At 40.8% G+C, this 72089-nt stretch overlaps 3 protein-coding genes across 4 annotated transcripts in view; 1 reads left to right on the top strand and 2 right to left on the bottom strand.

Moving 5' to 3' along the window:
- Nucleotides 1-679: 679 nt before the first annotated feature.
- Nucleotides 680-19696, bottom strand: LOC148874669 (uncharacterized). 2 transcript variants are annotated; one of them, XM_088963539.1, is made up of 9 exons: nucleotides 19399-19672; nucleotides 17517-17706; nucleotides 17346-17432; nucleotides 17074-17248; nucleotides 7454-7634; nucleotides 6725-6805; nucleotides 2474-2581; nucleotides 1900-2169; nucleotides 680-987 (listed from the first exon to the last, which is right to left on the bottom strand). In XM_088963539.1, the coding sequence occupies exons 2-9, from the start codon at nucleotides 17668-17670 to the stop codon at nucleotides 886-888; spliced, it is 1158 nt and encodes a 385-aa protein (XP_088819665.1). In that variant the 5' UTR covers nucleotides 17671-17706; nucleotides 19399-19672; the 3' UTR covers nucleotides 680-885. The 2 variants fall into 2 exon arrangements, with proteins under 2 accessions (XP_088819665.1, XP_088819664.1); XM_088963538.1 differs by having other exon boundaries at nucleotides 17346-17706; nucleotides 19399-19696.
- A 28826-nt stretch (nucleotides 19697-48522) lies between these two features.
- On the top strand, nucleotides 48523-49554 carry LOC148874670 (uncharacterized). The gene has a single exon (XM_088962552.1). The coding sequence runs from the start codon at nucleotides 48523-48525 to the stop codon at nucleotides 49552-49554; it is 1032 nt and encodes a 343-aa protein (XP_088818678.1).
- Nucleotides 49555-67647: 18093 nt separating this feature from the next.
- LOC148874671 (uncharacterized) overlaps nucleotides 67648-72089 on the bottom strand; it is a 6856-nt gene continuing 2414 nt past the window's right edge. Inside the window, exons 6-8 of the mRNA XM_088970385.1 lie at nucleotides 69897-70163; nucleotides 69502-69583; nucleotides 67648-68617 (exon numbers count right to left, since the gene is read on the bottom strand). Coding sequence (XP_088826511.1) covers nucleotides 67818-68617; nucleotides 69502-69583; nucleotides 69897-70163 — 1149 coding nt within the window. The 3' untranslated portion in view covers nucleotides 67648-67817. The remainder of the gene's footprint in view (nucleotides 68618-69501; nucleotides 69584-69896; nucleotides 70164-72089) is intronic.

Genomic DNA, 72089 nt, shown 5'->3' on the forward strand with positions numbered 1-72089 from the left:
AACATATCTTCTCCCTTCTAGTGTACTAAAATCCTGCCAGTTTATCTGCTTACCTTTTGAACAGGCTCCAGTTATGAACTTTCTTAGCCACTCGATCACTTCTAATCCTTCCAACAATATTGTACCCTTTTTCGCTTCCCTTACCTTCAGGCTTACCTTCCCCTTGATTCTCATCTCTTCGAACAGGAGATTTTTTGCTTCTATCTTCAAGGATCTCCTCCACTGACCTGCCTGCACGAACTCCATCCCCTCCATACATCATTATTACTTATTAGTCAGATATTTTTACCCAGTGTATTGTTTCCTCCTCTTAGTTTGGAAAGAGTACAAGTACAAATATGTACAATACAAAAACATTCAAGATAATACAAAATACAACATTTTGCACTCTACATATTTGTATTTGTACTCCTTCCAAACTGAGCCCTCCAAAACGGAACCAGCTACAAACCAGAGATCTATTAACAAAACCCGTCCTTTTGAAACCCAACCTACCATTTTTGGAACATAATTTATCCCAGCTTACCAAACGTTCAAAACACTTTTTGGCTCAAAAGCAAAAGCTTAGAGACTTATACGTGACGACTTAAAAAAGAAGTTTAGAACTTATCATATACGTCCAACCACACTTGCCCTAATGTTACCATCATGTATCGAATCAATATAGATTGTATGGACATGGATGAATTAATGTATACATTCCCTTACATGAAAAACAATGTATGGTTTTGAAAAGACTCGTTCACAAAAGTAACACACTTGAGGAAGATGAAGTTAAAAGGAAAATCAATCTGAAGGACTTTATAACATACAATCATGTTTATTCATCGGAAACTAATATTTACAAAGATTGGAAAGGGATGGCTCACTAGTCACGAGAGGGGTTCAAGAAAAGGGCAAGTCATTGCAGCTCAAGAAGTTGTCCCATATCAATTTCAAGGTATCCTGAAGCATTTCAGTGACAGGGCCTACCTCTGCCATATGATCCTGAAACTCCAAGAATGGAAAGATGACTCATCAAATCTTTCTATAAAATATATGAATGAATGCATAATCTACTAAAAAGATGCCATCTTATATCCTGAAAAGGCAATGAAAGATGGCATCTTTCATTCTTATTTTATTTCATTCATTGCAATAAAATATCTTCTTAAAAGGCAATGAAAGTTGTAAAATCATTATTTTTTATGTGAGAAATAAGAATTTCAAACCCTAACATAGACTTGTTTGGGCTTGCCTCAAGGGGCGTGCTACAAAGGCAACTCATAGAATCAAGAATGCAATATGTTGTACATCACATTAACTACTTGAAGCAATGCAATTAAGGAAAAAAAGAGATTGTGGGTTTTACATGCTTGAAAATGCTTTATATGTTTGCTTTTATTTTTAAATTTTCATTTGAATACACTTTACATGTTATGTTTATGTATTTGAATTTTAGATAATAGGTTTTATAAATCATTAATTTTAAAATTTAAGTTTATATTTTTATTAACATTATGTTTTAATATTTTTTAATATTTTTGCATTTTTTTGTAATTTTCTGACTTTTTTTTTTAATTTTTTAGCTTTTTTTTTTGTAATTTTGCACCTTTCTTAAAAAGGCGCGCGCCTCGCCTTGCGCCTTGCACCTCAGGCACAAATTGGTCCTTGTGCTTTTTTTGCGCCTTGCGCTTTTAAAACACTGGGATTTATGCAACTTCAGTCTTTGAATAGACTACTGCACAAGAGGGGGGAAATTGTTCTTGCTATTGTTACAATTAGGAATTTTCTGATGCCACCTAGAAGATCTCATATTTCAGATCTTCCAGGTCAAGAAACCAAACATGTTAGGATCAAGCAATCATTAGATATGTCATAACTTCAGTATTATCCTATCTTACAACTAACAGAACTAACCTGCAACTGCCCAACTATTCCTGTCATCTTGAGACCAACTTCCCTTGAAAATTCTCCCATTGAAGTCCTGAAATCAAATCGATCTGCATCTCGCACCTTGAGCTTCATATACAGATTTTTAAAAGCTTTAGCTTTTGTGTGCCAGGCGCCAACAACACTGTATTTATCTCCAAAACACTCCTTCCCCAATGGCCATCTCAACCCTCCCTTCACATTTGGATCTATAATTGCAGATTTTATTAGATGGCTCAAGCTAAGTTTCTCGTCATCCTGAAAACAAATACATTTTGTCAGCATTTTTACAACTTCCTTTTATTTTTATTTCTTGGGGTAGGGGAGTGAATCCCTGTCAGATATTTGGTCAATGAATAAATAGAAAAAAAAAATCAATAAACCATCATTTATATATAAAGAACCAATGCCAAGTATAAGGAAAGGACAACCTCTTGCAGAACATTTTAAGTTATGGATCTTCAAGATATTTTCAGGAATACCAGGGATAACCTGCAGAAAAGTGAGTTCCTATCGATAACTATAAGTGAAAAGTCAGATCCAGATTGGAAAGAGAACTCACAGTCAATGCCGTCAAGGTCACCTTAGTGTATAACATCAGTCTCAAGTCTAGATTCTTCTCCAAGCATGATATGTCAGCTACCAGGTGACGCACTGCACTCAGTTCAATCTACAACAAGTAACAAAATATGTTCCAAGGTAAGATTACATCAATTATGCTCACATGTTAATAAGTTTGTAAGAAGGTAGAACCATTGTTTGCAGTTTCAATATTGATGGACATTTCACCATGTAGAGATGGAGAAATTTCAGAGATATTTCGTTAATTTCGCTAAGATGTTTGGAATATCTAAAAAATTAGGAATTTTTTCCAGAAACACAGAATCAGTTAATAAAGCTTCAAGGAATCATTAGAATAAATAAATTTGCACATTTGAGACTCAAAAAACCATAGCAAAGAACTGTATAAATCAAATAGGGGAGACCTGAGAGACTTTAATTGATATCTTTCTCGGTTTCCCATTTAGGCTGCATTTGGCATTCCTTATTTTAAGGACTTATCTCCATTTTGCAGTTAAAAATCCAGTGTTCATAGGGGCATTTTAACAGCAAAAGGAGATAAGTGCTTAAAATAAGGAATGGCAAATGCACCCTTAGTCTTTTAGTCATATTCTCTTCATTAAATATGTCAATCACTTGCCATTTTGACCTTTTTTTTATTTTTTGTTACTATATGTTTTAATTAGTTTGAGAATACTGTTCTGTAGTTATATGTAATTTACTTTTCTTTTGAATTATAGTGACTTGGTAAGTGAATAATACCGAATAGTAAGCAAATTATACAATGACCAATTCCCCATAGGTCTTTTAGGAAAATATTTTTATAAAATTATAACGATTTTAACAAAATATCAAAAACATTTTAATAATATTCTAAAATTTTAAACATTGAATATATAGTCTATCAATGAAAATCTGAAATTTTGCTGACGTATTGGCAAAATATTGTATATATTTAGAAAAATAATTCCCAGAAAATTTCGTATCGCTACCTAGCAAAATGGGGATATGTTGGAGATATTTTACCAATATTGTTAATTTTGTGAAGCATGGGTACAACAGACATTTCCGTTGTTTTGTGATAGGAAGCCCAACCCAACACTAGTAGTTCCACTTCAAAGGACAATATTCCAGAACCAGGCCAAGCTATTAGGTCCATCAAAAATGTTTACACATGTGGCCCATGAAATAAGCCCTATTTTTACCTTGTTATGTAATTCATGGAATCAGCATGTATAAATAGTCTTTCAAAGTAAGAATTATCAAAAAAAAAAAAAAAAGTCTTTCAAAGTAACGAAACAGAAAGCATAAGAATTCTCATTTCAGGAGGTAAAGAGTCCCCTTGAAAGAGGCTCCTGTGGTGAGCAACCTCTCATCAACTGCTAGACCTGTTCACAGGCCGGGCTGGGGCCAGATTCAGGTTGGGCTTTGCCTCTTTATAAACAAAAAATGACCAGGCCCGAGCCCTAGCCTGGCCCTATATAAAGCCCAAAGCCCAATCTGAACAGAAATTATAATATATAGAATATTAAATAATACTCTTTTCTGTTAATAATAATATTATTAGATAATATTTACTGCCAGAATTTTCTGAGGATGGCATTCTGCAAGTTCAACCCAGTCAAATCATTGATTTCAGATGCATAAACAGTGGAAAGAAATCAAACAAGCTCCAGTGGTTGGAAACACTCAACTGCAGAAGATGCCTCTTGGGAGACATACACAGACCTGCAACAGCAATTTCCCAATCTCCCCCTTCCAACTAGTGCTATGCATCTTTATTCTTCTTAATATAAAATAGTTTTATTAAAAATAAAGAAAAATGAGATCCCCCCTTCCTCTTCTTCCTCCTCCCCTTCCTCCTTCCTCCTCACCCTCTCCTCTTAAGAAGGCCCCACGCCTCCTTGTGTTCGGGAGGCTTACACCTCTTACGTTCTGAACTATGCCTCACGCCTCTAGGTAGTGGAACGCCTTGCGTCACGCCTCTGTGTTTTAAAACATTGTTATAGCCCTTTAAGACAGGTCAACATTACTTGTCACAGCTGGCAGAAGTTTGCTTCACGGTACTATGGACCTTTTCTATCATGGAGAGAGGGCAGGGTGGCTTACAAATTGGATCTGCCTCCATCCAAAATACATTTCATGTGTCATTACTTAAGAAGCATATATTGGGCCATCCACCTCAGTCAGTATGTACTGCCAGAATTTTCTGAGGATGGCATTCTACAAGTTCAACCCAGTCAAGTCATTGATTTCAGATGCATAAAGAGTGGAAAGAAAATCAAACAAGCTCTAGTGGTTGGAAACACTTACCTGCAGAAGATGACTCTTGGTTGACATACACAGACCTGCAACAGAAACTTCCCAATCTCAACCTTGAGGAAAAGGTTGCTCTTCAGGGGGGTGGAGTTGATACAAGTCCAGCCTAGCCCAACACTAGTCTAGTAGTTTCTTTAAAGGACAAGAATCCAACACCAGGCCAATGCATTGCATGCCTCCACTATCCCTCTTGACTCCTCTTGAATCATTGATTCAGGAGCTTTAAATTATATGATTGGTAAGTCCAGACTCTTCTTTTTTATCATTTGTCAAGACAGTAAAACTTGCAAATGATTCTTTATCCACCATTGCAAGCTAGGGAAATGTCTCCTTTCCAAGTGATCTTCATCTAACCTCTATACTCCTTGTCCCAAAATTACCCATTAAACATCGTTCTTGTCCTCATTATACAAACTGCAATTTGCAGGTCATTTAGGGCCTCTAACTACCATTTTTTTATCAATAACAGAAATGTTTCTTTAATATAGAAAAAGAGGTACAATGGAACACCACGAAGAGAGGTAAGCTCTCTTAACTATCTTCACAATGACAGCTGATTACACTAATTACAACACATCCCAGAAAAGTTGATCCCTTCCCACCTGTTGCTTCGCCAAAGCATTAGAAAATGAATTAGCACTTCTTTTTACCCACTGCAACATAACTTCTATGCTTTGTGTTACCCTTTTGAACTTCCTTTTTTCATTAACATAGTTCCACCAATTAGTCTCCTCCTTTTACAGCCACATCACTACTAACCTTGAATACCCCTTGAATGATCAGCCTTCTTATGTTCAACTCCTTTGCTTTTTGAACTCTTCCATCACAGCCATGATTTCAGCCTTCAATGAATCACCCATACCTATTGGGCCCAAATAGAAAGCAATAATTCTTCCCTCATTTCAAACAACACCTCCCATGCCTGAAGGACCTGGGTTTCCTTCTCTACTACCATCAAAGTTCAGCTTGATAAACCCACAAGTAGGTGGGGACCATGTTGGCCTGATGACAATTTTAGAGAGAGAATACCATTGTGAATTCATCTGGACCAAGAGCTTTAAATCTGTCCATAGAGAAAATTGCTTCTTTGATCTCATCCTAATCAAAGCTCCTCTCCAGCCAACTCTTGAGAGCTATTTCCACCTCCTCTATGGTCCCTATCTTCACAAAATTTTCTCCCTTTGGCTATCTTTTTCCTAGAAGTAAGAAAGATCAAATTTTCTTGTCTTGCAATTTATTGAGGCTATAACTTCAACCATTTAAGGATAGTATGAATGATGGTGTCCTTCTAGGATTTATACCTTTCCTCCCAAAGTTCTACACAAATGGTAGGGGGGAGAATGCTAACTGTGACAATAAAATGACTTGAAACTAAAATTTGAAACCAAACAAGGAAAAACTTGCTGACAAAGAAATTCTGCAAGGGTTTCTCAAATTCTTGAAGATTGTCCCAGAATTCAGTGCATGTTAAAAATCTAGAGAAGATTCCATTGGAAAGAACATATCATGTGTGCCTGCTTGAGTTGGAAGTTAATTTGTTAGGCTTGCTGGAATTGGCCCAACTTCATGGGTCTGGAGCGCATCCGCTTTCTCTTCTGCCTTGGGCATGGGATACAAAATATTCACATGTAAATATATACATAAATGACTTTTTTATGCCCATAAATGCACGGATATATATAAATACTTAATTACATTCATATATACATCTCAAGTCAACTAAACATGCTATACATAAATAACTACTCCAAAAATTGGAAATTTTTCAAATTTGGTTCTCCTACATTCCCAGTCCACTACTAGCCCTGGCTCCTACACTCCATATTCTACTTAGTTGGATTATTCACTAGCCTATATGTATGCATGTCGTATCTATATCTTAGTGTCTTGTGTAGAAAGCATGAATATAGTCTGCAGAAAGCATGCAACTTGCCTTGTGTAGTTCTAGTTCTCCACCTTTCAATGCAGTACATTTACATGAAATAGTTGTATCTGGCCGAGACTTGTCAAAAACCTGAAAAAGGAATGAATTTCATAAGCTCATAGCCAAATTAATTAACAAGTAATAATCAAAAAGTGAACAACCATAGAGATTTGATCCAAACCATTATGTGACCTTGACAAAAGTAGACAGTCCAACAATCCAACCTAATTCTGTATGAAAACTGGGTCACTGTCCACCTGGCTTGCACTTAACTAGGTCAAACACTAAAGTGTGTGGGAATGAACTAAAAATTACTATGTTGGGTGTCCAAATTCTTTAGGACCTTTATCTTTTTCTTTTCCTTTTTCTAATTGGCATGCTTTTGATCAATGTTTTGAAATCCAGACTGGATAGGTTGGTTGAACTGAGTTCAACTGGATTCAGGTCCTTTTATGGCAACTGAAAACCAGGAATAACCAGAACATACAGGTTGAACTGCCAATTGTAATACCAATTGAGCCAGGAACCGCAGACCTTGTTAGTTTGATCCTTGATCTGGTGTTCAAAACATTGGTTCTGATAGTTCATAGTTAAATAAGATTTTTAAACCATTAATCAATGCTTCCTCCCCCCACCCCCACCCCACCCCCAAGAAAAGAAAAAGAAAAGAAAAGGAAAGAAAGGCCTTAGCAGGTCAACTTCTAATACAAGTTTCACAGTATCAAATCAAACAAATACCTTCACATGGTAATACTCCTTCTCTTCATCAAAATCCACTCCAATATTTGGGGCAACATTGCCTAAAATTCCTTCCATATAAGAACTAGGAAGATTTGTATAAAATGATCTCTTCACACGACTTGAAGTGGATTCATCAGCTAAACTTCTTTTGACATTGTCTAGTGTGACAGAGGGGTTCCTGCATTACATAAATATAGGCTTAATTAAGAAAATAGAAGATAACATATTATAGTCACTTAAGTACAACTTTAAATATGCTATTTATCATTTTAGACATATGTTTTGTTTCATCTCACAACCAATCTCCAATGACAACCATCGAAATAGGAGGCAGATAAGTGAATCTATGAGGTATTGGTCGTACAATGGGTGGGCATCTAGAGAGCAAGGAGATTGAAGCAGAGAAAAGAGAGGCAACAAAGGCTTCTTTGTCTCTTCCACGAGATGGAGAGAATATTAGGTGAAAGAAGCATAGAAGCTGTTGTTTGAAGAAGGTAAAGGTAAAGGACAAATTTCATTGAAGATTAGACAGAAAGGAAAAGGAACCATTTTTCTGATTGGAGAAGAAATGCAATCGTTGAAAGGTTTCATTGATGGGGCTTTCTACTCTGTCAAAAAAGAGGGTTAGAAGAGCTCTTTGGAGTTACCAAGTATCAAGTTGAACTGAAATGCAACCAAAACATCTAGTTTGCATCCCAGAAGGAAAGAAAGGCAGAGGATGGAAGCTGGTTGTGGAAAAGTTGAAGGGCTTTCTCCTGAAAAATGAAGCAGATGCTTTCAATGAGCATGGGATGGAAGGTAAAGAGAAAGAAACCTCTCAAGGAAAGTCTCCAGAGAAATCGAGAAAGACAGATAACAGTAAGGAGGTTACAGAGGAAAGCATGCAAGGAACGAATCACCAAAATATGGTGGTAGTAAATTCAAGTAGGGTACAGAAATTGCTTCTGGACAATGACAGATGATGGGTAGGAGAAAGGATTAATTATTAAAGCAGGGAAGGAGGTAACTGATTGGGGGATTATTTTAGAGGGGATTGTGTGAAAAGTTAGAGCTACTTCAGGAGAGCCTATCTTCCCATTTGATGACAGGTGAGCTTCAATGGATTTAGGAAATACTGTGGTGGATTTCACAACAGTGGAGACTGGTTTGGGTTTAGTTTACATTGAAAACTGGTCTGTCTCCTGCAATACAAATGAGCTGAATGATGGTTCCTTTGTGATTAAATTGGTAGGACTTCCTTTTTCTCTTTGGAAGAAATCTTATCTCGAGAAGATAGTCATAGTGATGGGCAATGTATTTTTTATATTCTAATACAACCAATCTCCAGCCAACAAAGGTGAAGATTGCTGGTGTGAAACCTGGCACTGTTCCAGGATCGCTGGAGGTCTTCTCAGACGAGGTTTGGACGAAAGTCTAGGTAGGAACAAAACATGAAGCATCACTATAGAGAGAGAGAGAGAGAGAGAGTCGGGAGGTTGAAAAAGGTGACGAGCTGGCCTGGGGGGATTATATAGAAAAGTGGTTAACGGAGAATATTTTTGAGGAAGGTGAATAGCCAGCCAATGGGGCTCATTTCAAGGTTTGTATGTGGAAGGAAATATATTCAAATAATTCTAAAAATAAATTGAAGGGTGTAAGAAACCTTTCTTGTGCCGAAGGAGTTAGAAAGGAGACCACCTCAGATCCTCTGTGGGGCCCAGCTCAAAAGAAGTTTCAAAAGGGGTTGGTCAAAGGTGTAGTGTGTTGTGAACCTTGTGAGGTTATTCTAAATACAGGTAAGAACTAGCGCAAAAACCCAGCGAATCAAAACTTAGTGGCTCATGTAATAACTTTAGTGATCACATAAGGCCAGTTTTGGGGCATCCGATTGGAGACCATGGGAAAGCTCTATCATCATCCCAAATCAATGCCCAGGGGAGTTCAAACCCAAGGTCTGTTATGGTCCCACGCGTAGGATCTCGTCACGGGTCAGTCCACGGTGCGAAAGCCCTACTTCCCCTTGCGCCTTCCCTTGCGTGCAGACCCTATTGCGGAAACTGAATGGGTGATTTGTCCAAGAAACCACCTGAACTCTCCCTTGGGGTGATTTGTCCAAGAGACCACCCGAACTCTCCTCACTCTTTTCTTGGCTGGAAAACTGACTTTTATTTCAATTCGTAACTCCTTAAATAAGAGATTATAGAAGGAAATTCCTAATTAAACTCAAACTCCAACTTGAACTCAAACTCCTAATTACCTACTCCTAATGGTAACTCACTCTTACTTAAGATACGATAAAGATAAGATTAGATAAAGATAAGGGATAATGGATAAGATAAGGATAAGGTAAGCTGGCGGCGAGTTGGCTTGATGTGTCCAGATAAGGGTGGGCCCACCCCTATGAGCTGTCATGTGGGCCCCGCTCTGCTGCTGCTTCCGGGTGCGTGCGCACAGCTCATGGTGTCGTTGTCGCGCGGTGCATGTGCGCAGTGCTGCTGCCGCACAGTGCGTGCGCACACCTCATGGTGCCGCTGCCGTGCGGTGTCGGGCGTGTGCACGGTGCGTGCTGTCGTGCAGTGCGTGCGATGCACGCTGCTGCCTGGCGATGCGTGCTGCACACCATGGTGCCACTGTCGTGCAGTGCCTGCTACTGTGCGGCCTACTGTGCATGCTGCTGCCTATGACTGCGCCGCAGTGCGCTGCCGGATGGTGTGACCATAACATTACACCCCTCCCGGACTACGAGCTTGTCCTCAAGCTCGTGTTCCGGATACATGGCTTGGGACTCTGCGAATGCATCAAACGGCTGCACACTATTTCTCAGTCCACCAACAGTATGAACAACAGGGACTGCCCCGTCTCTCAGTGCATAACGCTGGACTATTTGATGCAGACCCCAGCCACCTTCTTTAGTTTCCAGCTCCCAGGCATAACCATGGCTTACAGTGACTACACGCTCTACTACACTCAGGCCAGCCGCAAGGACATTGAAGTGTTCCCTACCTCCTGGGTCATATAGTTTGAAGTAGTTTCGTGGGAGATCCACATAACAGAAATCACGTACTGGACCACGACCCCGGTGTGCTATGTTGTGGATCATAAGAATGCACCGGGTATGCTTACAGTAGAGGACCTCAAGAGCGGCCTTACCAAAGAGAACCATGCGTTTTAAAATATCCTCTCGGCCTTCCTCATATATATTTTCCTCAATATTACAAAACATAGGGCTGTCCATGAACACAAAATCTATGCCATCAATATAAGCTTGGAAGAAAATTACCTCTATATCCTACCCCTCCACCTTACATCTCTTGCACACTCCTGTTTTTTGGATTTCTGTATAGTTACCATACGGTGGTAACGCAACCATAACTCTATGTCCACGCCGAGCCAAGGCCTTCGGTAAAGCCCCAGCAACATCGCCAAGCCCACCTGTCTTCGTCAAAGGAGCGCATTCTACAGGTTCTATTATAATGTTCGTGACATCGTCCCCGGCCAAAGGAGGAGACTTTACAGTTTCATCCTCCTTGCGCTGATCCTTGGTAATAACTACGGCTGTAGGGGCAGCGATCTATTGTTCGTTGCATGCCTCTGCCCAGTCCGGACAGCGTCTGTTCGTGTTGGCGATTCCCTCTGAACTCATTTCTTTGTTGGAGAGGAATGCTTCCAGCAGGCGTCGCATCTCCCGGACGTCTTCCCTGACTTCATGAACCTCCATGCTGGTTTCTGCAAGTTGGTGTTCTAGTTCGTGGACCTTGGAAGACAGCTGCTCCATATCGCCCGTGACGTTTGGCTCTGATACCAAAATGTTATGGTCCCACGCGTAGGATCCCGTCACGGGTCAGTCCACGGTGCGAAAGCCCTGCTTCCCCTTGCGTCTTCCCTTGCGTGCAGACCCTATTGCGGAAACTGAATGGGTGATTTGTCCAAGAGACCACCCAAACTCTCCCTTGGGGTGATTTGTCCAAGAGACCACCCAACTCTCCTCACTCTTTTCTTGGCTGGAAAACTGAATGTTTTATTTTAATTCGTAGCTCCTTAAATAGGAGATTACAAAAGGAAATTCCTAATTAAACTCAAAATCCAACTTGAACTCAAACTCCTAATTACCTACTCCTAATGGTAACTCACTCTTACTTAAGATAAGATAAAGATAAGGGATAAGGGATAAGATAAGGATAAGGTAAGCTGGCGGCGAGTTGGCTTGATGTGTCCAGATAAGGGTGGGCCCACCCCTATGAATTGTCGTGTGGGCCCCACTCTGCTACTGCTTTCGGGTGCGTGCGCGTGCCTCATGGTGTCGCTGCCATGTGGTGTCGGGTGTGTGCACGGTGCGTGCTGTCGTGCAGTGTGTGCAGTGCGCGCTACTGCCTGGCGGTGCGTGCTGCGTGCCATGGTGCCGCTGTCATGCGGTGCCGGGCAGTGCCTGTTGATGTGCAGTCTGCCGTGCGTGCTGCTACCTATGACTGCGCCGCAGTGCGCTGCCAGATGGTGTGACCATAACAAGGTCACAGCCAAGGACTTCTTTCCAGTGGGTTCCAAGATTGGAAGCTTTACAACAGAGTTCCAATGAATCTTTAACAGATCGCACTAATCCCAGATACATAAAGAGCTGATTGGACCACTTTGAAGAAGATGATAATGCTCGGGTGGACTGTGATCAATCAGAAGATGAAGATTCAGGCTCAGAGATGGGTTCTATTGGCAGCAATTAAGAGGAGAAGGAAGATGCAATAGGTAAATTTGAAGACAATCTAAACATTGATTTACTGTTTGTAGACAAAGAACTTTAATGGAAGGAGACCTCTTCTTCGTGTCTAGTGAAAATGAGTGAAGGTACAAACCAGGTGGAGTCTATGAAGGTTGCTAGGGTGGAAAACCAAAGCCTAAACAATGGGACACTAGAACCAAATACTGTTTCACGTTTTCTAATCTTTTATCTTCTCCAACTTTCATGGGATGCTAATTACACGGTAAAGGAAAAAATTTTGGTTGTTATGTTCGACAACTCATGCTGCCAATAGGGCTTTCCCTGTATGACATGTTATTTCATATTAACTCCATGCAATAGTAACAGTAGAGGTGGCAAATGGGTGGGTTGGGTTGGGTTGGGTGTGGGTTGAGTACCAACCCACCCATTTTGACCTAATAACCCATTTGCGGCCCATGTTAGTGGATCAAAGTGGATCGCAACCCACTCTGACCCTGACCCACCCTAACCCACCCTTTTGACCCTCTAATTCAAATTAAATTTCTTTTTATTTTTCTTTCTTCTAAATGCATAAAAACATAAAACTATATATTTCAACTAAAAACCATAAAAAAAATCATATTTTTTTATAAAAAATGCACAAATCAAAAAACACAAAAAATGGTTAAAAAATATATATATTTCATGTAAAACATCAAAAATTATAGAAAAATACAAAGAAATTGCGAGGGGGGAAGCTCAAAAAATTTTGCAAAATTTTCAAAAAGTAAAAAATTTCAGAAAAATTATAAAAAAAAACAACTAAAAGGCAAAATTTTCTTAAAAATTGTAAAAGTTAGAAAAATTATAAAAATCAAAAATTGAAGAAAATAAGGAAATGATAAAACTTTATATATATTTCAACAAAAAGGCAGAAATTGCATTAAATACATAATTGATAAAAATTCTAAACAATTATATATTTCAACCCATAAATCATAAAAAAACACAAAATATATAAAAAATATAAATATATATATTTTATATCCAAAAATAGCAAATATTGTAGATTCACAGAAAATTACTTAAATTTTAAAAAAAGTATAGCCAATCTGAGTTTCGGCTTCTCTCAAAATCTACTCAAATTTTCCACGATAAGCAACTACTCTTATTTGAAAATTTCAGCAACTAATTCAATCCTTTCTCTGCAAATTTCCTTACATTTTATGGATGTAATTTTTCTTCCACGGATTCTTCCCTTCTTCTCAGTCTGAGAATTATTCACAAAACATCAAAACAACTTTCTCTCTTCTACCTATATTTCCAATGCCCAGTTCTGACATCATAACGACCTTGATGAACCCATCCTATTATGCATAGATCTGAGTCACAGCTCTTATCCACGATCTTAGCCTCCGACTATCCTATCCATCATTTTCTCCTTTGACCTGTATAGATCTGAGTCACCGCTCCCTTCCACAATCTGAGTTTCTAAAATCTGAGTGCCCAACGATTCTATCCTTCATTCTCTCATTCAACCTGTACAGGTCTAAGTCACCACTCCCTTCCACGATCTGAGTTTCTGACTTGTATGATCTGAATCACCGGCTTGATCTACCCATGTAGACAAGAGAGAGAGAGAGAGAGAGACGAGGTGGAGGCAGAGTTATGATTTTCAAACCCTAAACATCACTATACTGCCTATGGGTACCCATGACCCACCCTAACCCAACCATTTTCTCTTGACCCAAATGGGTTACTCGACCCATATTGACCCACATGATATATGGGTGGGTATGGGTGGGTCAAGTGGGTCAAGTGGGTTAGGTCAAAAATTGCCACCCTTAAGTAACAGTGCTGAAGGCATAGCTGTATGGGCTAACATGTCACATGGAGAAGAGCCGCTGGAAAACACAGGCTGTGTTGACATGTTATTTCACGGTTGTTGCTGAGGTCCTAAGTAGATTCATCATTAAAGCTGATCTAGAAAACCAGTTCAGAGGATAGAGGATTGGTAGAAATGAGGTGGTGGTGACTCACTTGCATTTTGCGGATGACATAACTATCTTTTGTAAAGATCATACTGCGGTCAGCATGAGGAATTTTAAAAACCATAGTTGATAGTTTCCAGAGGATCCCAAAGTTAAAAGTGAATTGGGAAAAGAGTTGTGTGGCTGGTGTTAATATGAGAGAGGAGGATATCCCCTTGTGGGCAGGATTACTAGGTTGTGAGGTGAAAAATTGGCCCCTAGAGTATGCCTTTAGGGGGCAATCCAAGAGCAGATAGTTTCTGGAAACCAATAGTGGAACGATTCACTAGGAAATTAGCAATGTGGAAAAGGAGCTATATCTCTATGGGACGGAGAATTACTTTGAACAAGTCTACCCTAGCCAACTCGCCCACCTACTTTTTGTCCACCTTTAGGATCCCAATGAAAACAGCAAGACAGCTAGAAAATTTGACGAGGGATTTCTTGTGAGAACCGGGAGATGAAAAGAAAGATCATTTGGTCAAATGGGAGCAGGTGTGTAAATCAAAGGAACAAGGAGGACTAGGTATTGGGAATCTAGCTAAATGAAACACAATTCTTCTAGGAAAATGGCTTTGGAGATACCCCTTAGGAGATAGGCTTTGGCACAAGGTCATTGAAAGCATTCACAGTGTGGCGAACAATGGCTGGGATGCAAAGCTAGTGCCTCATGCAACCTCGAATTCCCCATGGAAGGCAATTGACTCAGAGGTATTACCATTCTTCCTTAATTTTATCCGGTTTGATGTAGGGTGTGGGGATTGAATCTTATTTTGGGAGGACCTTTGGATTGGGGATACACCCTTAACCTAGAATTCCCTGGACTCTTTTCTTTATCAAAACTCAAGGCAGAACCTATTTCTAGATTTGGGGCACCTTTAGACTCAGGTTTAAACTGGGATTTTGGCTTCAGAAGGGGTTTGAGGGATAATGAGTGTGATTCACTTATCTTGCTACTTTCTTTGTTGGAAAAGGTGTTTCTGGACCAAAACTCTCTAGATGGCAGGGTGTGGCTTCCTTCCTCAAATGGCCTTTATTTTTATTGGAAACGGTAACTTCATTAATACAACTTAAGAATAACTTTCCAGAGTTAAGTACAGCTGTCAACCCCTAAACAGGTGTTGAGCCCCCAGTAATCTTTCTTACAAAACTGCCCAGAACATTCTCTCCCTCACAGTCCCTTGTTTAGCTAACGTGTCAACTAAACCATTACTGATCTCCTTGTCCATTTGAAGCATGCACCGATCTCCCTTGTTGTGTTGAGGATTTCCCTCATAGGCTGTCTATAAATCCAAGTTCCCAACTTACCAGATTGCAGCCACTCAATCAACAATTTAGAGTCTCCCTCTATCTCAGTTTGGTGTAACCCCAATTGTTTGGCATATCTTACATCTTGAAGCAAGGCCATCACCTCCGCTTTCAATGAGTCCCCCACTCCTATTGGTCTTGAAAACATAGCCACAATTCTGCCATTTTCATCTCTGAATACTCCTCCTATACCTGAAGGGCCCAGATTACCTCTAGAACTCCCGTCCATGTGCTTCATTTTTCAACCTACTCACTCACTCTGGCTCTTTGGGGGTAAATTTCCCAGTAAGAGAAATCTGGTGCAAACCAACTCCTCCCAAAATGCAAACTCTTTGCTGGGAAGTGTTCCTTGGAAAAATTAACAATTGTGACATGCTACAGAAAAGAAGGCCAAATAAGCTCCTCTCTCCTCACGTGTGTATCCTTTGTAAGGTTTGTGGAGAGACCCTTCCTCATTTACAAATCTCTTGCTCTTTTGTGACTTTTTCTATTCTCTCTTTGGTTGCAAATGGGACCTCCGTAGGATGTCGTTAATTTATTCAACCCCAACTTCTTGAGGCAACAGGAAAAAGGGGAAGATGTTTGTGGAAGACAGTAAGGGCAGCCTTGGTCTGGACTATCTGGGAGGAAACAAATAACCAGATCTTCAATGGAAAGATAAGATCCAAAGAGGAAGTGAATGAATCTATACAAGTTAGATCAGCACACTGGGTGAAAACATTGGATCTCTTTAGAGATGTTTCTACAAATGATATACTATGGAATTGGACTGAAGTGGTACAGACAAACATACATAAAGAAATAGTGAGAATGGATTGGAAACCACCAGAGGTAAATAAGCTGAAATTAAATTTTGATGGTAGCTCTTTTGGCAATCCAGGAAGGGCAGGCATAGGGAGAGTTATCAATAACCATCAAGGAGTAGTAAAGTTCTCATCAGGACCAGTAGGCTTTGGAGACTCGGTTCTAGCTGAAATTATGGCCCTGCTACAAGGTTTAAAAATAACCTCGCAGATAGAAGTTAGAGATTTGGAAGTGGAAGGAGATGCTTTTTTGGTGATTTCTTGGGCAAAGAATATACAGTCAACACCCTAAAAACACAGATTTGCATTCAGGGAGATTGATCATCTTGCAGGAAAGGTTAATGCAAAGTGTGGATGGGTAAGAAGAACAACAAACAGAATGGTAGATGCTTTAGCAAAACAGGGGGCAAATAGACCAGCCTTGTTTTGGGCAAAGCTGTAACTGATGCAGTGAAAAAGAAACTGGATGGCCTATGTATTTGAAAGCTTATTGTTCCTTGTAATTTGAGCAACTCTTCAGTAGAACAATTGTAAACTTCAATTTAATAAATAAAGTTTATTTGCTGATCACAAAAATAAGGTAAATATATATATGCAATAATTTGTATATTATAAGTATTTTTAAGTTCAGATTCCGAGTAATATAGTATTAATTCCTTTTTTATCAACCAAAACCTTCCACTAACTCGAAAAGTAAAAAGATAAAAATAAAACCAGCACAAACAAAATATCCAACATGTTATTACCCAACTACTTTGCTTCAGGTGAGAGTATACCCAATAAAAGTAATTGAACTGTGAATATTACCCATGTAAGCGAATTTTGCCAAATCTAGCCACAAAAGAAGGCTTTATTTCTTCTGATTCATGGAATTCCATTTCATTCCAAACACTTCGGTAAGATGTGAGGAGATGTGGTTGTATCATCTGTGCTATGGATACCCATGGGCTTCTTCTAGAGTTCCCTGTGGTCTCATTAAACTCTAGCAGAGCAAACCAACAATTATTATTAAATTAGTTACCATTCAATAAGCAGAAAGATATAAATAACAAACCATATATATTTAGCAAGGTTCATACCTTTTGGTGGATGTGCACATACTAGAACCAGTGGCTTTTCTCCATTTTTCCGCTCAATGGATTCACAAGAAACTGGCTCCAGCCTAACTGAAGCAGGAAATTGATCATCATCTATCAAACCAATTACCCACCATCTATTTATTGAATGTTTTGCATAAATAATCTTTCCACCTTGGGAAGAATGTTTATCTTTCCTCTTCTCTGAATTATATTTAGAAGACTTCAGAGTCAATTTTCTTTCAAATTGGGGAACAAACACATCTGGAGTAGGGGATGGCCTCTCTGCATCTTTTACATTTCTCTTATGTGGAGGGATGTACGCCATAAAGATAACCACAACTTCATAAGACTTCAATAACCTCTGGAAAAAAAATAAGGATGAAATTTTATTGTTAAAGGGCATGCATATATATTTAACAGAATACACGATATGAAACCCAAGAAGAAAACCATGGTAGCAAGTAAATTTGACAGAACACGCACACACACACACACACACACACACACACACACACACACACAGAACCGTGCAAGCTTTTTGGCACTAGCAGAGTGTAGCTAGGAGAATGAACTGTTTGTTTCAGAACTTACCAATAGTGTAACTGGAAAAATGAAGTGTTTATCCAGTTCAAGATACCCAAAAATATAAACCATTTTTTGGTGTACAGGAAACTAAAAAACTCATAGTTATGGGGATTCAATAGGTTGAGTCAAACATGGAATGTCCAACCTGGATACAAATTTAAATCAAGTTTATTGATAAATTCTAATCCAGCATCCGTAAGAGCCTTGCTAGCCATTTATTTTCAAATAATTTGGTTGCATCAGGATATGTTAAGATCAAACTTCATTGCCAACTTAGAAACAGGGGAAAGAAAACAACTCTCATTCATAAACTTAGCAAGTCAGGCAAGAAAGTCATCTTTCTTTTCCTTTTTTGTATTATTGTTCTTGGAGGGGGGGTGATTACCACTAAAGGCTGGAATTCATTAAGAAAACTTACTGAAGATAAGCATATGGGTTGTGGAATTCATTTCCAAAATAACAAAGACTAGTGTGAACTCTAAGAATCATCCTAGAGGCTTTGAAATATCAAACACAATGTGGAGCTGGGCCATGACAATGGTTATACAGCTCTTCCAGATCTGATAAAGCAATCATAACATAAGTTTCAAATTCCAACTTCGGGTATACCAAGACCCAATGCTTCCTCCCGTCTAAGATGCATTGCAAGAGCTTCAGCTTCTTTGGGTGATCTGCAATTGTCTCTTTGCTCTCTTGCAGAGATTGATCTACCAAGATGTTTGCACACCAGGATCATCTAATCTACAATATATAAGAGAATGCAAGCCCTAAACCTAATTTCTATATTGGTCCATGAACCAAACTCCAATCAAATAAAGTATTAACTAAATTAAATCATAATTGAATATATGAAATCTAAATCTACTCTTATGCACATTCATTTGCCTTTTTTGACAAGCATATTCACTTATATATTTACTTCAATAATATTAATATCTAATAATTTGAACAAATGACAGTTACAGAAGTATCGAACTCATTTGCATTTCCCCTAAAGAACAGTAAAATGAACCCATATTGGAAAATGAGTTCAGGGTTCAAATGCCATGAAAAGCTAAAAACAAAATGAGTCATTTCAGTAGCAAGCATACATTGTATATTAGATATATGTCATCAATAGATCGTGTTGAATTAAAAAAAAAAAAAAAAAAAAAAAAAAAAAAAAAAAACATAAAAATAAACGATCGGATCAAGTGTCAATCTTGCACCTCTCTTTGTTTCTACTAGCTAAACAAATTTTATATAAACTGTAAAAAAAAAAATACTCAATATACATATTCAGAGTGAAAATTCTAATCAATTTAATCTCATTGCAAAATCAGAATTAAATAAAACTGAAACTAATTATATTAACAACGTGAACTGATCACTCCATCCTATAAACATGGATAAATTTAGATAGATAAGAAGAAACTGGACTAAATTCATCGAAAATATTGATGACAAGTTTGAGATTTGGGAATTTCACCTTTGGAGGAAGAAGGCCCGAACCCCCGAACCGCAGTCACTAAAACCCTATAAACAGATTGTCAGATTTTCTTTGTTTTCCTCCGTTCTCTCGCGACTCACTTGATGCCTCATGCCTAGAGCCAAACTTTATTCCTTTGTTCGAAATCGAATTCGGACTCCAAACTTGATTCCGGGTCCAACATAAACTTTACGAGGTATGTCTAACGAAATGACGATTTCCCCTTCATGAAAAGTGTGTAAAACAGTGCCGTCTTATCGTTGTTAGGGATGGCAATTTCTAGAAGTGAACATTATTCGGTTAAAACCAATATCGGTTCGGTTTTTTTATTTTTGTTTATTTTAGCTCGTGAAAAGTTTAATTCGGCTTGGTTTTAATTGAGCTTCGAGCCGATCTCGAGTTCAATTTACAAGTTCATTTATTAATCGAGTCAAGCTTGAGCCAGCTCAATGATAATGATGAAAATAATAATAATAATTGACAGATGATGATTTGACCAGATCTACTGAGATGATGACATGTGGACCTGACTCAGTACGAGCAACAACTCAGTATCGTAGCCTAACTACAACTAAGTGATGAGCATATAGAACAACTCGCTACTTCATAGCTCGTTGAAGGGGGAGCTCGCTACAAAACGAGCCCCAAGCCCCCAAGCTACCGAGAAGGGAATACTCCAAGACTATTTTAGCTCGCGAGCTAGGGAAACCAACTCGCTCTAGCCTCTAGGCAGAAGAATCACCCCAGACACCAACCTTGATAAGGGTCATCTCAAAACACCCCTAAGCTTGCTACAAGGTAGCTCGCTACAGAGGAGCTTGTGACTAAGCAACGCGGCGTTCTTAAGAAGCTTCTGCCTGACAAGATCGTACCGATCAGACTGCCCCACGTCTCTCGACTGACAGAGCAGCCCTTTCAACAGTCTGCACCCACGTCTCTCGACAGATGGAGGCGTGCCTGCCCCTTTGGGACGTGTCACTCACCCAAGCGGGTAGTACGTTATAACGATCACTTGTGCAGGCCTGACAGGTAACGGCTACGACAGGAGCCAGTGATGGTTACGCCCGATTTGGCAAGAATGCCCCTATAAAAGCCCTTTAGGCGAAGGGGAGAAAGGATCTTGAGATACTTTTGACACTTACACACTCTCATACTCTCAACTTGAGTCCTTACTTGCTCGCGAGCTAACCTCTCGAGCACAGTGATAAAGCGTGACCTACACTCTTACCTTTTCACACTCTTTTCTTCCTCTCCAGCGTTCTAACTTAAGCATCGGAGTATTCCCGCCGGGCAAATCCCCGAGAATCCTTCTTCTTCGTCTTCTCAGGTGCTGTCCACCGCCAATAAAAGAGCCAGTCAACAGCCAGCTAAGAGTGCCTGGATCGTGTCGCATCATTTGGCATCGTCTGTGGGAAACGCTTCTAAAAGCCTTCCTCTGAGCTTTCACAGTCTCTTCTTCCAAAAAAAAAAAAGTCGTTCTAAATAAAGTCTGACAGGAGACAAAGGGCATAACCGCCCAACAAAGATCTTTTCAAGACTGGGTTTATGGCACTCGAGAGCCACCAGAGATCAGAGCAGATAATCAACGCCACCGAAGCCTCAGGGGTCCCCCTCCTCCACCTCGTCCTCATCCTCCGAGGAGTCAGGCTCTTCTTCCTCCGCCTGGTCCGCCATCTCGGGAGACAGACCCTTCATGGTGATGCTGTTGAGGTTGAGCCCAAAAAATTTCTTTCGGACCAACCACCGGCAGAGCTTGAATCCGGAGCAATACGAGCTCGAGCCGTACTCTACCTAGAGGTCATGATATTCTTGGGAGCCCTTGAAGTCTCAAACCGCCTTCTCTTGCTCAGCCTCCACCATGTGGTCAAAGTTCCGAGTCCGGTCCAGAAGAGTGGACTCCAAGTCCCGAACCTGTTGCCGGAGAAGCTCCCTCTTCGCTGCTACCCTCGACGACTCCTCCCTATAGTGCACGCTCTTTTCAGAAAGCCTGGCGATTTGCGACTCCTAGTCTCGGACGAGCAGCTCCTAAGACACTCCCCTTGCGAGTGTGAAGGAGCTCGCCCCAAGTCCGGTCGAGCTCACCTTGGAGCTTCTGAACGATGGCCCTCTGGTTGTGAGCGCCGCTGGAGTGGATGTGCATTTGGAGGGCCATGGCATGGATGGCAGTGTTCACCTGCCGACAAGAGACTAAGGTCAGAAGGCAACAAAAGAGAAAAAAAAAACGAGAAGAGGGGAAGGACCACTTACCACCATACAATTAGAGGAGGCGAGCATGACGAGATCCCCAGGCTCCATCTCCTCCCACTTAGTGACCTCCTCATTGCAGATCGCCCTTCGGTTCTTCCGTCGTTCTGTCGAGCCACAATGTAATCGTTCACACCCTCCTAGTTTCCCACTGGGAGCCGCGGGTAGGGGAATGGGTAAGAAGGACTAGGAGGAATCACCCCTTGCTGCGGGAGCTTGCCCTCCTCGAGGCTAGCCCCGCCAACACCCCCTTCAGATGGAGGCGGCGGAATTTCGGGCGGCAGAGAAGAGAAGACTAGCTTAGCAGACCCGAACTCGGTCCCCGCCGAGGTGGGGGTCCGGTCAGGGTGCCACCTCTTCACTTTGCACCTCTGGTTGCTTAAGAGGAGGCGACGCAAGTCAACACCAAACATGATGGCTGCTAAGAAGAAACCACAAGATATTAGTTCGGTAAGAACAAAGTATTTGTATATACACAATATTGTTACAAGGTACTACCCGACCTAAAAAGACAACATACCCGGGCTCAGGCCAGCCTGCGCGAGCTTCTCCTCAGTCAGGTAGTTCGAACAAAGGAAGCCTACCGATGCCCAGGACAACATCATTTTCGGAATTTTAGGGTCCAACTCGACCCCAGAGTCCTGGACGACGCCCCTCCAAGAAGTTGGGAAGGGCCACCCCTCGGGGTTATGGACCACAAAATAATCCCACTTCCAAGCGGGAATCTTATTTGGTAGCTCATGCAAGAGCTTATAGCCGCGGCAGAGAGAGAGGTAATAAAAATGCCTCTCCGGTGGAGCCCCGGGAGTGGCATTTTTTATACAAAGAATAGAGGAAAAAATATCAAGGTTCAAAGGGAGACAAATACTCATAACACAAGGATATAATCCTAATCATGTTCCGAATGGCATTGGGATGAATCTGATCGATGGTGACGTTAAAATGGTTCAGTACCTCCACTATTAAGGGGTGTAGGGGGAGACGCAGGCCAACCTCGAGCTGTTCCTGGAAGATAACTATAACATTGGGATCGTGCTCCCACGGGAAGTTACCAGTGGGGAGGCTGTAGACAAGGACCCCAGGAAGGTGGAAGTAGCAGATTAGAGACCTGAGTCTCTCCGCCATCATAGAGGATGGGTCGAAAGTATCACTCCCTTCCCTAGGAAGTAGAGGCCACATCGCCAGAGGTCTCCCAAGCCTCCGGGACCTGTTCCCAGGCTCCCCCCGAGCTCGAGGGAGCATCATCATCTTGGTTTCCACCCCGGTAGTGAGTATGGTACGGGTACCCAGACATGGTTAACAGTGATCGAGACAACGGAAAAGACGAAACGAAGTAAATTGAGGAACCCGGGTAGACTAGACGGATGCACGACCTCAGAATCCGAAGACAGCAAGATGGCATGAGAGAAAGTGAGGCCCAGAGGGCCCTCCTATTTATAGTCTTTGCGCCTCCGAATTAACGGCCCAGATGAAAGCAGATCGGACGGTTCACAGTTGAGCGGACCGTATGCCTTCTGAAACCGAAATGTGATTGCCTGCACGTCCCCCATGATTGAGGTAATGACAGCTGCATGACATTCAGAGTTAGGAGCTGCTTCAGCATGTTTTCAGAATTTGAAAAGTCAGAAAAAACCCATGATTCCCACGCGCGCATTTAATATGAGCAGTAAATCAAGTTTGAGTTTCGGTCAAATCAACCCGTCACACTTCATGAACTCCTCGCGCTAAGGTAGCACTCTAAGCCCGAGGAGTGGGGTGCAATTGATGGAGGATGATTTGGCCCGACCTACTGAGATGATGACAAGTGGACCTGACTCAGCACGAGCAACAGCTCAGCATCGTAGCCTAACCACAACTAAGTGATGAGCCTATAGAACAACTCGCTACTTCATAGCTCGTTGTAGGGGGAGCTCGCTACAAAATGAGCCCCAGGTCCCCCGAGCTACCGGGAAAGGAATACTCGAAGACTATTTCAGCTCGCGAGCAAGGGAAACCAGATTGCTCCAGCCTTTAGGCAGAAGAATCACCCCAGAGACCAACCTTGATAAGGGTCACCTCAAAACACCCCTAAGCTTGATACAAAGGTAGCTCGCTACGGAGGAGCTTGTGACTAAGCAACACGGTGTTCTTAAGAAGCTTCTACCTGACAAGACCATACCAATCAGACTGTCCCACGTCTCTCGACTGACGGCGCAGCCCTTTCAATAGTCTACACCCACGTCTCTCGACAGATGGAGGCATGCTTGCCCCTTTGGGACGTGTCACTCACCCAAGCGAGTAGTACATTATAACAATTACCTGCACAGGCCTGATAGGTAACGTCTGCGACAGGAGCCAGTGGCGGTTACGCCTGATTTGACAAGACCGCCCCTATAAAAGCCCTTTAGGCGAAGGGGAGAAGGGATCTTGAGATACTTTTGACACTTACACACTCTCATACTCTCAACTTGAGTCCTTACTTGCTCGCGAGCTAACCTCTCGAGCACAGAATAAAGCGCGGCCTACACTCTGAGCTTTCCGCACTCTTTTCTTCCTCTCTAGTGTTCTAACTTAACCTCTCGGCTACAAGTTACTCTTTTCTTCCTCTCAAGTTGAGTCAAAAGCTCATAAGCTCGTGCCGCATCAATAAAAATAACAATAATAATAATAATAATAATAATAATAATAACAACAATAACAATAATAATAATATAAAATTATAGAAAATAATATATATATAATAAAAATATTATATGTATAATAGTTTTACTTTTATATAAAATAATACCTAATTATTATAATTCTTAAATTTTTAAATATCAAATAAAAAATTTTTATATATAATTCTTTTATTTTTTTATAAAGCATTTTTCTCAAGTCGAGCTTGAGCCGTGCCGAGCCGAGCTCGAGCTTATGAGCTTTTGACTCGACTCGAGCTCAAACTCGAGCTCAAGCCTCGTACTACCTTGGGGAGTTGAGCTCGAATAACTAGTTATTCAGCTCGGCTCGGTTTGAATCCACCCCTAGTTTTTAGGTTTTAGAATTTAATTAATTAGAAAAAAACAAATTAATCGAATTTTATTATCTATATAAATATATATATATATATATATATATATATATATATATATATATATTAAGGTAAAATACAAAAACCTCCCCTCAATTTTCTGGCAATCTTAAAAGCCTCCCTGACTTTTCATTCTAACAATAACCTCCCTTCATACTTTTCAGAGAAATATATAAAGGCCTCCCTTTCCTGACTTTTTTTTTTCCGACAAAAAAAAGGGTTAGGAGATGCGTTATTTTTTTAAATGCCACTTTTGCCGAAAGACTGAATTACCCTGAAAAAGAAAAATTCCAATATAGAACTTCTTTCATTTTTTCTAAGGCTTAGTTTGGAAATTTTCAATATACTTCAACCTCATCAAACAATGGAGTTCAACGAGAGATGCATATAATAGACTTCCCATATTCTTATAATATTTTAATGTCTTCTTCTGTCTAAGATGGCAAGAAATGGAGAGGAAGAAAGTTCACAGAGAGCTTCCGTGCCGTTAGTCAAGATTAGGTCAAGAATAGACACTTTTTAGGTTTTGGGTAGGGTATGGGTTGGGAGGTCTTGGGAAGTGGGTAGGGTCTATAAGTTACAAAACCCACCCCAAGCTCATCCCATTGCCATTCCTAATTGTTGTTCTAGATAGAACTAGGGCTGCAAGTTGTGTCGGGTTAGGTCGGGTTGAGGCCAACCCTATGTTCTAAACCCCCAACCCAACATTCAACCTGACCTTACCCAACCCAACCCAATGTCAACTTCAGGTTAGGTCGGGTTTAGACAGTGTATGCCCTTAGCTCCAATCAGAATGATCTACATTATCACATTTAATGTAAACGAATAAAGTACATATTTGATTCATGTTATTGTGGTGTGTTTCTGTGTAATACTCTTAAACTGGACACATATGAGACCCGTGTTAGTTTAGAATCTTCACAGCCGTTGGATAGATCTGGGGAGATTTATCCTGCCAAGGTTGACACTGATGTGCCACCAAGTTGGTTGGGTAGTTTGTCTCAGCTGCAGGGTGAGACCTGTGGTACATGCAGTGTGGGTTTCTTGAAACCCTGAATCAGACCAGAATTTCAGTATTGCCTTGGACCTTGGAGATAGATGAGCAAAATTGAAATGTTACACGTGACCCCTAGACTTGACTATGATACTACACTACGTGTTGGATTGGGTTGTCTTTGATATGCCAATCAATGAGATCCTTAAAGGGGGTCAAAACCTGGGTATGTTGGGACAGTCTAAGAATTCATCTGAGTGAGTGATCATAGTGACAGGATCAGACCCTTTGTCGGATAAAGTAAATGATCGGGGATGCACTCTCTCTGATGGAAACCAAAACTACCAACAGTCAATTTCAACTGTTGAAATTTGTTTTGCAATATATATATATATTAATATATATTATGGTTTCAAAATGTTTGCAAAAGGTTTTAATTCCCGCGATCCATGTGAGTAGAGAGTGTAGCACTGTAACTTGTAGCCGAGGGAGATGTCCTCTCTTGTCGGGTAATGTTTGATCATTATGGGCTGAGAGGTTAAATGTAAGACCATTGAGGGTAATACTTGATGAGCTAATCTTGCATCTACCCACAGTCCTTGGGTTTTTATAAGGTGGCTTAACCCAATGACTATTTAGTGTAAATGTTGGGCCCATTAATAGTCCATGGTGATGAACTTAGGGGTTCACTGTCTTTTATAGTGAATTTGGCCAGGCCTTGTAACAGAGACTGGGCTAAACCCATGTGGCTGATGTGTAGATCAATATTTGGGTTCCATGCCATACAAGGATATCCAACTAGGCAACAGTTTGGAGGATAAGTGAGCACATGGACTTAATGGGCCTAAAGCCTAATTCGAACTAGCTTAATGAGATTAATTAAAGAGGGGTGGTTCTGTGATTTAGATCAACATATAAGATAAGGAATTATCCCTATTCACTCAGAGAGTCCAGATCCAAATAGAGATTTGGATCAAGAAACTCCTAATTGGATTAGGATGGTTGATATTTATATTCAGATAAGATAAGGGATTATCCTTATCTCTTAAAGAGAGTCTAGATCCAAATACAATATTTGGATTAGGAAACTCTTAATGGGATTAGGAGAACCTCTCTTTAAGGCTATAAATAGAGGAGAAGGGCAAACCCTAAATCATCCTTCAGTCTTACTGATTCAAGAGAGAAGACAGCATACAGTTGGACTGACGCCATCTTCTACTCTTGCCTTCTCCTGTTATTGCCATCATTACCAATTCGATCTCCACCTGTAGGAGCGATCAATAAGAGTTCTTGATAATATCTTTTGGAGAAAAGATAATCAGAAGTCGTGCTCACCTGCCCTTCATTGAGTTCTTGCTGAAGAACCATCCTGCTGATTTTGCTCCATCCTACGTTGTGTCATCTTCAGTGGGACCAGTCTTTGGTATTCTCCTTGCACGTGAGCACCTTCGTTGGGGGTTACTACTAATCCGTATCAAGTATATCCCTCTCCTACATTTTGGTTTCAGATCTGGTTCGATTTGTGTTCAAGATTGATCATTGAAAATGTAGTTTTTTAAAAAAGGGAATGTGATTTTCACATGGGAGAGAGAGAAATTTTGAAAATTCGCCCAACCTACCTGCAGGGTTCGGCCATCCATATGATGAATCTCTCATCCCTTCAGTGGTATCAGAGCCAGGTTCAAATCTTGAACCAAAATTGGCCAGATCTGAAACTACGCAAATGGGCAGAAGGCGTTCTACCCGATTTGCACATATTGTTGATTTTCTGGGAAATTGGGTCCTAGATCAAGGGCAATTGATCTGAAATTAAATCTTTTTAAATCTGATATATATTTAGAATTGTTATTTATATTTATCTTGATTTATGGGTTGTTCGTACGGTGGAGATCGAATTCTTGATTGGCGCAAGAAAATTGCACACCTACTGTTCTATTCATTCTTGTTTGTAATTATTTTTTTTTTAATTTTTAGATAGAATGTATAGGAATTCTTTTTAATTTCATTCAAATTCGAAGCAGATCGCGCAAAAGGAAGGAGTTTCGTAGATTAGGGTTCGACTATCTACGATTTGCAGTTTGAGAAACTGCAAACCGTGAACTAACCTCTGTTTTGTAGGGTAGTAGATCAACGAACTGCCCTTCTATTGATTCTTGAATGTCTTTTATCAATAATTTAATTTCAGATCAAAATCTTGAATTAAAAATCAAACCCTAGACTCATTCGAACTAGATTGGACCAAACTGTTGGACCGAATCTGTGGTTCAATGGGGGTTGTTCTTAGCCCTAATTTTTCATTCTTGGGTCTAGGAGTTGATGGTTAATTGCAACATGCAATTCAGCCCACACCTGTAAAACCCAGTTTTAAAGTGTTAAAACTACTTTAGCCCATTTTCAGCATAAAAGCTATATAGGACGAACTGCTCTTTGCAATTCAGCCCATATACCTAGATGATATTAATAAGTAATACTATGGATAATCATGGACTTTAATTATGGGTTTTACAGATATTAATTGATTGGATCAATTTTGTTCCTGCATGTGATGTATGGATGTGTGATGTGCAACGTTCATGGGCCATAAGTACTTGGCCCATGATGATACGATAGTGGCTCTTGCGCACACCATGGTTGAATGCACATCATTGCCATGGTGCCCCTAAGATCATTGGATGATCTCCCTTCGTGGTGGGCCCCATACCTCCCCAAGAGGAACCGTGCAGAACCTTAGCTGTTTAGGGCCCATCAAAATCTGGCTTTATGAAAGTCAGTGGGAGCCACTTTGGTTTGACCTAAATTAAACTAGGGCAAAATGTTTCATTCTCTCCGCTAAAATATGAGTGCATGTGATAGGGAGACTCATATGATGAACTCTCTAAAGGCCTTCCATTATTAGCATGAAGATGGGTCCTTCAGTAATAAGGAAACACACCATAAAATTGGGTTATCCATTTGCTGCTAGATCTGTTGGAATGTTTCATAAGATGATAGGAGCATCATAGACCGATGTGGGAGGGGCCTATCCTAAAATGGAAGACTTTCTCACGGTACCTTGTCGTTCACGAATATGACGGGTAAGCACTTACTAGACAAAAAGGTTTAACCTAAAATGACAATGAACCTTGTCTGACAGAGGCCAAAGGGAAAGCTCATAAGATGAGTGGATATGATCCTTCACAGAAAGGTGGTGGGGTTATGCAGCTGAAATAGTTGGCTCCATGCACTCTATGTGATTTCCACATTTCTAGAGACATAATTCGTAGTATCCGTTACTGAGATAGGAGGGAAATCTCAGAGATGAACAAATGAGAATGGAACATTAATTAAAAGCCATATCTATGTAGATAACATGAATCAAATAAGGTTGTTGACTAATATTTGCTTTTTATCAAAAATGGCAAATGGACAATTCGCAAAATTTTTGGAAGACAACAAACTAAAAGGCCCAAACTATGTTGACTGGTACCGAAACCTTATGCTAGTCTTGACATCAGAAAAACTAGACAAAGTAGTTAAAAACCCTGCTCCATAACGTCTGGAAGATAGGGCTTTTGAGGCCCGTAGGAGGGACTAGCGAGAATAGGAGGAGAAAATTCCCTTGTCTGCTGCTACATCATAACATCCTTAGACAATTTGATACGGTGACAGTTCGATCAGATCAAATTGTCCAAGGATATCCTAGACAATTTAAGGACGATGTACGAAGAGCATAATCATTCTAATCAACAGAAGGTCTTGAAACAGTTCATGATCGCACAAATGTCCAAGAACCAACAGGTTCATGACCATTGTCATAAGATGATGGGATATATCAATGAACTTGAGGCTCCTGGACCCGGGCTTGACCATGTCACTAAGGTGGACGCCATCCTAAATTCTTTGTCTCCTTCCTTCAATCAGTTCATCATGAACTACAACATGAATAAGTTAAATGTTAGCATCTAGGAACTCAACAATATGTTGCAGAGGGCCGAGGAACTGATCAAGAAGGATGAGCCCATTGCCATGCTTGTTGAAGCTGGTAAATCGGGCAAGAAGAAGAGGAAGACTAAGAAAAAGCCTCAGAAAAAAGCTACTAAATCCAAAAGGAAGAGGAAGGACAAAGCATCAGATGCTTGTCACTTCTGCAAGCAGGCCGACCACTGGAAGAGGAATTGTCCTCAATACCTAGAGTCCAAGAAACAAGGTAATTTCGAATCTTTTGTCATAGAAACCAATTTGTCGGTAACTTCTACTTCTTAGTGTATTGACTCCGGGGCTTTAACTCATGCGTGTAACTCACTGCAAGGGTTTAGGACAAGTAGAAGACTGAGTGACGGAGAGGTGACTCTTGACTTAGGGACTTTTGCAAGTGTTGCAGTTACAACTATAGGAACTGTAGAGTTAATTTTTAGAGAATGAATTATTGTACTGAAGTATTGTCTTTATGTACAGAATTTGAGAAGAAATTTGATTTCTATTTCAAAACTATGTGCGGATGGATATTTTGTTCTCTTTAGTAATGCGATTATTATTAAAAGAAATAAAAAATTCCTCACATACAGAGAACTTGAGAATGGTCTCTATGTTCTCCATCATTCCCTGAAAACTAACATAACCGAAACTATGTCAGATGATATTCCCAAGAAAAGAACCCATGATACAGTTAATCCTACGTGGCATTACCGACTTGGCCACATTAACATAAATCGTATCACAAGGTTGGTAAAGGATAGTCCTTTGGATTTTTTAACTGTAGAAGATCTTCCAACCTATGAACCTTGCCTTCAGGTTAAGATGATGAAACGACCATTTAACGATAAGCCTGAAATATGTATATGCACGCTTAGCCTTATACATACTGATGTATGTGGTCCCATGCGTGTTAGGACACAAAACCAACACATTTATTTTATAACATTTACCGATGATTACTCACGGTATGGTTACATGTACCTAATGAGACACAAATCTGAATCCTTTGAAAAGTTCAGAGAATTCAGGCAAGAGGTCGAGAAGCAGTTAGGGAGAGAAATTAAGACCCTTCGATTGGATCGAGGTGGCGAGTATCTCCCTAACGAATTCAATGAATACTTAAAGGTCAATGGGATAGTATCACAGATAGCTCCTCCTACTACACCACAGCTAAACGGTGTGTTAGAGAGGAGAAACTGGACTTTATTAGATATGGTCCGATCACTTCTCGTACACTCAGAGTTATCCACATCCTTTTGGGGTTATGCATTAGAGACTGCGATATATGTGCTGAACTCGTTCCAACCAAATCAGTTCCGAATACTTCCTATGAGCTTTGGACCGGTAAGAAACCAAGTGTAAGACATTTGAAAATTTGGGGTTGTCCGACATATGTTAAAAGAATGAGTGTGGACAAATTGGAATCCAAGACTAGCCATTGCCTATTCATAGGCTACCCCAAAGGCTCAATGGGTTACTTATTCTATGACCCAAGAGAACAAAAGGTGTTTTGTAGTCGAAATGCCCATTTTTTGGAAGATGATTACATCTTGAACAATCATCGTCAAGAAGTTGTTCTTGATGAGGAGAGCTCAAGAGCAGTGGGAGATATCCCACAAGCTCTAGGTAATGACTAACCTAGAAGATTTATCTAGGTTTCCTAACCTCCAGTTCGTTTAGGCTATAATCAGGACAGTTACTTGGTGGAAGCCACGACTAGTGAGGAGGATCCCGTGACTTATACAAAAGCTATGTTGGACATAGATTCCTTGAAGTGGGTAAATGCTATGAGAGCTGAGATGGACTCAATGGAGACTAATAGAGTCTGGACTCTGGTAGATCTGCCTCCAGGGGTAAAAGCGATTGATTGCAAATGGATCTATAAGAGGAAGAAGGGCCTTGATGGGAAGGTTGAGACCTACAAAGCTTATCTTGTGGCAAAAGGGTACACTCAGAAAGAAGGCATCGATTATGAGGAAACCTTTTCAGCAGTGCCCATGCTTAAATCCATTAGGATCCTGCTAGCTGTAGCAATATATCATGATTACGAGATTTGGTAAATGGATATCAAATCTGCATTCCTGAATAGAGATCTTAGTGATATGTAAATTAAATCTGCAGGTCAGGAATACATGATATTTAAAATAAATCAATCCATATATAGACTTAAGCAAGCTTCTAGGAGTTGGAACATCCAGTTTGACTCTATCGTCAAAAAGTTTGACTTTGAGAAAAAACCCGAATGAGCCCTGTGTTTATAGAAAATCCAATAGAGATAAGGTTACGTTCCTAGTTTTGTTTGTAGATGACGTTCTACTCATTGGGAATGATGTAGGAATGTTGACTACTGTGAAAGTATGGCTCTCACAGCAATTTTCCATGAAAGATCTTGGAGAAGCCTCCTACATACTGGGTCTTCGGCTCTATAGAGATAGATCGAAGAGGATAATATGATTATTCTAGTCTGATTACATTGACAAGATAGTCAAGAGATACAACATGGAGAACTCCAAGAAGGGAAATGTTTCTTTCAGGCATGGAGTCACTCTCTCCAAGGGTATGTCTCCCAAGACTCCCAAGGGGATTGAGGGCATGAAGGACATTCCCTATGCCTCAGCCGTAGGGAGCATCATCTATGCCATGCTGTGCACTCATCCTGACATCTTCCAAGCAGTGAGTGTGGTAAGCAGATTCCAGTTAAATCCAAGGCAGGAGCATTGGACTGCTATGAAAAACATACTAAAATAACTTCAAAGGACAAAAGAGTTTTGTTTGTTATTCGATGGTAGTTCACTACAGATGCAGGGGTATACTGATGCCGACTTCGAATCAGATCCAGATGATAGAAAGTCTACATTTGGTTAAATTTTCACGATAGGATTGTGTGCTACTAGTTGGAAGAGTAGCAAATAGGGGTCCTAAGTAGTAAGATTAACAGTCCACAACCCAAGCCGAACACATCACCGTAAGTGAGGCTGCCTAATGAATGAAGGTATTCATTATGGAATTTGGAATTCAGCACATCACCCATTCCACTGTTGTGTCACAATACAAGACCTATGGGAGATTGATGTTAAAAGGTAGCATCAGCAGAGAATGTGACAGACCCATTGACTAAGCCACTAACACAGAAAGTGTTTGAGAAACACGTGGAAAGTCTGAGACTTTGGCTTATACCCGATTGGACCTAAGTGCAAGTGGGAGTTGTTGGGCAGTGTATGCCCGTAGCTCCAATCAGAATGATGTACATTATGACATTTAATGTAAATGAATAAAATACAAATTTGATTCATGTTATTGTGGTATGTTTCTATGTAATACCTTTAAACTGGACACATATGAGACTCGTGTTAGTTTAGAATCTTCACAGCCATTCGATAGATCTGGGGAGATTTATCCTGCCAAGGCTGACACTGAGGTGCCGCCAAGTTGGTTGGGGTGGTTTGTCTCAACTGCTAGGGTGAGACCTGAGGTGAAGGGATGAGATATCCATCGTATGGACACCCAAATCTTGCGGAATAGAATGGGCAAATTTCAAAAATTTCTCTCCATCCTACTGGGAATCGTATTCCCTATTTTAGAAAAATCATATTTTTCAAGGATCAATATTGAACCAAGAACCGAACCAGATCTGAACAAAAGCAGTAGGAGAGGGATATACCTGATACGGAGAAATAGTATCTCCCAATGGAGGTGTTCACGACCAAGAAAGGAACCAAAATCTGCTCCCACTAAAGATGGCGCAGTGCAGGATGGAGCAGAATCAGTAGCGTTCTTCACACGAACCAGATCCTTCGCAAGAATCAGCTGGATGGCACATGAGCACTACTTCCAATCAGTCTTTCCACAAAGAACTGATATCAAGATCTGATCTTGATCACTCCTACTGAGAATAGGAGATCGAACTAGCAGATATGGCGGCGACAAGAGAGATTTGGCACAGTAAAGCCAAATTCTCTCTTTTATGATTTCAGCACTGAAGACAGGATGTGAAGTGTATCAAAAGGCTGCCGCCCCTCCTCCTTTTATAACCTTAAAGGGATCCGCTCCTAACCCATTAGGAGTTGTTGATCCAAATCATATTTGGATCAGAATTCCCTTCAAGTGATAAGCGTAAACCCTTATCTTTTCTGTAGATTAGATCAGCCTCTACCTAATCCTATTAGGAGGTGTCCAGATCTGACTCTCTGAGTGGATAGGGTTAAGACCCAATCCTATTTACTAATCCAATCTCAGAATTTGCCCCTTATTTAACTGATCAAATCAGCCCAGTTCGAAATGGGCTTTAGGCCCAATAAGGTCATGTGCTCACTTAGCTTTCCAAACTGCTACCCAATTGAACTTCCTTGTATGGCGTGGGACCCAAACATTGATCTACACATCAGCCACATGGGTTCAGCCCAGCCTTTGTTACAAGGCCTGGCCGAATACATTGTTATGGACAGTGCACCCTCTGAAACCCATCGCATGGGCTCTATGGGCCCAACACTTACCATAAGTTGCCCTAGGCCAAGCCATCTTGTAACACCCAGGGACTGTGGGCAGATGCCCATCAGGTATTACCCTCAATGGTCTTACACTTAACCTCTCAACTCATAATGATCAAACACTGCCCGACAAGAGAGGACCTCTCCCTCGGCTGCAAGGAATAGTGCTGCACTTTCTGCTCACGGATCCCGGGAATTAAAATCTTTTGCAAACGTTTGGAAACCATAATATATATACATTTATATCTCATATAAAATATATTTTGCAAAACAAATCTCAACAATTGAAATCGGCTACCGGTAGTCTTGGTTTCCATCAGAGAGAGTGCATCCCCGATCATTACCTTTGTCTGACAAAGGGGTTGATTCTGTCACTATGATCACCCACTCAGATGAATTCTCGGTCTGTCCCAACATACCCAGGTTTTGACCCCCGCTAAGGATCTCACTGATTGACATATCAAAAACAACCCAATCCGACACTTAGTGTAGTATCATAATCGAGTCTAGGGGTCATGTGTAACTTTCTAGTTTTGCCCATCAATCTCCAATGTCTAGGGCAATACTGGAAATCGGGTCCGGTTCAAAGATTCAATTAATGCTACACTACATGTGCCTTGGGTCTCACCTTGGTGGTTGAGACATGCCACCCCAATAGTTGGCAGCACACCAGTGTCAGCCTTGAAAGGATAAATCTCCCCAGACTTATCCAACAACTATGAATATTCTAAACTAACACAAGTCTCATAAGTGTCTAGTTTAAGGGTATTACACAGAAACACACCATAGGAACATGAATCAAATATGTACAATAAATTCATAATGTACTACATCATTCTGATTGGAGTTAAGGGCATATAAATGTCTAGCATGAGGTACATGTAGTGTGGGTTTTTTTGAAACCCTGAACGGACCAGAATTCCAGTATTGCCCTGGACCTTGGAGATAGATGGGCAAAACTGGAATGTTACACCTGACCCATAGACTTGATTATAATATTGCACATTAGGCTGTCTTTGATATGCCAATCAATGAGATCCTTAGAGGGGGTCAAAACCTGGGTATGTTGGGATAGTTTGAGAATTCATCTGAGTGGGTGATCATAGTGACATGATCAGCCCCTTTGTCAAACAAAGTGAATGATCGGGGATGCACTCTTTCTTATGAACATCAAAATTACCGGTAGTCGATTTAAACCAATGAAATTTGTTTTGCAAAATATATATATATATATATATATTATGGTTTCAAAATCTTTGCAAAAGGTTTTAATTCCCGCGATCCATGTGAGTAGAGAGTGCAACACAGTACCTTGCAGCCGACGAAGATGTAATCTTTTGTCGGGCAGTGTTTGGTCATTATGGGTTGAGAGGTTAAATGTAAGACCATTGAGGGTAATACCTGATGGGCTAATCTTGCATCTGCCCACAATCCTTAGGTTTTTATAAGGTGGTTTAACCCAATGACCATTTAGTGTAAATGTTGGGCCCATTAAGAGCCTATGGTGATGGACTTAGGGGTTCACTGTCTTCTATAGTGAATTCGGCCAGGCCTTGTAACAAAGGCTAGGTTGAACCCATGTGGCTGATGTGTAGATCAATGTTTGGGTCTCATGCTATACAAGGATATCCAATTGGGCAGCAGTTTGGAGGATAAGTGAGCACATTGACTTAATGGACCTAAAGCCCAATTCAAACTAAATTAAGGGATTATCATTATCTCTTAAAGAGAATCCAGATCCAAATACAATGTTTGCATTAGGAAACTCCTAATGGGATTAGGATAACCTCTCTTTTAAGGCTATAAATAGAGGAGAAGGGAAAACCCCAAATCATCATTCAGTCTTACTGATTCAAGAGAAAAGACAACATACTGTTGGACTGACGCCATCTTCTGCTCCTGCCTTCTCCTGTTATTGTCGCCATTACCAGTTTGATCTCCACCTATAGGAGAAATCAAGAAGAGTTCTTGATATTATCTTTTGGAGAAAAGATAATCAGAAGTCGTGCTCACCTGCCCTCCATCGAGTTCTTGCTAAAGAATTTGGTTCTTGCTAAAGAACAAATCTCAACGATTGAAATCGACTGCCGGCAGTCTTGGTTTCCATCAGTGAGAGTGCATCCCCGATCATTACCTTTGTCCGACAAAGGGGCTGATCCTGTCACTATGATCACCCACTCAGATGAATTCTTAGACTGTCCCAACATACCTAGGTTTTGACCCCTACTAAGGATCTCACTGATTGGTACATCAAAGACAGTCCAATCCGACACCTAGTGCAGTATCATAATCGAGTCTAGGGGTCAGGTGTAACTTTCCAGTTTTGCCCATCAATCTCGAAGGTCCAGGGCAATACTGGAAATCTGGTCCAGTTTAAAGATTCAATTAATCACACACTGTATGTGCCTAGGGTCTCACCCTGGTAGTTGAGACAAGCCACCCCAACCAGCTTGGTGGCACCACAGTGTCTGCCTTGTCAGGAAAGGTATCTCCAAACCGACCTGCTGGCTGTGAATATTCTAAACTAACACGAGTCTCATTAAGTGTCCAGTTTAAGGGTATTACACAGAAACATACCAAGGGAACATGAATCAAATATGCACTTTTATTCATTTACAATAAACTCATAAAGTACATCATTTTGATTGAAGCTAAGGGCATACAAAACTGTCTAACAATAATTTTTTAAGTTTGTAGGTTATATTTGATTGGATGTCAATGTTGATCTTGAGGTTTTCATTTGTCCTATGAATTGTGTCAAAAGAGGAATTTTTGGCTTTGTAAAGTCTTAATTTGATCAAATTGTGATTCCAAGTTTTGGGGTCTAAAAGGAGGGTATGAAGAGATAGGGTAAAGGGACCGAGCAAAATTAGGTGTTGACACCATCTATAATAGGTTAACAATCTTCAAATCATTTTCTGTAGGAATAAAATCTTTAAAGCCGTATCTAACATAAAGTACATAAAGTTCCATCTAGTTGGAACATCCAGATATACAAGGCATTTGCTTATAATCTTTTCTTATTCAATACAAGTTTTAAATTGTTGATGCCTTGCTAGTGAACTCCTTACATACTTTACACTACTATGGATTTTAATATCACATCATTCATCTCCTTCATTCCATCTCTCATAATCAGATTCAAAATATGTGTAGAGCAACGTACATGAAAGTACTCACCATCTAATAATAAACCATTTTTTTCATGAGTTTTCTTTTCAAACTTCTAATGGCAATACTATTAACAGTGCAATTGTCTACTGTAAGAGAGCCCAACTTTTTCATCCTCCATGACATTAAACGAAATTTCACATTTTGGGCTATCACCACCATGTGGACATAGAACTACACAAAAGTTGATAATCCTTTTTTTTTTTTTTTGTAGATTTCAAGAATTATTAATGAAATGCATTGTAAGACACATGTAACTAAGATTTTGGTTAGATGCCCACATGTCTGTAGTGAGGCAAATGCGTTGATCCATTGTTGAAATCATGTCTTTCAATTTCTTTTTTCAGCCTTGTACAACTCTAAATAATCATTTGTCACAGTTGTACGAGACATGATTTTAAATCTAGCTATAAAGCTCTTACAAAATCTTGTAAATCTTCATGTTCCACAAAATTGAAAGGCAACTCATCAAGAATTATCATCTGGGCAAATTGTTTTCGACAATACTCTTGTTCAAACTCATGCATCCAAACTCTTGATTGTAGTAATTACAATTTGCCTAGGTTTTGAACCATCTGCCTTTTTTTTCTTTTTAGTAAAAATGTTTCTAAACAGAATATGCATCTGTTTGGTTGTTTGGGTGTTACTTCTAAAGCTGTTCTCTTTGTATTTACATCATTATGAGATGCAGACCCATTTTTGTTATGCATTTCAATATCCTTGTCTCCCATAATTTTGATATCTATAAGAAAGATAAATATATTATAACAAATTAGTATAAAAAATAAACTTATATTTATATGCATGGTGATTAATTGGCATATACAAAACTACAACCCTTTTCTTTTTTGTACAATGATTTATTATAATATTAAATACTGATTCATTACTAAGATTTCAAATTAGGGACAATGAAAAACTAAAAAGAAAGCATAACAAACAGTCAAACACCAAGAAAAAGGGAAAAAACACTCCAATCCAAAAAAGTGAGAATAAAAAACTGCCCACAAACTAGCAAGTCTATCATACAACCTAATACAATGTTGTCAAAACACTAGCGTATCAGTTCCTCAAAAACTACTAGTAACCATGCTGGGGTGGAGGCGTCAGGCGTGGAGCCCACCCATTCACCTACAGGAATAAGCCTTCATGCTAGAGTATGGGCAACCTTGTTTTGTTAAAGGAACTAGGGACAAAAAGACAAACCATCGAAACAGAATAAGTTGATTCTGAGTTTTGAGTTATTTTCAGAAAAAAAAAAGAACAAAAGAGTTACACTAAAATGAAGTTAAACCACAACAAATTTGTTCTCTACTTTTTTTAATAAAATAATATCTTTCCCCTTTTAAAGAAACATTTGTTTCATATCTTAAAACAAGAAACAGTTAAGAATTCGGCAAACCCAACAATGGACAATTAAAAAGTTAAATAGATATAGAAACTAGCAACTTAGCATGCCCCTTGCTTGATGTTATGGACAAAGAAACCTAACCCATAAATAGTGCGTAACCGTATGGTGGTGTTATTTGAGACAACAAATAACAATGAGTGATGGTGTGCTGTGAGTGGTGAGTGATGAACATAGGTGAAAGGGAAGGAATAAATAAAAAAAAAAAAAAAATAGAATATGTAACACAAGTAGAAAGTGGTGAGTGACAAACAAGTAGCACTTACCAACTGCAGCAAATAACGAGATGATGATCGGTGCGACAGCAAGCTATGGGTGGTGGCCTGAAGGCAATTGGTAGACCACTATAGATGGGTAACAAACAGGAGAGAGGAGAATAAAATTTTCAAAAAACATAAACTATTATTGGGGTTTTAGTTTTGTTGATTAGGAAAAAATGAAAGTGATTTACTTAAAGAAAGGCATGATAGTATGTAGGGGGTATACAACAATCATGCATCTAAAAAAGTAACGAGATGATGACTAGTGCGGCAGCAAGCTATGGGTGGTGGTCGAAAGCCAATCAATAGACCACTGTAGATGGGTGGCAAACAGGAGATTGGAGAAGAACAAAATTTTCAAAAAACATAAAATGTTATTGGGGTTTTAGTTTTGTTGATTAGGAATATGTGAAAGTGATTAACTTGAAGAAAGGCATGATTGTAGGGGTGATCATGAGCCGAGCCGGGCCTAAAATATAAGCCCTAGCCCAGGTATACAAATGTATACATTATACACAAAATGTGTAAGTTTAAATATATGCGGATTGGACTTGAAGTATTAAGCTCAATCCCGGCCCTAAAATTTGTGAGCCTGATGTGGGCCCGGGCCCGGGTCGGACCTGAACACAAAACACAGGTCCAAGCCTGAAATTTCCGGGTCGGGCTGAAATGATCACCCCTACATGATAGTCTGTAGACTATAGGGGTTAGGTTGCCCGAGGGGTCAACCCTAACCCAACCCGAATTAAAATCAGGTTCAAGAATTTCAACCCTAACCCTAACTCAATCATTAACCCGACCTGACTTTTTCGGGTTGGGTTCAGGCCAACTTGGCCCAAGTTGTAACCCTAGCTGGCGTTTGTTTTGAGTCATCAATCGAGCTCCCCTTTTAGCTTCCCTTCAACGTTCTAGATGATCTAGAGCAACTTTTGTACCTTGCAACAAAGGTCGGGAGTATATCACTCCTCACAATTGTAGCATAACCCCCATCACTTCTTTCCTTCATCTCTATTGGCTCAAGCCTTCCTTGATGGTGGATTGCGTGTGGATGGGGGTCTTAGTCGAGCCAACTTTGGTTTCGCCGTTCTATGTCACACCGCTGGTTCCTCTTCCTCTAGCAATGCCAGTTGGAAGGCTTGGGCCAAGGTAACAATATCAAAATTTTTTAAGCCCACACATACCGCTACCTTGAGACTTGAGATAAAACATCCCAAGAGGGATTCTTCCGTCAGCTCCGTCACCTTGTTGGAAATCCTTTGAAATTCTTCTATGTTTTCTTACACTGTGGAGGTGTACAGGAGCTTTGCCAAACTGTGCACCCATTGTAGCCATAAACTGACACCAAGTAGGGTCCGGTTTAGAATAAAGAAGCTCGAATGAATACAATTTCCATACAATAAGATATATATACATGTTGATACAACTTGGCCCACTTGGCCTAACCACCATGACATGTCGCTGGAGTTAGTTACAACCATCTTTATTCATAATACCCCCCTCAAGATGGAGCATATGAGATGCACAACTTGCCTAATAACAATGAAAACTGATCAACACCCAAAGCTTTTGTGAGGAAATCAACTGGTTGAGACTTGGTACAAAGATGATGAAGTTCAATTTCTTTGCTTTGCACATGTTCACGTATGAAGTGGCAATCAATGTCAATGTGTTTTGTACATTTATGAAAGACTGGATTAGTGGCGATGTGAATGAAAACTTCAGTATCACAAAATAATTGCATAGGCTGATTAACATGTAGGCCAAGATCATAGATAACCTTTTTAAGCTACAACAACTCACTTGTGGCAACAACTATGGCTTGATATTCTACTTCAGCAGATGAGTGGGAAACAATCATTGGCATCTTTGTTTTCCAAGAGAGAAGTGAGTGACGCATTATCACATAACCAGTTATGGATCTCCGCATGGCCACTTGCATGTGTCCCTCATGTGGAGAGTTCATGAACTGAGCGAGGGTATGGACAAGGTAACTCAATTTTGGTCGTGTTATGGTCAAATAAACTAGTCGACCTACTAAGCGCCTGTATTGGGCGGGATCATCAAGTAATAGGCTATTCATGTCAACAAAATGTCGTTTGTTGTTCCATTGGGTGTGAGACTAGTTTGCAATCAAGCATTCCTGTTTCAGTCAAGATATCTAAAGAATACTTTTGGGGGCATATGAAGATCCCATAGGAGGATCTAGAAATTTGAAGGCCCAAAAAATATCGAAGTGGGCCTAGATCTTTCAAGCAGAAGCAATCATGCAAATAGGCCTTAAGTGACTTGATTTGGTTTGCATCGTCCCCTGTGATGACTAAGTCATAGATGTATACAAGAACAACAACATACGATCCTCCCTCCTTGGACATAAATAAGGAATAGTTAGGCATGTATTGTACAAATCCAAGATGCTTGAGTGTTGTTGCAAAATTTTCAAACCAACACTAGGATCCTTGCTTGAGGCCATACAACGATTTATGGAGTTGGCAAAATTTCATGTAAACTTTTTCATTCAAGTTGCCATTTAGGAAGACGTTATTGACATCCAACTTGTGGAGTTCCCAACCGTGAATTATAGCAAGGGCAAGCAAACAACGAAGCACGACAAGTTTGGCCACAAGAGCATATGTGTCATGACAATTGTACCCTTCTACTTAGGTATACCCCTTAGCTACTAATCGCGCCTTACAGTGCTCAATATTGTCATCAACTTGGTATTTAATCTTATAAACCCACTTAGAACCAATAGGTCGCTTTCCAGGTGGAAGATTTACAATTAACCACATAAGGTTATATTCAAATACAACAATTTCTTCATGCATAGCAATGTGCCAATTTGGGACTTCTGGCTTCTTGTGAATACGTAGTGGGTTTAACCAAATCAGACTAGTAGGTGATAGATGAAGATCGAGATGTAGGAATTTTGCATATATAATCTTGTAGGTGAGAAGGAAGCTTCCTAGCTCGGATAGGCCTACAAAATCCCAACAGGTTAATTGTTAGTGACAATGGGTTGGCTACCCACAATGACATTTTTAATTTAATTAGTGGTAATGGTAAATTGATCAGAAGTAGTGCTCAAAAGGATCTATTCACAGTGGTATTGTCAATGGGCTCAAAAGGATCATCAAGAAATGGAAATGGAACTACAACTTATTAAACAGTGTAAGCCCTTAACTCCAATCAGATTGATGTACATATATATTGTAAATGAATAATAGTACATAATTTTTTCATGTTATCATTGGTGTGTTTCTGTGAATTTAACCCTTAAATTTGACACTTATGAGACTTATGCTAGTTTAGAACATTCTTAGCTATTGGATAGACTTTGGGAGTTTATCTTCCCAAGGCTGACACTGATGTGCTACCAAACTAGTTTGCATAGCTTGTCTTAGATACTAGGGTTGGACCCGAAGCACATGTAGTATGTGTTTGTTTGGAACAATAAACCTAAACCATTTTTCTAATTATGCCCTGGACCTTGGAGACTGATGGGCAAAACAGAAAAGTTACTCATAACCCCTAGACTTGATTATGGTACTGCACTTGGTGTCGGATTAGGTTGTCACTGGTATGCCAATTAGTGAGATCCTTTGGAGGTCAAAACCTGGGTATGTTGGGGTAGTCTAAGAATTCACTTCAGTGGGTGATCATAGTGATAGGTTCAGCCCCTTTGTCGGATAAAGTGAACAATTAGGACTGCACTCTCTCTGATGGAAACCAAAATTGATGGTAGTTGATTTCAACTATGTTTGAGATTTGTTTCACATATATATATATATATATATATATATATATATATATATATATATATATATATATATATATATATTATGTTTCAAGAAAAAGGTTTGCAAAAGTTTTTAATTCCCGGGACCCATCCGAGCTGAGAGTGCAACACTACACCTTGTAGTCAGGGGAGAGATCCTTCCCTATCGGGTAGTGTTTGATCATTATGGGCTGAGAGGTTAAGTGTAAGAGACCATTAAGGGTTGTTTACCTAATGGGTTATATCTTATTTAAGTCCATTATCCTTAGGTCTTCATAGGATGGTTAGACTCAAGGACCATTCAATTATAAATGTTGGGCCCATTTTGAGCCCATGCTAATGGACTTAGGGGTTCATTGCATTTAGCAGTGAATTCGGCTAGGCCAAACCCATGTGGGCTTATGTGAGGTCATTGTTAGGGTCCCATGCCATACAAATTGAACCTAAATAGACCAGTAAATATCTTGGGACGTGAGCCACTTGCTTAATGGGCCTAAGGCCCACAATTAATGTGATTAATCAAGATGTCACATGACAGCTTAAGCAGCCATTTGACATGGGTGAATATGGATTTGGATGTGGGTTTTGAGCACCCATTCTCATAAGAGGATAAGACCTATCTTAAGATAGAGTCCAGATCCAAATAAAGATTTGGATTACAAACCCCCTAATTCGATTAGGAGTGGTGTTCCTTAAGGATTAAGAGAAGAGGAGATTGAACACCTAGTTCTTGGACTGATTTTGATTAGTTCTTTCTCTTAATTTTGTAAGAAAATTGCAAAGAAATTCCATGGTTACCTCCCTTGTTCGATCCATACTACAGGATTGTAGTTTGGCTGAAAACTACATTACTGAACCGGCTTCATTCCAAGTTATGCCATCTTCAGTGGAAGTTGGTTTTGAGATTCAATTTGGGTGTGAACTACCACTTTGGGAGCTACATCTGTGGAATCTGTATCATGTATATATTTCCCTCCTTTTGGTTTCAAACCTGATCGGGTTTCAATGCAAGAATAGTCCTACAAAAATGCAGTTTTTCTAAAACTAGGGAATGCGATTCCCAGAAGGCTGAAAGAAAATTTTGAAATTTCACCTAACCATCTAGCATGGTGTAGATATGTAGCGCTCACTCAAACCCTCATAGAATATCAAACATCAAGATTAACACCACAAAGTACATGTGAGCAGCTCACAACCAACCCCCATGCTGTGATGAACCTGCAGCACACCAGTATCCCTTTGATGAACTCAAAAGACATGTCACAAGGGTTCACTGAGTAAAGTCAGCGTTAGAACCTAAAGAAACCACAACCGAACCCATTCGGGAGTCCCAATCCCTCAAGAATGTGTGATGAAGCCACACCCGCTAAGGCGTGCGATGAACCCACAACCCACAAATGCACTTGTGGCAACGGGTGAGGAGGGACCCAGGCCGATCCCATGGAAAGGCCCGCATATGCTCGGAGGCATGTGGAACTTGCGATAGCAAAGGACATGGCAAGCTATCACGTGGAGTCAACAAAGCGCCACCCTCCGAATGGTGATGTCACCGATGCCACACAGGATTAGTTATAATGTGCAAAAAGCAGTAGCATATGTGAGTAATGAGGGATCTTAAACATAGGAAGGCTAATCCTTGAGAAGATCATCATCAGACACATGGTGAAACCCAAAAGCACACCCAATAATTGATAGCGAATCAAATATTCCATTTCCCGATGCGAAGCGAATATCCTCATATCCTACCTTTTAGGATCTTGGGACCTCCCCCATAAAAAGAGGTCCTCCTTGTATTGATAGGCAGCCAATCCCCAAGCATTTGTTGCCCAACACTCCCGAGTATGCTCCAACTCTCCCATTATGCACCTTTAACCTAGAGATCCTCACTCCTCTACTCACGAGACCTTTCTTTGTCTCTCAAAGAGAACGCTCTCCAACCAAGCCTTACCCTTCCTATAGTAGAATATCTGGTTCCATCTTTGATCACAGAGAATGGCCTCGAGAATGATCAACCTCACCACCATTCCTGAAGAGCAGAGCAACACTTAGGAGTACGCCAATCTCGGGATGGAAAACCCACCTGAGATGGAAGCACCCATTCAAGTCGTACTCTGATCGCATCCTACACAAAGCTTACCCTACCAGATACGCCCCTCCCCAACAGTGGCCACAATGGTCAGAGAGTCAGCCTACAGGAGCATATCATTAAGTTTGAATACATCCTTGGCTCATTCGCTCTCGATGGAGATCTTAAGGTATGGGAGTTTTCAAAATCACTAATCGGTCCAACCTACACATGGTTCATGAGCCTCACACTCGGAAGCATCGATTCATGGAGTGAGGTAGCTAAGAAATTCTTGTCAAAGTGATTCACCCTAGAAAGGAAGTTGACAATGGATGACCTATGAAACGTGGAACAAGGACCAGAATTCTGGCCTATGTTATGAGATTCTAGAAGCTCATGCATTCCATTTTTTATGAGCATGCCACCGAGAAAAGCTTCGTCGAACAGTGTGTACAAGGTGTGCGTCCCACCTTCAGGATTGGCATTGAAAACATTGAAGTTGAATCCTTCAATCAATTGGAGGTGCGTGAAAAGGACAGTGTGGACTATCAAGGACACCTCCCCATACAATAGGAACAAGGCATATGCGGTCGATAGAAGACCCAAGAATAACATAGGAGCTGGACAAAGCCATATCAGTGAGATAATGCCCAAGGGAAGAGAAACACACCACCACCTCCCCCGTTCCCCTGCACGAGGGAGGAAGTAATCATGATAATGAACAAGTTAGTCAAGGACAGGGTCATCAACTTGCCACCAACACCACCAGGAGTAGCCCAGAGAAGGACAAGCGTGGTGGGAGATGGTGCAATTACCACCAGGCACCACACCACAACCTAATGGACTACTTCACTTGGAGAAGTTTGTTCATGCAGAAGGTAAAGCTGGACCAGTTCATGAAGAAAGACCTAGATCGTGTGGAAACCGACCCCCACCCAACCCATACCTACGGAGGCAACATCAACCTGGTTGGGGCATTCGGCTAGTACCAATCTGGTGCCCAGATAGAGAAACTAGAGAAAAGCAAAGAACTACAACAGTTCTTCACCAAGCATGGGGCCAACACAAGGACACAGAAGCTGGCCATCAAAGCATTGGTAAAGGTATTCCGATACCAATTACAGCCTTATAGTCATGACCTTAGTAGCATGGAGTTCATAGCGGACGACATGTTAGCCGCTGACCCCCATCACAATAAACCCCTATACATCATGGCAAAAATATGAGGTTTCAATATGAGAAGATCGATGGTCGACCTAGGAAGTTCTGTCAATCTCATTTTTATCCCACATGCTAGAATTGATGAATATTCAGAAAGAGGATATCAAGGGATTGCCATTAGATGTAATAGACTTCAATGGGAACCCATCCATCACCGGAAGATCCATCGAGCTGCAAGTAGCGATTGGCCCATTCAGCATCGCGCAAGAATTCCAGGTAATCTCGGGAAGGACTTCTTATCACTCTCTTGGGGTGTCCATTGATACATGACTTGGCCCTCGTCCCCTCGACATACCATCAGTGCATGAAAGCTAGATATCATGGGAGATCGATAAGGATCCCAGCCACTAGGGCCCCATTCAACAAGTCTTAAAAACACTTACAAGATGCCATCTACTTCACCTAGTTGGCAGATGATGGTAAGATGAGGATAGCCAAAGTCGAAGGAACAAAGCTGCCTCATCCACTAGAAAGCAAGCCTGCAGGAACCTCGAAACGTAAAAAGAGAAGCATATGCGTCTGAATGACCAGGAGTGGCAGGAAAGATTATTACACCATCATCAAGAATGATGAAGGTGACAAACAACTGACAACCAAGAAGGCGATACTCGAGCTATGACATTACGATATACTTTATTTCGTGTAGCCTAATCACAATATATGATAATAGCAAAGATCTTGTTTTTTTCAAAAGAAAAGATAGCCTACACCTAATGTATGACTAGTTCTTCTCGATACCAAATACATGCTTATCTAGTCATTTCAGTTTTCTGGTAAGAATCATGAGTAATGTTTCAACCAGTACTATTTCACAACATTGTAAAATGACATCGCAACAGTCTTACCATCACACAGAACCCCCACCATTGGGCATGACACAAAGGTAAAATATTTAACTACAGCCCTTTAAACACAAACAAATAATTAGAAGAACACCTAATAACACGAGCAACTTCAGGAGCCAAAAGAAGATACATTGGAAAACTGTGATGAACTCAGAGCGCCTCCGAGGTGCATGACAGATTCCATCGACATGGTTGAGGAACCATTAGAGGAGATCAACTTAGCAATTGACGGACCAAACAAAAGACCCTTATACATATCCGCAAAGCTAGTAGCCGAGAACAGAGAAAACCTCATTACACTCCTAAGAGGTAAGGAGATATCCTTATCGCAAAAAACCTTAGAACCTGCATTCTTTCGTAGAATTTAAAGATGTATTCACCTAGTCATATGACTAAATGCCAGGTTAGATCTAGAGCTTGTCTGCCACTCCCTATGTATAGATCCAAAATTCCAGCCAATGAAGCAGTCGTAGAGGATTTTTAAGCCGAAGATAACCCTAAAGATCCAAGAGGAAATAGAGTAGCTTTTGAAAATGGGCTTTATCAAACCTATAGCACATCCTCACTAGCTAGCCAGTGTAGTCCCGTGAAGAAGAACAACAAATAGCTGAGGTTAGTACCTTCCCACCTAGCTCCTTGGCAATAGTACAACACCCAAACACTAATTCCACCTTATCGCAGATGTTGCATCGACTTTAGGGATCTAAACAAGGCCTACCCAAAAGACAAGTTCCCTCTACCAAACATGAAGGTGTTGATAGACTCAACTGTTGGACATGAACTTCTCCTTCCTAGATGCTTACAACGGATACAATCAGATCTTCATGGATCCCGTAGACGCACCCCACATGGCCTTCAGGACACCCATAGGAAATTTTTACTAAAAGATGATGCCCTTGGGATTGAAAAACCCAAGAGCCACATACCAAAGAGCGATGACTAGCATCTTCCATGATATGATCCACAAGGAAATCAAATGCTATGTAGATGACATAGTAGTCAAAGCGAGGAAAAAGGATGATCACTCCAAGGTTTTGAGGAAAGTGTTCACAAGATGAAAAGAGTTCAAATTAAGATTGAACCCACTAAAATGTGCATTAGGGGTATAGTCAGGAAAGTTTCTAGGCTACCAAGTAGATCACACAGGGATACACCCAAACGAAAGCAAAGTTAAAGCCATCCTAGACCTCCCGCCACTAGTAAATGAATCCAAACTAAAAACGTTCCTAAGGAAAGTCTCATACTTAAGAAGGTTCATCCCCAGCCTCACGCACGTAGCTCTAACACTGATGAAACTAGTCAAGAAATCTATTGAATTCAAATGGACCTAGGAGCATCAAGAAACCTTTGAGCAGTAAATGATAACACTAGCTAGGGCAGCGATGATGTCACCACCTAAGGACAGTCGAGAATTCAGAATATACATCACAACAAGCACAGAAGCCATAGGATGCCTATTAGCACAAGAGGATGATAGAAAAGTGGAACTCCTTATTTATTATGCCAATAGAACCCTCAAACCAACGGAAAAGAATTATTCCCACATGGAGCAACAGTTCCTAGCACCGGTCTTTGCTACAAAAAATTTAGACACTACATCCTAGGGCAAAAGGTGTGGCTTATCGCATAGAACGACCCAATCAAGTTCTTCATGGACAAACCTCCCTTTTTCAATAGACTTGTCAAATGGATGATGCAAATCAATGAGTATGCGATAGAGTACACATGGCCTAGAGCCATCAAGTGTCAGGCAGTGGTAGATCTATTGGCCACATTTCCATCGAACACAAATTTTTCTATATCGGATGAGGTTCCTAGAGAGGCACAAATGGTTGCCCAAGCCAAAAGAAGAGAGTGGATCCTAACCTTTGAAGGAAGTAGCACAAGCACCTCGGCTAGTGCTGGAGTAACCCTAACCTCGCTTAACGGACAAACCTTTGCCTACTTCTTCAAACTTCAGTTCCCTTGCTCTCACAATATAGCAGAATATGAAGCACTGGTCCTTGGTCTAATTAAAGCAATAAAAGCTAACACAAAGAAGATAAAGGTGATTGGTGATGCTAAACTGGTGATCGGACAGCTAGACGAAAGCACGACAGTGAAAGAACTAACTATTCTACCATATAGGGCCCTGATCCAGAAGCTAATCCACAACCTAGACGTAGACTACAAACATCATAATAGAGCTAAAAACAGGTTTTCTGACGCATTAGCTACCTTAGGGTCTAAGATGCAAACTAGCATAAAGCCAATAGAGATCACTATCCAATCAGCCGACAAACAATCGATTTTTACCCTAAGAGATCGGGTGGAAGTGGAGCACAAAATAGCAAAGGATGATTGGAGATATGAAATAATACAAAAGCTAAAGAGTCAAACCATAGGGACACAAGATATCAAGTTAACCACAAAGTTCCAACTAGTAAATGGGGTGCTATATCATAGAGAGTTAGACAGTGTAAGGACAAGGTGCCTAGGCAAATCAGAAGCCGAAGCAGTGCTGAACGACGTTCACAAGGACAACTATGGAGATGTCATAATTAAACTATTCCATCAATTGTGGAGGTTAGGGTATTACTGGCCTGCGATGAAGTGGGATTCTACCAAGGTACAAAAAGAACGCGATAAATGCATCCCACAAACAGATGACAGAGAATGTCTAGCAGTTTGTGAAGAAGACTAGAGGAGAATGTATATAGAATATCTACAGGAGCACACATTGCCCATTGACATTACATTGAGGAGGAAACTATTGTCTAAGGTCAAGTGATTCTACCTCCAAGATGGAATACTGTATTGGAAATCACACAAAGGAAAACCTTTGCGAAGCTTGGCTAGTGATGAGATCGATGGAGTGCTAGAAGCATCCCATAGTTTCAAACTCGTAGCTCATCAAGGGCAACTGGCATTACACAATCACATTCTACACCTAGGGTTCTACTAGCTAACCATGATAGAAGATACGCAGTGGTACGTGCACAGATGTCACAAGTGCCAAATCCACAGAGAAAGGACCCATAAGCCTGCCAACAGCCTTCACCTAGCCATGACACTCTAGCCACTCTTGGGGGTAGACCTAATAGGCAAGATACACCCATCCTCTAGAGGGTACTGTTTCATCATCATAGCCACGGATTATTTCACTAAATGGGTAGAAGCCATCCCCCTGCGATAAATTTGTGCAGCCAACATAGAAAAATTTCTGAGACAAAACATAGTCTACAAATGCGGAGCTAGGCTTTACTAGGAACATCCACAACAAGAAGTCTGTGACCTCTTAGGGCAGTACGATGCAAGACTAGGAACATCCACAACATATTACCCCTAGGGAAATGGCCAAGCAAAGGTCACAAACAAGACTTTACTAAGGATGTTAAGCAAAACAGTGGCCGATAATCAAAAGGATTGGGTAGATAAGTTGTTAGAAACCCTTTGGGCTTATCGCACATCTATCAGAAAGAGTACACAGGCAACACCCTACTCCTTATTCTATGGCCAAGAAGCAGTGCTCCCAGCAGAGATAAAGGTTGTATCCTCTAGGATAGCTTCCGCGATGGGTAATCAACCAGAGGACTTAGATTCACTACTTGTGGATAGACTTGAGGTGATCGACGAAGTTAGAGATGCAGCCTCGCAGAAGCAAAGAAAGTACAAACAAGCCCTAGCCAATAATTTCAATTGACACCTGAAGCCTAGGAATTTCAAAGAGGGGGATAAAGTACTGAAGATGGCTCTCAACATGCGGCAAGGCAAGTCTACAGGAAAGTTTGCACCAACATAGGAGAGGCTGTACTTAACAAAAGAAGCCCATAGTTCAAGCTACTATGTATTAAAAATTGTGGACATGGGCGAAGAAGATGAAACCATAAATGGTTATTAGTTGAAATCTTACTTTGATTAACTCTGAGTTTCTGTAATCACACAAATACATGCACATGTTTTATGAATAAATCTATGATATTTTATAGGACTCTTTATTGGTCACTCTTTTTCTCTACGATAAAGTCTACTTCCCTCTATAAAGAATACTGATTGCGATGAAGTTGTTTTCCTTTTCCACCCTCTAATTAGGATTACACGCGTTGTACACTGTGAAAGTAGCAAAATGAATGGTACACTGCAATTTGCTCCAATATGTGCAACATACTTGCTTACATACATATCTTGTTTATAATTCTACAATCTGTCCTACTATGCTCTTAAAGCCTCGGCAACCTCGGACACTCTATTCTGCATGCTCCATGCGAAGGCCTCGGCAACCACAGGCGTAGATCAAAGCCTTAGCAACCCCGGGTACTCTATACCACATGCTCCATGCGAAGACCCTGGCAACCCCAAGTTCAGATCAAAGCCCCGGCAACCCCAGGCACTTTATGGCGCATGCTCCATGTGAAGCCCCAAGCAACACCAGGCATAGCTCAAAGCCCTGGCAACCTCGAGCACTCTATACCACATGCTCCATTCGAAGGCCCTAGCAACCCCAGGCGCAGCTCAAAGCCCTAGTAACCCCAGGCACAAATAAAGCCCTAACAACCCCTAGCACAGGTAAAGCCCTGACACCTAAGGCATAGACAAAGTCGTATAAAACAAGGTGAGGATACACCCCCATGCGATTATTGGGCGGCTTTGTTAACAACATTGTTGACTCCCCAAATTTATGAACACAATGCGCTCTATCCAAATCCACACTACTGGAGGCTCGACCAGAAAACAGGCTCACAATGTTCATGTCCCCTAATGATTTGCGACAAAGCGACAATACACTTGCACTTGATCATGATAAAACCCAACATGGCACTCGTTAACTAGCACTTATTGATACATCACTCTTGTGAAATAAGTACATGCACAAAAGCAACATGTCGTGATTAAATTTTCTATATGTTCACATTACAACCATCACTCAACTACCTTAGTGCACTATGATAAACCCTACCATACCAGTACTGCGATGACAAGACATGCACGCTTCAGTTGATAATTAGGAACACCCAGAATCTAAAAACTTTTTTTTTTCACACATTATATGACAAAGCTAAGAATGCACATCATTGAACTTTTCACTATCTACCAAAAATTATTGTACAATATAATCACAAAACAACCTCGGAATAGTCCATTACATTCCAACACAACCAATGGCCACTTGGCCCACTCTTCCTGTATTGTAGATATGGTGTCCAACACCTGGCTAGTTTCTTCAAATTTCTTCACATTTTTCAACTCCACCTCATAATCCTCAAGGATTTGCTCCTGTTGCACATATTCCTCCATCAGACCCTTGAGCTTATCGGCAACTCTGGTGACGCTTGGCTCTACTACCTTCTGGCGCCCATGAATGTAACAAATTGACCAAATATCCAGAAGGCATGTGCTAGTACCACGACATGCTTCTCGGTCTGTTCCATGAAAAAACCCATTAACAAAAAAGCTCGACAGGCCTCCAGCTAGCAAGTGAAGTCAGTCCAAGATAAATCCTCTATTGGGCGGGCCACCACACGACTCATTAGCATGGCAATGATGTTCAACGCACGCCCTACAACCTCTGGATGTAGCCTTCTTTCCGAAAACCACTCAAGATGAATCGTGGTTAATGCAAACGATCTATCACTGGGAAGTGCAACAACAGGATGTCGTAATTATCACAGTATTCCAAAAGCTCCCGTCATATCTGGACCAACTACTCCTCGTATGTCAACTCCTTGGGAGGAAAAGTAATGTCAAGTTCCGTGTCCCCAACGCCCGAGTGGTCCAAAGTCAGTAGACACCTCAGGCACCACAAAATTGTTGACCTCAAGCCGCGGAGAAGCATCCCCAGAGACTCCACCCATTGCAACAGGGAATTGAGACTCAACAAAAGTCTCACCCCCAATGTGTTGTCGTCTCTAACCCCACAGTCGGTTGACTGGCTTGGTGCACCCCTTGGACAACATCATCACAAACGACATTGCTACCTCCAACGTCCTCAGTTACTGTAGAACCAAAACTGGGGGGCTGCATCACCCTCAATTCCTTAGCCAAATGCCTGAAGAAAGGCATGTTTGGCACCTTGGAGGATACTCAGAGAAGGGCTCCTGTGATACAGTCACACATCAACAATCAGTCACAATGGCTTTGGCCATGGGTTAAATAGTAAACAAACAACAAAGAACAAAACATGCAACTAACACACTTCTTCCCCCGGTTCGGTGACCCTCGTGACATCCTCGTTGGACTGTGCCTTATCGCAATCCACCCGCTTCAAAACAAAATACTGTTCAATTGTCAGCCACCATGGTAAGTAATAAGCATAACATTCTCAAGTAGACACAAGCGCTAAGTACTCACTAAACCTGCCCCGATAGGGGAGTTGACTGGGACCTCCATCATCTACTCCGGAAGAACCACCGAAACCTCCATGTCTACATGAGCCCATCATTCTCTGCAGACTGCACAAATAGAAAGGAAAACAACATTAGCACAGTTTTTTAACACAACTTAGAAAGGAAAAGTAGAGTGCAAGCTAAGAGAATCTTACTAAATCATCACCCCCAGGACCTCGCTTGGGGCGAGGGGAAGCCTTCCTCTTCATTCGCCCGCTGGATAAACGGACGATCGCGCCCCCAGGGGAAGGCACCGTAACCGGCAACTCCACTGACCCCATGGCCCAAGCAGTCCCGCCCACGGCAGCTGAGGCCAGGGACCCCTGGCCACCCTCACGAGCTTGTGATGAGGCCACAACCGAGGGCTCTAGTGCCTTGCTAGACAAAAAAGAGTGAGGCACCCTCGTAGACCTAGCCTTCTTCACTAGAAGGGGACGACTACACTCCCCCTCATTAGCAGCCAGTCGTTTCCCAACCTGCTTGGCTGGTGACCTCCTCAATGAACTGGGGCGAACAATAACTCCACCTCCCCTCCGGCTAGCAACATGACCTTCAGTAGGAGCTGGGCATGACGAAGATGGGGCCTCATCCACAGCAGCTCCTGGAAACCCCCGGATAATGCATAGAGATATGACAAGTGGAGAGACCTAGATACCTGCACCCTCCCATATCTAGCCACTGGAAACCGAGCGCACCCAGAGAAAGTACGGTTGTGACATAGGACCCAGGACACATCCTCAGTGCCAGACCTCAAAAATGGGGTGCCCATGCCATCATACCTAAACTGTCGGAGCACCCGATCCGGATGGTACACAGAGAGTTGTGCCTCACCCGAGCGATCAATATAGCCAATAACACGAGTTCACAAGATCAACCGCACCATACTCACAACAACACTACCCATATCAAGAGCGCATTAGTTATCCCCCCCTCCGGAATAGGCACGCAATACAAAATGGCACAGTGGCGCAACGCCTGGGCATATGGCCTCCACACAAAGTTGTCCAAAGAGGCCAACTTCATGCTAATTTCATTCATTTTGAAACTCTGGTGCCTCTTAGCCTAAAGCCAGTGCTTTCCCCTATAGACCTTGAACACCTTCTCCTTTGACTCGTCACCGTTAAGAGTAGCAATGTGCACACGAAGAAGATGCAAACTTCGTGGCATCACATTGAGCTCAAACCACTCGCAAATGAACATCCAAAGGAAGGGTGCAAAAATATAGCTCACACGCCTCTCGTAGCTGGGGTCATTGAGTTGTTGCACAATGTCATCTAACTGCTCATATAAATACCCAAGAAACATGGATGCCAACGAAAGCCGATGCCCACTTGTCACGGGGCTAATTGATGAGGCCCCGTGCGGCGCTCAATGGGGTTGAGAAAGGCTACAAATGAAAGCAACAACACATAAAAGGCAACAAGAAGGCACACAAATTAGACAAAAGGCAACTTGTATTGCATTAATCTGTGGTAAGCACAAGCACACAGTACAGTGTCGAGGGGATCTCGTGCTTAACCTTTACACTCTTATGAGCTCACTCGACTACCTACCTCCCCTCAAAGAGTACGTTAAGCTTTTGGGGGAGTGACATTAGGAAACATCAAAAAGGTGAAAAAGCATACTACAATATTACAATAGTGCCATTGGCAATCCCCCATACAAAAGTACATGCATAACCCACCCATGACACACACTTGGACACTGAAGTGGCTGTTATAGGCACGATGGATGGCACTTGATGGCGCGGCAGAGAGAACACTTGTTACAGTCTCCCCCACTCAATTTAGTCTTCGTCCTCGAAGACTAGCTTTTACTTGAGGCTTCGATCTGCTGCTGTTGATGAAGGAAGTTTCTTCGGCTGCTCCATGAAGTTCATCTTTTCCAAGGCCCGGGCGTGATGATGGGTGGAAGTCTTCAATGTGTTTTGGATGGCAGGAAAACCTATGGCTAGTCTCTACAGTTAGTCCTTGCCTGGCTGCTTCAAGGTAGGATTTTGGTTGCTCTAGCTTAGTGTTTGGAAGGCTTGTGGCCAGGGCTAGGTCAAAATGATATTTTGGATTGTTAGGGTGTTGGTTCCCATTTATTTTTCCCCAAGGTTGACTCACAACGCTACTACTAGATTTAGCATGAGGGATGATGTAAAGGTGATCCCTAAATGGCTTGGGTGGCACTCGCTCTCCCCGTTGGTTGTGGTAGTAGATGTGGTCTAGGTTTGACACGGCCTTGGGTTTTCCGTTGGGCCCATCAGTTGCAGGCGCTTGCGGCTTCTGCTGCGAAGTCGGCTTTCGTTGATGTCGTTGGTGTTGAAGCTGATGCTGATGCCGATGTTGGTGTAGACTTGGACACTGGCATTGGCGTTGGCGTTGGAAATGGAACTGTCTTGGGGGTGACTTCTTCCTAGTGACGACTTCCCAACCAGTTCTAGTGTCGAGGTGAGGTACTTGATAGGGGTTCTTCCCTGTTGGCGTGGCGCTGTCTTCATGGTTGCTGGTTTCTTGGCACAACCGTAAGGTTGAAAGCTGTTTCCCAAGTATCTGCACGGCTGATGAGACAGAAACCATGCAAGGGGAGCGTTCGTCCAAAATAAGCAAGCTGTTGATGTGTGGCATAAGTGCTGCTTCCGCCTGCTTGAGGAAGTCCACTCCAAGAACAACCTAAAAATCATCCAAGGGATCCACAGATAGATTGATGGGTCCTTTCCATGGTCCGACTCGGAGTTCTACTCCACGGGCCGTGCCCTCTACTGCTTTGGCCCCGGAGTTGATAGCCTTGACCCACTCCGTTTGTTTGGTGGTGGTCAAGACGAGTCGCTTGGCCTCTGCAAGCGAAATGAAGTTGTGGGTGGCCCCAGTGTCCACCAAGGCTTGGGTCGGCCTCCCGTCGAGGGTGATATCTACATAACTTAGCCCCTTGTGGGCTTTGGTGGGCCGCTTAGATGTGGCCTCTTTCTTGACCATGGCGTTGATGAGTTGGAGGGCGCCTACTCTTGGCGCCGCGGTGGGTTTCTCCTCATCGCTCTCTTCGCTATCACTGAGTTTGGCAATGAGGGCAGTTATTTTCTTTCGGGTTGGACAGTCACTCGTCCAATGCTTCCCGTTGCAAAGGTAACAAGGCGCAGGAGGAGGTCTCCTAGTGGCTTGGTGGCCCTGATGGCTTGGGCCCCCTTGTGGCTTCTTCCCTTGTTGGTAATTGTAGGGCTTATCCGCAGGCACTAGCTTCTCCTTTGTAGAGGTTGATTGTTCATCACCCCCACTCAAAGTCGTGGTACGTGGGCTGGATGGTCTTTGCACATCTTCCTTAGGTGTTCTCAGATCAACAAGCTGCTCAGCTACGGCCATGGCAGTGGTGAGGTCCTCAACACCGCGTCGCTGGAGTTCGAGCTCGGCCCATGGCTTGAGACCATCCATAAAATTGAACAGAAGATCCTTGTCTGACATGTCAGTGATCTCCAGTGTCAAGGCCGAAAACTCCTTGACATAATCATGTAGTGATTTTTGATGTCTGAGATTCTTCATTCTCCAGCGCGCCAGGTACTCAACATTTTCTGGGTAGAACTGCCGCTTGATCTCACGCTTGAATCCAACCCAGGTGTCGATAGTGCGGGTTCCACGTTCAATGTCTTGGCAACACCTACGCCACCATAACATTGCGATATCAGTCAAATACATAGCAGTTGTACGTACCTGAGTTTGGTTGTCAATAATGCTAGTGGCGGAGAAATATTGCTCTAGTTGCCACAAGAAGTTGTCAAGCTCCCTAGCATCCCGAGCACACGAGTAAGGTGTTGGCTCTCGGATCATGATGTTCATGGAAGTTAGGGTGGAGGGAGTGCTGGGTGCATTGGCCACTGCCCTCTTTAGGAGAGTCATCTCATCTCTCATTTCATCCAATTGCGCTTGAAATTTGTCTAGCAAGCCCTGTAGGCTGCTTTGGGAAAGCCCAACTCCCGAATTCTATATGGTGGTGTGCATGTCTCTGAAGGCGCCATTGAAATGTCCTTCTAGTTCTACCACTACATTCTCAACCGTCTCTAGGTTGAGGTGGAGTTCATCAACCCGATCTCGGGTTTCTCCCACTATCACTTCGCAACGTAGGAGGCGCATGTCCACAGTAGCTAGTTGGTCGATTGATTTGTCGTGCTTGCTAGCTTTGGTTGTACGGCCCTTTGGGGCTTGTGACTTGGTAGGTTCGTCAAGTGGAGCTTCCTCAGTGTCGTGGGCTTGAGGCCGCCCATGTGTTGTGTCATCGGTGATGCCACGGTTGCTCTTCATTGTGTTGATGTAGGGACGAAGACAAGGTCCAGAGTGTGTGTAGGAGCTCCTGCTTTGATACCAACTGTCACGGGGCTAATCGATGAGGCCCCGTGCGGCGCTCGATGGGGTCAAGAAAGCCTACAAATGAAAGCAACAACACACAAAACGCAACAAGAAGGCACACAAATTAGACAAAAGGCAACTTGTATTGCATTAATCTGTGGTAAGCACAAGCACACAGTACAGTGTCGAAGGGATCTCGTGCTTAACCTTTACACGCTTATGAACTCACTCGACTACCTACCTCCCCTCAAAGAGTACGTTAAGCCTTTGGGGGAGTGACATTAGGAAACATCAAAAAGGTGAAAAAGCATACTACAATATTACAATAGTGCCATTGACAATCCCCCATACAAAAGTACATGCATAACCCACCCATGACACACACTTGGACAGTGAAGTGGCTGTTATAGGCACGATGGATGGCACTTGATGGCGTGGCAGAGAGAACACTTGTTACACTGGCAACAAGGATAGCTAAGACCATAGTCAGGTTTCCCGAGGAACAAAAATTGGGAGGCCGCATAGAGGACATAGGCAGCAAGGTGGCATTCCGAGCCCCCACCTACCACCATGACGTCCCTCCTACCTCGATACTCGAACTAGTATGCCATCCAATGATCCAACAACATTTTCTTGGGAAGTGGATTGGTCCACCGACGCTTTGTAAGGAGGAACTTCTCCAAGAGGCTCCTCACACAACTCCCTTAGTTCTGTGGGGACACATTCAGTATGTTGCAAAAGTTGTGCAGACATAAAACCCCCAACTGGCAACGCTAACAATGCTACCACATCCTCCACTGTGATGGTATGCTCTCCAAATGGACCCATGAAGGTGTGGGTACGAGAGCACCAATGACTCTGAAGGTGCCCAACATACTTGACACCTTCTCAACCCAAGAGACCTGTGTAGCAATCCACAAATCTAAGAAGCCTGGCATCTTTAAGCATGCGACAATACATAGGGTTCTCAAGAATATATTACATCCAGGCTGTATAGCTAATGGGAGATTTTTGAACTATCGGTTGGGGGGCTTCTGACACTTGTAGGACGTAGACACATCCACAGTGTCGCAAAGACACATTAATTCTGTGCCGGCAATGACATCGAAAGAGCCATCCTCACCCCAAGACACAAGCATAGGAGCCCAGAAACCCCTCCCACCATCAATGGCCAAGGCCGCCTCCCTCTCTACCAATAATGACGCAATATCACCCTCCCTCATGAAGTCAGCGAAAAAGGAGTCTGATTTTCCCTAACAAGTAGGCATGAGGAAGATGAAATAGATACAAAACAGAGAACGGAAGGGGGTTCGAACAACAACTAAGGCACAAGACACCCCATAGAGGCAGAACACAGAAATGGACAATGAAGCAGAAGAAAATGAAAGACACCAGAACTGATTTTACGAATAAACCAAGGGTCACAACACGCACGATGCAAAAAACAAATGGATTTCCCTTCGAAAAGAAACCTAAGGTGCACAGAACTCAACAAGAGCAACGGAACTAGAACCCTGGGAAAACACAAATAGAATGTGAAAGGAAAACCATCTCGGTTCCCTTTCTCTGGTTATAGTGACTTTCCCACACCTGCTCGCGCAGAAGACCAAACGGCGCCGGAGAAGACGAAAGGATGTTTATACGACACCCAAAACCACCTTCTATCAACTGGAAACATACATTGAAAAACCGATCCAACGAGTGCGAAGAGGGGGCTTTACCCCTACCAAGCCCAACAATAACGCCAGCTCCTCCGTCCCCGCTAGAATAGCAGTTTGGGAAGGAAGGACAGCAAAAATAACATACCAATCAAAGAGGATGGTACTCATGAATGAAGCACGTCAACCTCCGTGTTCCGCACCAATCACCCTTACACCCACATCTAGGTAGGTGCAACAATGCAAACAAATCTTCCCATTGAGAGAAATATCGCTCAATGCCCAATAGGTTCACCACGATAATGGTATCACACGGTTATGGCCGAATTCAAAAGCTTTGCAATCAGGTCTTACGAACACAAGACAACGCAAGAACAATAAATTAATACAAGACACAGTAGCAAAAATAAACTTTAGCATCTCATTAAATATCAGTTAAAATAATTATAGAATTATAGGTACATATCTCACAAAGTGGCCCACTCCTCCCTCATTAATACTACATTTTCAAGCAGAGGCCTTCCAGCCTCGAAAGCCTTCAGCTCTCCCACCTCCGCTTCGTATTCCGCCACCAATTCATGCTATGACTGCACTTTGCCATAAAGGCCTCTAGCAGCTTTAGATAGCTTTGCTTTGGTCATCTCGATACGACAACGCATGTCCCTTAGAGACCCGCCTATAAACCAACGGTGATTCTCTAAGACCGGCCTTGCAGAATACATGCGCTAGCAAGAGAACACATTCTTCAATACGCCCGACATGAAAACCGATAGCCAAAAAGTAGTCATAGGTCTTCAACCATTGCGAAAAGACGAACCATGATAACAAATCGAAAGGGAGATTCATAATAATGCACATCATCGTCGCAAGCGTATTCAACATAGGACTGACGATGATGGAAGACAGTTCAAAGGGAGGCAACCAACCACCTCAAATAATAGCTACAAATTTAGCCATAGATTTTGTCACTGTAAACCTGTCGTGTGGACAAATGCCCTGGATGAGAACGCAGTCCATAGCCACATACCCCAAAAGGGCTACATTGTTCTCATCACAATATTTCACGAGCAACCCACGAACCAATGCGAGTTCCAAATTAATTGTTAATCTTTTAAGTGATGACTCTGCCGGAGACAATGCCGTAGAACCAATGGCATCGTTGGTGTCCATCATTTACGGGACATCAGGAACCCTAGCCTCTCTCTATGCATCATGTTGATCAAGGGCCATCACCGAACATAAAGTACGGGAAAAATATGATAAGCGCAGTAAGAAGTCAAGAGCAAGTAAGCAGGACCAGGACCAAAACCAATGAGACACACCGCACCTTTTAAAGCGTAGCTCACTTCACATACCGATAACTACAACCTGATAGCAAGGAAGCTGAACAGGCACATTCAGACGAATCATCGTGAAAAGCAGTCGAAAACAACTTATAGGACCACTCTCCGAAAAATGGGACACAACAACGCATTCATTTGGATATAATGAATTTGGAACTACGGCATTGTCTCCGGCATTGGGTCATCACCCAATGCTTGTTCAAATGCGAGTTCCAAATTAATGGAACTACGGTCATCACCCAATGCGAGTTCCAAATTAATGGAAATTTGTTCATCACACTAGGATAAACAAAATAATGATCATAGCCATAGCATGGTCATCACCCAATGCTCGTTCAAATTTCCATTAATAACAAATGATAACAACAACCAAGCTATCCGTCATCATTCAATACCATGCAGCAAAAACAAATACCTACTGCTAAAAAAAAGCAAAACTCATAACTATAATTCGTATTGTCTTTTGCTAATTTCCTCCTGATAACAGCCGGGGGGGCTGGATCAAATAAATAGTGTATGATACTAACTGCTGCCAAAAAGCAAATCATCAAAATACAGGGGGCTAACCTATAGATTATAATGAACTATCAACGCGAATGGTGTATCCAGAAGCGTGTCATTAACCATTTCAGAACACTAATTTCAATATTTATAAATTTTTTGATTCTCAAAATAACTACAAAACAAACTTAGTGGTGAAAAAGAGATCGTATCCATAGGGAAGCAAAGGAAAAATTGTTACGCACTTCAATCCAAACAAAATAACAAGATTTAAGATTGTAGAAACACAAAATTTAATTAACTGGACTAGAATCCATTAAAATAAAATTCTAACAATGTTGAAAGTAAAAATTGCAAATAAATAAATAAATAACAAAAATAAAAAAATCTACAACTCGATCAGTGGTAACAATCTCCAGATCTATCCTTTGACCCTCAAACTCTTCGAGTTGGGCCTTCCGTTTTACCTGACTGAATTTCAGATCTACAAAGAGGAAGATAAAAATTAAATTCAATAAAAATAAATTGTAAAAATAAAATAAAAATTGGAATTTAAAGAATAGAAAATAAAAACACGTGTAAAAAGTAAATCTAAAACTAGGAAACTAGTTGGGATCTAGATCCAGAAGTGGCAGTAGTGGCTAGGCGAAGTGCAAATAGGAACCCCTCCTCTTGCTTGGGCATTCTCCTCTTCCTCTACCCTTAAACTTCTCAAGAATAGCCTTCCGTCTTACCTAAGGGCAGAATCCAACCTAAAAGATTGCCAAAATAAAAATAACATAAAAGAAAATAAAGAAAACGAAAGGGATGGTTGATCAAATACAATGGCGGTAGTTGCAGATTGGCTGGACTGCTTACAGAAATCCCTCCTGATAAGATCTGGGCATCCTTCCTTTCTACAACCCTTAAACTCCTCAAAAAACCTTAACCTTGTAAACTAGGTGAATTGACAACCCCTTCTCTAAGGCCCCTGGGGTCCTTTTTATAGAAAAAGGTGGACAAAACTGAGATTAGAGAGAAAGAGAGTGGCGGTAGCTAGGTTTTTGTAGAAATATGGGCACCCTAGGATTGAGAATGGAGGGTTAGGATTATTCTAAGGTGATCCTAAGGCCAGAAAGATAAGAAAATGGCACCCAATATTATATAGGGCTGAGATTTGGGCGCCCGGAATTGAGGGAGAAGATTTGGGTGCCTAGAACTGGAGAAATGTGATTGGTTGGTGTGATGTAGTGCCCTAAGGTGATTGGTTGAGATTTAAGTAGTGAGGTGTAAGACTAGGATGTTGTCTAGGGAGATATGTAAGGGTATGAGGGGCTATTAAGGCTTGGATGGTTGAGATTAGAGGTTAGGAGAGAGTGGAGGGTGGAGATCTAATAGCCTAGGGCGGCTAGGGTTTGCTAGAAGTGAAAAGAATGAGTGGGGAGGCACCCTAGGGTTTTCTAAGGAGAGAGGAGTATGCTAATACAGTAGGAGGGGTGCCTATTTGGGCTTGGCGAATAGGAGGTGCCCCCATGTGCCTAGTTTTTCATAGAAACACCCCCTCTCTCAACTAGAATTCACACCAGCTTTCCAAAAACTATATTTTAACCTTGAAACTTTTAAAATTTTTCCCAGGATTTGCATAGGGACCCTCAGATGTCATAATATTGAATTTAACTGGGAAAATGACACATTTGGCTATTCTAAGGCCTAAACTACCCCTGAAATGATGCCCTCAAGGCATCAAAATACAGAGTTATCAGCGAACACAAGGTATGTGGGATTTACACAAAGCTATAAAGCAGGCAAAACTCTAGACCCAACGCACACAGGTGAACTTATCACAAAACCCGAAGACGAAAGGACAATGTGCTTATCGATAAGCTCCCACTTACCAATAAGTAGGGGGGCTAATGTAGGTATATAACACTCACTCAAACCCTCAGAGAATATCAAATATCAATATTAACACCACAAAGTACATCCGAAAAGCTCACAACCAACCCCCCATGGTGCGATGAACCCGCAACACACCAGCATCCCTACAATGAACTCGAAAGACGTGTCTCAGTAATTGAGCAATTTATTTTTCTACACTTTTTATTTTCAACACTATTCAAATTTTATTTTAATGAATTTCAATTTAATTAGTTAAATTTTGTATTTCTGCAACTCTCAATTGTGTTATCTTTCCCGGATTTAAGTTTGTAACGATTTTTCACTCGCTTCCTTGTGGATACGACCCGTTCTCACCATTTACTGTATTTGTAATTATTACGAGAAATTGAGAAATTTATAAATATTAAAACTGGTGTTCTAAAGTGATTAATGACACGCTTTCGAAAACACCACTGTGCTTGAGAATAATGTAGGCTGGAATGAGAACACACTCTCCCCAAATTAACTTTGGTAATACAGCATGAAATCGTATTGCCCGAGCAACCTCCAAAAGGTGTTGATGCTTTCTTTTAGTGACCCCGTTTTGCTTTCTCCGTAATATCATTTTGGTTATAAAAGTTAAGCATAAGACTCAAGAAAAATTCTTTGCCATTGTTAGATGTTATTGTTTTAACTACACGATCAAATTGAGTGCGAATCATATTACAAAAACAAAAGGCTACAAGAAACAAATATGTTTCAAATTTGTGCTTCATGAGAAATACCCATGTTCTATGATATCGACTACAGTCAAGAAGAAACGTGTGCCTGAAAGCCCCCATATATCATAGTGTATCAAATCAAATGGTGCTTGAGCTCGAGACATGCTTATTGGAAAAGGGGTGTGAGTATGCTTTGCTTGTTTACATCCATGGCTACTGAATTAAAAACCCATGATATAATCATGGAGTTGCATTTTATCCATGCTCTATCTTCAGCTGAAGAAGCATTTGGGTGAACCAACATACCATACACCAGGCAGAACTTGTTGTTTGCTCTTAATACATTGCCACGTTGAGTAGTTTTCTCCGATGAGGAGGCATGATACGAGGTAGAGTTATAGCAGTTGTTTCAACTTCAAGAAAACATGGGAATGGATTGTGCCAAGAATGAAGATATTGCAGCTTCAGCAGCGTCGGAGACGGTGGACGACAATGTTGTAGTTTCACCGGGTGTCGGAGACATAGAACATTTGACAAAGAGCACTCAATGAAGAGACACGGAGACACCCTGATCTGGTCAGGCTCTGATACCATGAAAATTGTGGTTCAGAATAAAGAAGCTTGAATGACACGTTGGTACAAATTGACCCACTTGGCCTAACTAAGATGACACGTCACTGGAGTTAATACAACAATCCTTATTCATAATAACCCCAAACAGCCAAACTGCCTATCTAGAACTTCCCAAGGAAGGATGGAAGTATTCCTTGGATGAGGAGAAGCCATCTTCTATAGCTGCACTTTTAACAAGTTTTGGAGTGTAGAATGACAACCTCCTGCCAGAGTTGAACTTTCCACATCTTTCCGCGAAGCTCCCACTAGCAAATGGCCGGCGGTTGGACTCATCCTGTCGATCCAGCCGTGAAGCAATATGGTCCAATTAAGTGCTCCATCATCTCTGCGGTCGAAGTTACCCCGAACTATAGTAGAACACCGTTCGAGGGTGACGGTTCGAAGCTGACCTTAGAAAAAAAACAAATTCATTTTTCCATTATCATGGCTCTAACAACCTGTATGGATGATTGATTCATTACAACGGAATATTCGAAATGGGCTGACGTGGCCAAGTCCTCGTATCTAGACCTGACAATTGGGTTGGGTGGGTCAATAAACTTCGGGTTGATTTTGGGTTAGGTTGCATGTTGGGTTGGGTTATCAAATGTTAGACCCTAATTCTAAATGTTCAGGTTAGGGTTGATCCATGGTTCAGATCAATTTGGGTCATCCTAAAAAATAAATAAAAACTACATGAAAATTGTCAAAACTAAAGGATTTAACATTAAAATTTCAAATATAAAATAAAAAAACTTGAACATTTAACAATTTAAAGAATAAACGATAAAGAGTAAAGACTAAATAAAAAAAATAAATAGAGTGGAAACTTCTAAGAATGCATAAACAGTTTCAATTAGACTTGACAATCGGGTTAGCGGGTTGACCTATCAATCAACCCATTGACCTATCAATCAACCCAACCCAACCCAGTTTTTTTCAGGCTGGGTTGGGTCGGGTTCGTGGGTTGGATCAATTTTTTGCCAGGTCTACTTATATCGTATTATTCCAAACACCTATTATCACTAGCTAATATGCTGATAAACTTTTCACATTCAAAAAGATATCAAATCAGCCCCCCACAAGATTACATCCCACAGCACATCCCCACTCTGTATTGGGAGCATCTCCTGATGATAATACCAGAAATGATAATATCATCATCTGGAGATGTTTCGATACACGGCAGAGATAGCTACAAATCAACCAAGCCAAGGGAGATGTTTCCAATGTGTGGCTACTGTGGCTGTTGGGAGCATGGTTTTCAAAACTGGACCGAACCGGATAGTGGGACCGGAAAAACCATTGATTTTGATCAGCAAACTGATGAATCGGCTAACCATTCGATCCGTTCGAATGGTTTTAACTGTTTTTAAATTTTTTAATTTTTTGTAAAAACGGGCCAACCATTCGGGTCAAACATCAAACCTTTTGAACCGGTAACTGGACCCCTAACCGGTTCGGCCACCGGTTCGGTGTTAAAAACCATGGTTAGGAGCATTTTATTGGAAGCAGATTCCTACCTTTTCAGAGCATTTGTTGCCAATAAGGTTGTAGGCTTTGATCAAATTGTACCTATAACAATCATTTAGTCAAATTTAAACATTTAACTTCATTTTTTGTTTTTTACCACTATACTTGTATTTCGCATGGACACGTATTTTGGGCGATTTGTTTAAGTATGAATAAGAGTAGTAGCAGTAAATTTAGATATAGTAAATATAAATAAAACTATTATTCAAAATATAAAAAAGGTCCAATAACATAATAAAAATAAGTCTCAGATGCCCTTCTAAACCAGGCCCTGCCCCGATGACTCCTATTGGGACGTGCCAGGAAGGGCCCAATATGATACATATTGGCCGATAGATTTTTTAAACCTTACATTTGCCCATAGATTTTCTTATTTTAAGCTTTTTTTTGTCAGCACTTCTGTTAGACTTTTAGATCCTATACTACACATTTGAGCTCATTGCTCACCACCCATGCTCAAGAACATGTAAAAAATAAAAATAAATAAGAGTGATCGGAGAAAATAAGAATAGATGTCAAAGTTTTTTTTTTTTTTATCAGTAATGCAAGATAGAACTATGTTTATAACAAGACATAGAGAACAGATTTCTTTCTCAGTAGGAGGGAAAGAAGCGAAGGATAAATAGAAATTCTAATTTTCTAGGCAGGGTTTTAATCTAAAGCCAGGGCAATTAGGTCAAGAAAAATTGAAAAAAATTCCCCCGTTAACTATTTTGACCATGGTCTCAAACCCATTGTTGATCTGGATGGTCGAACTGTTTGACTTGGGAATCAATCATCTATCCTGTTCCGTTTACCACTTGGTTCGAATTTTCTCAAAAGACCATTGAATCGATCAATGAACAATCAGCCCCTGAATTAGTCAATACAAAGTTCAAAATATTGATACAGTCCGATATGCGGGTTGGGATGTATCGAACTGTATTAAGGTTTATTTCTATTTTTTAATATTATTTTTAATCTGGTTTAGAAAGATCAATTTAAGGCCTGTCTACCTCTTGAACCAAGTCAGACCCCAAAAAACCCATTGTAAGGATATATCAAAAGACCACACACTGATATGATATGTATTGGCCGATATGGCCTTAGATGTATCGAAATTTTGATCCTTGAGTCAACATAACTGACTCAAATGGTTTAACCGCTAAATATTTCAACCTGGACAATGGTTCATGGTTTAATAACAAAAAATGCTTAAAACTTTTTAACAATTAAACCAACACACATGAGAGAGAGATGAGATTTGAGAAGGTTGTTACGTTGTTGGTGTCACTGCCCTTTATCAGCATTATGTGTGTATGTATCTTATTCTAAACTTTGAATATCTAGGTAAGATGTAAAACCATGGTTTTTAAAAATGAACCGGTCAGGGGTCCGGTTATCAGTTCGAACGGTTCAACCGTTTGACCCGAACAACTGGCCCATTCTGGCAAAAAAATTAAAAAATTAAAAAATTGGAAAACGGTCAAAACCATTCGAACGGTTAACTGACCAGTTCAGTGCTTTGCTGACCAAAATCAATGATTTTGGGAAAAAACGGAACCGATCAAGTGACCGATTCCCAGTTTTTCCGGTCTAACCGTTCAGTCCGATCCGATTTTGAAAACCATGTGTAAAACGCATGCTATTTATTTAACCGATCTATCATTTGAACCGTTGACCTACAAACCGGTGGGTGGCCAAAGGTCAGTTTGACCATTATTTTCTAAACGTACTGAATTTGTTAAGCATCATCCTTTAAGAACATCCTTTTTTATTTTTCTAATTTTTGTTTGAGCGAGCTGAACACTTAATCATATATATATATATACCCATGATCCAGTCACTCTCTAAATTGGTTTTGCATCCGATCTAATAAGTCTGACAAAATTGAAAACCACTATCAGGTCCAAAATCTCTATTGAACCAAGCTGAGGCACGCATGATGGAGTCCATCACTATTAGCTTAATATTACAATTACAATAAGTAGTAGAGTCTGTCACTATTTAACTGATAGCTGATAGCTCAATGATATAAACAAGTAGGAATTAATATTTGATTAAAGATGTCGTATTGCACCATTTATGTAATTGTCCATTGCAGCCAACTCCTCCTCCTTTGCCTGAATTGCCGCCTTAGCCTTATCACGCCTCATTTGGAGCACTGCGGCCACACGCTCTGCTTTCTCCACCTCCTTCTCTAGCACACTCAATCCTATCCTACCAATTTCTACACGCCTGGCCAAGCCCATGTAGTATTCCCAAGTCGAAGCCGTTTCATTCAGGCATTTTCTCAGCCACTTCACATCAAATTCCACCTTCTCTGCATCACAGAGCGTTGCGTTCGAAGCTAACAACTTCTGTTCATCAGTCACTTTGGTTTTCTGCATGTCTTTCACCAGGGCACACACATGGGCCATTGTGTATGATCTCAAGGGACCAGGACGGAACCTTCCTGGTGCCCCAATGTCTCCATGCTTTTCCAGGATCGCTTTGAGTGTGTCCTCAAGTGAAATGGAAATGTTATAACCCAGGATTTCTGTCTCTTCCTTACCTTGTGGCACTGGAATAGCTTGACTCTCCATGTCAGTTTTGAATTTCTCCAGTATGTTCTTATCTTCTGAGCCACAACGCATCTCTTCTGATGATGATGAAGCCAATTTCTCTGATGAGCTTGAGAACTCTCCTCCTTCTGAGTTCATTGAAGCTGTAAAGCCCACACCATCTTTATCAGCAGATTGAGGGGAGGAAGATCCAGACCTAGATTCCTCTTCAGAGAGTGAAGACACCACATCTGTTAGCTCGGGAGATGGAGTGACGACCTCAGCAGCATTGGGAGAGGGTGGAGGTGCTTCTTCATCTAGACAAGTTACACATAACAAGGAGCTAGTGGTACATCCATGTATTAAAATTCAAGAACTATGGTCACGTTTGGTTCTCAGGAATAAGGGTCTGGAATGGAATTGAAACCTCGATTCTAACTGTATGATTGAGTGGAATCGGAATCCCATTATTCCCATTCATGGTGAAATGGCATTCCCTCTCCCTTGGGAATGAAATCCCATTCCAGCTGAATCTAATTTTCATTCCAATTCCTATTTGAACCAAACAGACTATGGAAATAGACTATTCTGATTCTAATTTCAATTACGAAGCAACGGACCCTAAATTAATTGGAAACATCAGTATACATATAAAGAAGAGCTAGCCAATAGAAAGAAAACAAAAACCCATAGTGGGTCATCAATGGGTCAACTCATTGACAATCATGGCAATAAAAATTTTAGAAAAAGAAAAATGACATAAAAGACCGGTAACCTGGTAAGTGGGTCAAATGGGTTAATGGTTTTACCATCCAGGTTGAGGCCTGCGAGATCATTCACCAAGTCAACAATTAAAATGGGTTAGAGGGTTAATCAAATAGGAATTGTGATCGGGTGACCAGGTCACATATGGTAGTGTTTCAGTGTTTCAATCCTTAACTATAACTAACCCCAAGAATATTATATTCACAAATTAATAAAGATATAGGAAAATCTTTGATATGGGTATGGGAAGAGTTTTGATCAGTCAAAACCCATCCATGAATTTTGATAAATATAACCTAATTGACTATCACATTTATGATTTTCAGACTCAGAAAATTTTTAGATATCATATCTTTTCCATATCATAGTGGAACCCAAAAGATAAATAGCAAGAAGATGTGATTCATGATAAGGATTCAAGTAAAAGAATAGGTACCATAGCTCAATAAATTGTCCCATATCAATTTCAAAGTCTCTTCAAGCATCTTGTTCACAAGTCCACTGTCTACTGCTTGGTCCTGAAATTTTTGAGAACGATATGTCAAAAATTGGGGATGTTATTATATATCGGAAGATGATTTTGACAATATTCTAAAAATCATATTTTGCAAATTGGGTTACTGACATTATGTTTGGTTTGAAGGAAAAGGAAGGGAAAGTAATGGAAAGTTCGAAATGTAGGAAAAAGAAGAGAAAGATAAGAAAAGTTATACAAAATTTGTAAAGGTTTCCTTATCTTTCCCTAGTTTTCCTTCAAGCCAAACACAAGACAGAGAAAATAATTCTTTTTATCCTAGCAGTAATAGCTCTGTGAATTATAACAAAGCTCACCTGCAACAACTCAACTACTCTGGTCATTTCAATACTTATATCCCTTGAATCTTCCTTTGTTTGGCTCTTGCAATTAAACTTATATCCATCTTTTACTTTGAGATTTATCAATGGATTTTTAAAAGATGTAGACTTGGTGTGCCAAGCTCCAATAATTTTGTATTGACGTCCAAAAAATTCAAGATGGCATTGTGATATTCTCCCTTGAGCCTCTAGATCCTGAACTGCATATTTTATCAGATGCGTGAGCTCATGCTTCTCACTTTCCTGTATACAGATACACTGGTTAGTATATAGAAATCTCAATCTCTTTCTCTCTCTCTCTCACACAGTTCAATAAATCATATTTGATTCATTAGAATTGGAATTGAATCTCATCTTTCAGATTTAATTATATTGGATTTGAATAAATTTTATATTTTAAACAAAATTTGTTCAAAAAATATTATATATTTATTAATAAAATGAATTTAAGTATGATTTTAATGTTGTATATGATGAACAAATTAAATGACATGAAAATAACTTTATGAAATTAACTTGAGCCTATGACTCTTTAGTGAAACTATGACATAGAAACCAATTTTACTAATAGCTGCAATATGGATTTTGATATATAAGCACATATATTTAACTAAGTGACCTGAGGTGTCCAAGGTGACTTGGACTACTAATTAAGGTGTCAAAGAATGCTGAGATGTCATCTAGTCATTGCTCCACATGTCATTATATCATTGGACGAGCCAAATTATCCCTCATCACTATGCTTTTGTAAAAATTTCGTACCGCTCGTTTTCTTATTTTATGATAATTTAGTTATTGCTAAATTCCAGCTGTCTCTGATCTCCTCATGATCACGCCGCACGCCAATGGATCTTATCTCTATCCCGCCCAAATTGAACGGACCTGGATAAGCCTTATCAACTTACACAGAGTCCATCTTCGGGTGCGGAACAGACTCCAGATTAGACGGGCCAGTGATCTCAAACACACTTCGTGATGTCTCACAAGATCCATGCAATTTAGCTCTCACTTACTAGCATTCTCAAGCTATTAACTTTGTACGATCCCCTACACTAACTTAAATATCAGAGTGCCCATTAAAATCACATCATATTTATGTTATAGAAGGAAACTCACATTCAATACTGTCAATAGTTTCCGTGTAGATAGCATCAATCTCAAGTCTAACTTCTTCCCATGACCTATTATATCAGCTACAAGGTGGCGTGTTGGGTTTACTTCAATCTACAAATAAAATATATATATATATATATATATATATATATATATAGAACATTAAGCTTAAATTATTTTATAAACTTGTTACGCCATGGGAAATCGCTGGACGCCCATGATGTTGTTTCAACAGAAGACATTATATTAACGCTAAATTCAGTTATCAATGCTCTGGCACCAATCCAATACATTGAATTTAATTTAATTTATAAATTATTAATTATAAGAAAATACATAAAAAGTTATCAAACAACCTAGAAAATAGAAAAACCAGGGATGCGAAAATTGAAAAACGTAGTATAGTGTGAATAGAAATAAAATACTAACAATTTAAGAATTTGTAATAACGAAAATAATTAAATGATTTCTAAAATTCTGAGGATCGATTTAATCATCATATAGCCATGTAGATGGATATCAAGGTGTATCTATTAAAAAATAAAATGATTCTCTAGGTGGAACTCAGATTGGCACCCCACACCAACCCTACAACACATGGGGAGATGTTCCCATGGTAGAATACCAACTGCATCCCTGGTCGTGGTCAATTTGCTATTTAAATTTTATTGTATTTTACACTTATTTTTTGATATTTTAATCACTAAATTAGTATAATTTATTGTTATTTAATTAATATATATTGTTATCTACTTCGCCTTTTCCAATTAACCGACATCATTGTTATTTTCATTTACTGTAATTATTAATTTATTTTTTTCAAAATATCTATTCATCAAATATTGTATTTTACACTTATTTTTTGATATTTTAATCACTAAATTAGTATAATTTATTGTTATTTAATTAATATATATTGTTATCTACTTCGCCTTTTCCAATTAACCGACATCATTGTTATTTTCATTTACTGTAATTATTAATTTATTTTTTTCAAATTATCTATTCATCAAATATTAATAATTTACCAAAGATTTATTTACAAGTACTTAATTT

The sequence above is a fragment of the Nelumbo lutea genome, chromosome 1, assembly GCF_056320005.1.
Source record: "Nelumbo lutea isolate HS-2025 chromosome 1, American lotus-T2T, whole genome shotgun sequence".
Classification (NCBI taxonomy): Eukaryota; Viridiplantae; Streptophyta; class Magnoliopsida; order Proteales; family Nelumbonaceae; genus Nelumbo; species Nelumbo lutea.

Excerpts from the sequence above, each read along its gene's own strand:
- LOC148874670 (XM_088962552.1), top strand. The coding sequence starts at position 48,523 with ATGGACAAACCTCCCTTTTTCAATAGACTTGTCAAATGGATGATGCAA.
- LOC148874669 (XM_088963538.1), bottom strand. The coding sequence starts at position 17,670 with ATGGCGTACATCCCTCCACATAAGAGAAATGTAAAAGATGCAGAGAGG. Across the intron at positions 6,806-7,453 it reads AGGAGTATTACCATGTGAAG|GTTTTTGACAAGTCTCGGCC; the intron begins GTATTTGTTTGA and ends TTCCTTTTTCAG. Across the intron at positions 2,170-2,473 it reads TGACCTTGACGGCATTGACT|GATGACGAGAAACTTAGCTT; the intron begins GTGAGTTCTCTT and ends ATTTGTTTTCAG.